The sequence below is a fragment of the Globicephala melas genome, chromosome 17, assembly GCF_963455315.2.
Source record: "Globicephala melas chromosome 17, mGloMel1.2, whole genome shotgun sequence".
Taxonomy (NCBI): Eukaryota; Metazoa; Chordata; class Mammalia; order Artiodactyla; family Delphinidae; genus Globicephala; species Globicephala melas.
Window position 1 is genome coordinate 26405523 of NC_083330.1, and position 72089 is coordinate 26477611.

The 72089-nt window shown below is 34.8% G+C and overlaps 1 pseudogene; it reads left to right on the forward strand.

The window, feature by feature from the left end:
• Window positions 1–19962: 19962 nt before the first annotated feature.
• LOC115843348 (electron transfer flavoprotein subunit beta-like) lies at window positions 19963–27384 on the forward strand (annotated as a pseudogene).
• Window positions 27385–72089: the final 44705 nt, after the last annotated feature.

Genomic DNA, 72089 nt, shown 5'->3' on the forward strand with positions numbered 1-72089 from the left:
TACAAAAAAGCCAGAAAACAAGTAACAGAATGGCAACAAGTACATACTTATTGATAATCAATTTAAATACCAGTGGAATAAAAGCTCCAATCAAAAGACATAGAGTAGCTGATTAGATAAAAAACAAGATCCATCTGCATGTTTCCTACAAGAGACTCAGTTCAGAGCTAAAGACACACAGAGACTGAAAGTGAGGTAATGGAAAAAGCTATTCTATGCAAATGGAAATGAAAAGAAAACTGGTGTAGCAATATTTATATCAGATAAAGCAGACTTTATTTTTTTAATTATTTAATTTAATTTAATTTTTTTATACAGCAGGTTCTTATTAGTCATCCATTTTATACACATCAGTGTACACATGGCAATCCCAATTGCCCAATTCAGTACACCACCATCCCCACCTCCCCATGGCTTTCCCCCCTTGGTGTCCATATATTTGTTCAAACATCTGTGTCTCAACTTCTGCCCTGCAAACCGGTTCATCTGTACAATTTTTCTAGGTTCCACATACACACGCTAATATATAATATTTGTTTTTCTCTTTCTGACTTACTTCACTCTGTATGACAGTCTCTAGATCCATCCATGTCTCAACAAATGACTCGATTTCATTCCTTTTTATGGCTGAGTAATATTCCATTGTATATATGTACCACATCTTCTTTATCCATTCATCTGTCGATAGGCACTTAGGTTGTTTCCATGATCTGGCTATTGTAAATAGTGCTGCAATGAACATTGGTGTGCATGTGTCTTTTTGTATTATGGTTTTCTCTGGGTATATGCCCAGTAGTGGGATTCCTGGATCATATGGTAATTCTATTTTTAGTTTTTTAAGGAACCTCCATACTGTTCTCCATAGTGGCTGTATCAATTTACATTCCCACCAACAGGGCAAGAGGGATCCCTTTTCTCCACACCCTCTCAAGCATTTGTTGTTTGTAGATTTTCTGATGATGCCCATTCTAACTGGTGTAAAGTGGTACCTCATTGTAGTTTTGACTTGCATTTCTCTAATAATTAGTGGTGTGGAGCAGCTTTTCATGTGCTTCTTGGCCATCTGTATGTCTTCTTTGAAGAAATGTCTATTTAAGTCTTCTGCCCATTTTTGGATTGAGTTGTTTGTTTCTTTAATATTGAGCTGCATGAGCCGTTTATATATTTTAGATATTAATTCTTTGTCTGTTGATTCATTTGCAAATATTTTCTCCCATTCTGAGGGTTGTCTTTTTGTCTTGCTTGTAGTTTCCTTTGCTGTGCAAAAGGTTTTAAGTTTCATTAGGTCCCCTTTGTTTATTTTTGTTTTTATTTCCATTACTCTAGGAGGTGGATCTAAAAAAATCTTGCTGTGATTTATGTCAAAGAGTGTACTTCCTATGTTTTCCTCTAAGAGTTTTATAGTGTCTGGCCTTACATTTAGGTCTCGAATCCATTTTGAGTTTATTTTTGTGTATGGTGTTAGGGAGTGTTCTAATTTCATTCTTTTACATGTAGCTGTCCAGTTTTCCCAGCATCACTTATTGAAGAGACTGTCTTTTCTCCATTGTATATCCTTGCCTCCTTTTTCATAGATTAGTTCATCATAGGTGTGTGGGGTTATCTCTGGGCTTTTTATCTTGTTCCAATGATCTATGTTTCTGTTTTTGTGCCAGTACCATATTTTCTTGATTACTATAGCTTTGTAGTATAGTCTGAAGACAGGGAGTCTGATTCCCCCAGCTTTGTATTTTTCCCTTGAGACTGCTTTGGCTATTCAGGGTCTTTTGTGTCTCTACACAAATTTTAAGATTTTTTGCTCTAGTTCCGTAAAAAATGCCATTGGTAATTTGATAGGGATTACATTGAATCTGTAGATTGCTTTGGGTAGTGTAGTCATTTTCACGATATTTATTCTTCCAATCCAAGAACATGGTATATTTCTCCATTTGTTGGTATCAAATTTAATTTCTTTCATCAGTGTCTTACAGTTTTCTACATACAGGTCTTCTGTCTCCCTAGGTAGGTTTAATCCCAGGTATTTTATGCTTTTTGTTGCAATGGTAAATGGGAGTGTTTCCTTAATTTCTCTTTCAGATTTTTCATCATTAGTGTATAGGAATGCAAGAGATTTCTGTACATTAATTTTGCATCCTGCAACTTTACCAAATTCATTGATTAACTCTAGTAGTTTTCTGGTGACATTTTTAGGATTCTCTATGTATAGCATCATGTCATCTGCAAACAGTGACAGTTTTACTTCTCTTCCAATTTGTATTCCTTTTATTGCTTTTTCTTCTCTGATTGTCATGGCTAGAACTTCCAAATCTATGTTGAATAATAGTGGTGAGGGTGGACATCCTTGTCTCGTTCCTGATATTAGAGGAAATGCTTTCAGTTTTTCACCATTGAGAATGATGTTTGCTGTGGGTTTGTCATATATGGCCTTTATTATGTTAAAGTAGGTTCCCTCTATGCCCACTTTCTGGAGAGTTTTTATCAGAAATGGATGTTGAATTTTGTCAAAAGTTTTTTCTGCATCTATTGAGGTGATTATATTGTTTTTCTTCTTCAATTTGTTAATATGGTGTATCACATTGATTTATTTGCATATATTGAAGAATCCTTGCATCCCTGGGGTAAATCCCACTTGATCATGCTGTATGATCCTTTTAATGTGTTGTTGGATTCTGTTTGCTAGTATTTTGTTGAGGATTTTTGCATCTATATTCATCAGTGATATTGGTCTATAATTTTCCTTTTATTGTAGTAACTTTGTCCGGTTTTATATCAGGGTGATAGTGGCCTCATAGAATGCATATGGGAGTGTTCCTTCCTCTGCAGTTTTTTGGAAGAGTTTGAGAAAGATGGATGTCAGCTCTTCTCTAAATGTTTGATAGAATTCATCTGTGAAGCCATCTGGTCCTGGACTTTTGTTTGTTGGAAGATTTTTAATCACAGTTTCAATTTCATTACTTGTGATTGGTCTGTTCATATTTCCTATTTCTTCCTGGTTCATTCTTGGAAGGTTATACCTTTCTAAGAATTTGTGCATTTCTTCTGGGTTGTCCATTCTATTGGCATAGAGTTGTTTGTAGTAGTCTGTTAGGATGCTTTGTATTTCTGTGGTGTCTGTTGTAACTTCTCCTTTCTCATTTCTACTTTTATTAATTTGAGTCCTCTCCCTCTTTTTCTTAATGAGTCTGGCTAATGGTTTATCAATTTCGTTTATCTTTTCAAAGAACCAGCTTTTAGTTTTATTGATCTTTGTTATTGTTTTTTTTTTTTTTCTATTACGTTTTTTTCTGCTCTGATTTTTTTATGATTTCTTTCCTTCTGCTAACTTTGGATATTCTTTGTTCTTCTTTCTCTAGTTTCTTTAGGTGTAAGGTTAGATTGTTTATTTGAGATTTTTCTTTGTTTCTTGAGGTAGGCTTTTATAGCTATAAACTTCCCTCACAGAACTGCTTTTGCTGCATCCCATAAGTTTTGGATCATTGTGTTTTCATTGCCATTTGTGTCTAGGTATTTTTTGATTTCCTCTTTGATTTCTTCAGTGATCTCTTGGTTATTTAGTAACACATTGTTTATCCTCCATGTGTTTGTGTTTTTTACGTTTTTTTTCCCTGTAATTCATTTCTAATCAGATAGCGCTGTGGACATAAAAGATGCTTGATATGATTTCAATTTTCTTAAATTTACTGAGGTTTGATTTGTGACCCAAGATGTGATCTATCCTGGAGAATGTTCCATGCACACTTGAGAAGAAAATGTAATCTGCTGTTTTTGGATGGAATGTCCTATAAATATCAATTAAATCTATCTGGTTTATTGTGTCATTTAAAGCTTCTGTCTCCTTATTTATTTTCATTTTGGATGATTTGTCCATTGGTGTAAGTGAGGTGTTAAAGTCCCCCATTATTTTTGTGTTACTGTCCATTTCCCCTTTTATAGCTGTTAACAATTGCCTTGTGTATTGAGGTGCTCCTATGTTGGGTGCATATATATTTATAATTGTTATATCTTATTCTTAGATTGATCCCTTGATCATTTTGTAGTGCCCTTCCTTGTCTCTTGTAATATTCTTTATTTTAAAGTCTATTTTATCTGATATGAGTATTTGTACTCCAGCTTTCTTTTGATTTCTATTTGCATTGAATATCTTTTTCCATCCCCTCACTTTCAGTCTGTATGTGTCCCTAGGCCTGAAGTGGGTCTCTTGTAGACAGCATATATATGGGTCATGTTTTTGTATCCATTCAGCAAGTCTGAGTTTTTTTAGTTGGAGCATTTAATCCATTTATGTTTAAGGTAATTATCGATATGTATGTTCCTATGACCATTTTCTTAATTGTTTTTGGCTTGTTTTTGTAGGTCCTTTTCTTCTCTTGTGTTTCCCACCTAGGAAAGTTCCTTTAGCATTTGTTGAAGAGCTGGTTTGGTGGTGCTGAATTCTCTTAGCTTTTGCTTATCTGTAAAACTTTTGATTTCTCCATGGAATCTCTATGAGATCCTTACTGGGTAGAGTAATCTTGGTTGTAGGTTCTTCCCTTTCATCATTTTAAGTATATCATGCCACTCCCTTCTGGCTTGTAGAGTTTCTGCTGAGAAATCAGCTGTTAACCTTATGGGAGTTCCCTTGTATGTTATTTGTTGTTTTTCCATTGCTGCTTTCAATAATTTTTCTTTGTCTTTAATTTTTGCCAGTTTGATTACTATGTGTCTCAGCATGTTTCTCTTTGGGTTTATCCTGTATGGGACTCACTGTGCTTCCTGGACTTGAGTGGCTATTTCCTTTCCCATGTTAGGGAAGTTTTCTACTATAATCTCTTCAAATATTTTCTCTGGTCCTTTCTCTCTCACTTCTCCTTCTGGGACCCTTATAATGCAAATGTTGTTGTGTTTAATGTTTTCCCAGAGGCCTCTTAGGCTGTCTTCATTTCTTTTCATTCTTTTTTCTTTATTCTGTTCCCCAGCAGTGAATTCCACCATTCTGTCTTCTAGGTCACTTATCTGTTCTTCTGCCTCAGTTATTCTGCTATTGATTCCTTCTAGTGTAGTTTTCATTTCAGTTATTGTATTGTTAATCTCTGTTTATTTGTTCTTTAATTCTTCTAGGTCTTTGTTAAAGATTTCTTACATCTTCTCGATCTTTGCCTCCATTCTTTTTCCGAGGTCCTCATCATCTTCACTATCAGTATTCTGAAATCTTTTTCTGGAAGTTTGCCTATCTCCACTACATTTAGTTGTTTTTCTGGGGTTTTATCTTGTTCCTTCATCTGGTACATAGCCCTCTGAGTTTTCATGTTGTCTATCTTTCTGTGTATGTGTTTTTTGTTCCACAGGCTGCAGGATTGTAGTTCTTCTTGCTTCTCAAAGCAGACTTTAAGACAAAGTCTATAATAAAAGACAAGGAAGGAATTATATAATGATAAGAGTCAATCTAAGAAAACATATAAGGTATGTAAACATGTATGCATCTAATGTAGAAACACCTAAATATATATAGTAATTATTATTAGACATAAAGGGAGAAAATGACAGTAATACAATAATAGTAGGGAACTTTAATCCCCCCAAACTTACATGAATAGATAGATAACCAGGAAGATAATCAAAAAGGAAACAGTGGCAAGCAGCACATTAGAACAGTTAGATTTAAAAATATCTACAGGACATTCCATCCATAAACAACAGAGTACACATTCTTTTTAAGTGCACATGGAATTCTCCAAGATACATTTCATGCCAGGCCACAGAAAAAGTTTCAGTGAATTTAAGAAGCTTGAAATTATAACAAGGACCTTTTAGGACCACAAAGGTATGAAACTAGAAATCATAAAACTGAAAGATAAAAACTGAAAAAAAATGTGATGACTAAACAACATGCTACTAAAAAAACAATGTGTCAACAAAGAAATCAAAGAGGATAGAAAAATTCCTTGAATCAAAGAAAAAAGAAACACAACTTTCCAAAATGTATGGGATGCAGCAAGCGCAATTCCAAGGAGGAAGTTTATAGCAAGACAGGCCTATCTCAAGAAGCAAGAAAATCTCAAAAACACAGCCTAACTTACTGTATAAAGGAATTAGAAAAAGAAGAACAAACACACCCCACAGTTAGTAGAAGGAAGGAAATAATAAAGATCAGAGCAGAAATCAATAAAATAGAGACCCAAACAAAAGTAATAGAAAAGATCAGTGAAGCCAAGAGCTGTTTTTTTAAAAGATAAACAAAATTGACAAGGATTTAGCCAGGCTCATTAAGAAAACAAGAGAGCAGACCCAAATAAACAAAATTAGAATTGAAAGGGAGAAGTTACATTTGATATCGCAGAAGTACAAACAAGCATTACAGAATACTACAGTTATATGCCAACAAATTGGACAACCAGAGAAATGCATAAATTCCTGGAAACATACAATCTTCCAAGACTGAATCAGGAAGAAATTGATAATCTGGATTGTCTGATTAGTAGTACTGAAATTGAAACAATAACTTAAAAAACTGCCAACAGGGCTTCCCTGGTGGTGCAGTGGTTGAGAGTCTGCCTGCCAATGCAGGGGGCACTGGTTCATGTCCCTGTCCAGGAAGATCCCACATGCCATGGAGTGGCTGGGCCTGTGAGCCATGGCTGCTAAGCCTGCACGTCCGGAGCCTGTGCTCCACAATGGGAGAGGCCACAACAGTGAGAGGCCTGCATATTGAAAAAAAAACAAAAAACAAAACAAAACTGCCAACAGACAAAAGTCCTGGACCAGATGACTTCATAGTGGAATTCTACCAAGCATTCAAAGAGTTAATAACTATTCTTCTCAAGCTATTCCAAAAGATTGAAAAGGAAGGAATACTCCCAAATGCATTCTACAAGGTAACAATTACCGTGACACCAAACCAGATAAAGACACTGTGGAAAAAGAAAATTACAGGCCAATATCCCTGATAAACATACATTCAAAAATGCTCAACAAAATATTAACAAACCAAATTCAACAACACATAAAATGTTTATACTTCATGATCAAGTTAGATTTATTCCAGGGATACAAGGGTCATTCAATCTCCATAAATCAATCCATGTGATATATCACATTAACCAAATGCTAAAAAATCACATGTTCATAGGTGCAGGAGAAGCATTTGACAAAATTCAACATTCATTTGTGATGAAAACTCTCAACAAATTTGGTATAGTGTGAGAACATATCTCAACATAAGAAAGGTCAGTTATGTCAACACTACATCTAACATGGTGGAAAGCTAACATGTTCTCCTCTAAGATCAGGAACAACATATTGATGCCCACTCTTGTCATTTCTATTTAAATAGTATTGGAAGTCCTAGCCACAGCACCCAGTCAAAAAAAATAAATGAAAGTCATCCAGTTGGAAGGAAAGATATAAAACTGTCACTATCTGCAAGTGACTTGATACTATATAGAAAACCCTAAAGATTCCACGAAAAAAAAATATTAGAACCAATAAATTAATTCAGTAAAGTTTCAGGATACAAGGTTAATATACAGGAATCTCTCATGTTTCTAATTGCTGATAATAATAAACTATCAGAAAGAGAAAGCAAGAAAACAATGCCATTTACAATCACATTCATGTTGTTGCAAAAGGACCATGATGGACCTGGAAGGTATTATGCTTAGTTAAATAAATTAGAGAGAAAAATAAATACTGTATGTTTTCACATATACATGAAATCTAAAAAATAAATCAAGTAAATAAAACAAAAAGTAATTTATAGATACAGAAAACAAAGTAGTCACCAGTGAGGAGAAGGGTCAGGGAAGGACATGATAGGTGAAAGACATTAAGAGGTACAAACTACTAGGTATAAAATAAATTAGATACAAAGACAATGTATACCACAGGGAATATAGCCAATATTTTATAATATAATAATTTTATATGGAGTAAAATCTATAAAAAATATCTAATCACTATGTTGTACACCTGAAACTAATATGATATTGTAAGTCAACTATACTTCAATGAAAATAATAATAAACTATTGTGCATAGATAATATGAAATGTTATACAATTTGACTTAAAAGTGTGGACTGTTCAAATTTTTAGGAGAATAGTAGTAGGTTACGAAATAAACCAGTATTTTATATTTTATTAAAAACAAAACTATAAGATTAAAGTATTAAAAGTAATGACTTTGGATGAGTTTCTAAAAGATTTTGTACTCCTTTACACTTCTTTTTAATTATTTGAAATCTTATATTCTTTTTCTAAGCAGAAATATTTCTAAGAAATATATTTCTAAGAAAATATTATTAAGAAATATATTTCAAAGAAAAGTATTTCAATTTATGAAAAGCAGAAATGTCTAATGGTTTAGGGATTTTTTTAAAAACACAATACATCACCTTGTCCAATTGACCACAATTGGTAACTTCTGATTGCTGTTTCACCTAAACACCTTTAACTTCTAGAGCAAAGTCATTTATTGAAAAGGCAAAGATTTATTTGACTCCCTTAGCCAGGTATACTTTGACTAAAAACAGTAAACGTACATTTTCCCTTAAGTTAATAGTTCACCGGACTACACATTTTTTGCAGAAACTATAAAATATTAAATTCCCAGAATTCCAACTTCTAAAATGATCATTTTAGATGGTTCTCACAATAATTAAGATCAAGTGTAACTTTTTTAACTTGTTCTTTTTTTTTTTTAATTTTCCCAAATTCTTTCATTTTCCTACAAAACGTTTTACTTGAATTTATTTTATGTATTTATGGCTGGCTCTTTTTTTTTTTTTCCTGAGGGGTTTAGCTTAAATATCTTTTCCTTAAAGCATACTTCTCTAACTATTTACCCAAAGTAGTTCTAGCCAATATTAATCTCTACTTTTCCTGTTTAGAAAACTTTATAATTTGTATTTTTAACTGCTTACATGTTTTCTCTTCTTTGTGCACTAGAATGTAAAATCCAGAAAACTAGATACATTCCCATCTAGTTCACCTTTGCATTCCCAATACCTAATATAGTGTTTAGCACACAATATTTGCATAATAATTATTTGATGGAAAGCTACATTGGAGTAGCTTCTACTTCTAACACACAGTTCACAAAAACTTAGATAATTTTTTTAGTTGTTCTACTATTTATAAAAGTTTTCATCCAAAAATCCTCTGCAAGAATTACTTGAATGAGAACACATCTCCATGCATTATGTTTAATCAAACGCAGTAAGAGTGTGTGGAATTTTTCTAGTTTGAGGTTAATTATTATAGCTAATCATTGGCTATATTATTATTATGAATTGTCTCTATATCTTCTCATTGCATTTCTAAGAAATGGGACAGTTATAACCAACCCTTACACAGATTGGTTGAGTTGTCTTTTCTGATCCTCTGATTTAAGAGTAAGCTTTTAGATGCAAGACATAGTCATATGAAAAAAAGATATCTGGCTTCATCTGAATTTTTATTAAAAAGAAATGCCTACAAATACTATTTTGCTCTTATATCAAAGGCAAATTAGTTTTACTCTAGAGATTTTGAGCTTTTACCTCATGATCTATTTTCATTTCTAATGTAATTGACATCATATCAACATGAAGATATATTACTTTATATTTCATATAAAATAATTATATGAATCTATATTTATACAAGATATATACAATATTTATACAAGTATTGGTTCTGACTCTAATTATTTGAATGAAATAATATACAAAGGAATGACATAGTTACAGAAAAATATTTCATTGTTCATTGCAAAGATTAACACACTTTTAAAAATCCATTTATTAAAACCACCATATGTCTTCATAGCTTGAGAAAAAGGGATTTAAATGCCTGTTTGTAGTGGTAATAAAAAATATCTCAGGGAAGAATCGTAGGTTAGCAACACTGAATTTTAAAATGAAGATGAGCTGCAAAGTGCTGAATCTTTAATCAATATATGCTTCTTACAAAGGTTTGCTCTCGTTAACACCAATGAAGAAATAAAGTATTACTTCATATCAGGAAAGTGAATTATTGTGATCATAATTCAAAGGAAATTAAAATCAAGCAACATCAGTTGCACAAGCATAATAAAAATTACTGATGTGAATTTCAAGACTATCTGGAGACATATAGGCACTCGGATCCTTCAAAGAAATGTGTAATGCAAACATTAAATATTAGGACATGGCATGTATTCAGTCATTTTTTAAATGATCCAGACCATTTTGGGTAAGTGTTTCTATCTGTGAATCAGCCCTATTAGGTATGTTCCATACAGACTATTACTTACCACATAAGATAAAGTACACTATTCTCCCCTTTTCCCTTCTGATAAAAGAACTTTAAAAAGCCTAACTTAGCCTATTTTTCTCATATCTCTTCAGTTAATGCTCATTACTGATGTTTTCAGTGCTCATGTATGTTATTTTCTTTTTGTCACTATAAAATAAAATGTCACATAAATCACAACACTGTCACCCATTATTTAGACTGTAATCCTTCAACTTAATTGTATTTATCATTAATTCTCAATATAAGGGGTTCTGGTATGTTTTTAAGAGATACTCAAGACCTAAATTCAATGTGTATATATGTATGACAGACAAGATATAAAAGTTTGGGCCGCAACATATTTCCAAAGTTCCTTCAAAACACACATATCCAGTGTCCATTAGAACCTACCCCTGGATCCCGAAATAAAAGTTTCAAGAGTTATCAAGATGTTAACATTTATAGGAAATGTATAATACTTATAATAAGGTACATATCAAATTTATTTTTACTGATTTTGAGCTCTGCAATTTAAATCTATATCAGTCTTATTCTATAAGATCACCACCATGCATACAGTTGTTCAAAATAAGAGCTACAGTCACTCTTGATTACTTTCTTTTTTTAATACAATCACGCCTTCCACCAAGAATTCCAGTTGGTTTTATCCACAAACTATAACCCAAACCTGAACACTTCTCACTGTCTACACTTTCCCTTCCATTCAAAATTAACATTATTTTACATTTCACAACCAAAAAAGGAATCTTCCTAAGCTGTCTTCCACTTCTACACTTATCACATTGCAATCAGCTATCCACAGAGATGACAATATGATAATAAAATTTAAAAAGAGCATAAGATCATTCACTGCTCTGATTAAAATATTTCAATAACTTGTTCTAAAACTTATAATAAGATTCAAAATTTTTATAATTATCCCCCAGGACTCAACATAACCTGGTGCCTACTTCTCACTCTAGCCTCATTTCTTATTATTTCTCCCTTTCAATCAAGATATTCCAGCCACACGTGTCTTCTTTCTATTTCAGGAAAACCACTGCCCGTGTACAATTTATTCCCTTCACCACAGACGCTGTTCTCTGCTTTGCACAGTTCCATTATTATTTGTATCTGATCTAAATGATCATCTCTTTACAAAAGCTTTTCCTAACCATCCTAACTAACATAGCTCTAACAGCACTCATCATATAGTCTCATTCTGCAAAGACATTACTGCAGTCTGGAATGATATTTTTGTTTTGATATCCTCATGACATCCTCCATGAGGGTAGAAGTTTTGCACAGTTTACCACTATATTTCTTGAGCATAAAACATAGACTGTTGTGTTGTAAGCAGTCAATAGCTGTCCATTGAATGAGTGAATTTGTTAATGTAAATACATGCTAATGAGAATTTTTCTATGATTAGTAAACAGATCACTTGAAACTCTTAGTCTTGTGGAAATTTACTCATGTATAGGCATATTTTGTGTCAATTTAGGCATATCTAGACACAACCTCCCTTAAGAGGAGTCAAACTAAATATATAATCAGTATGTGTGGATTTGCCCTTAACTTGACTTCTGTTTCAGCATACACACTGTTTTTGTGTTGTAAATTATTATTTTAATAAACAGACTCTTTTGTTCTTAACACCAATAAGGAGGAAACAATGGATAAAATAGGTTGTATCTTAAAAGCTGAAAGGAAAGTGTATTAATATTTCATTTAGGCACACTCATTTCCTGAATAGAAGACTAAGGAATCAGTAGCTTACAATCTATGCTGATGCACATTTCTGAGCAACAATAAAGAAACTTATTAAAGTGAATACAAAGTGTAGGTTGATCACCATGATGACTTAGCTTCATAATAACAAAACAATAAAAGCTCCACACTGAAACTCTCAGAAAAAAGCAACAGCATCATTTGCATCTCTAGTGTCTACTCATAAGGATGAGTGTTAATATCTAACCCTGAGCTACTGAGGCTGCCATTTTAATTTCCTCCTTTGCAAAGTCCACTGACTTCTAAGCATTAGAAAGGACAAAGAGTTTATTAAGCCAGACTCAGAAAAATTCACTATCTACATAGAAATTGGAGAAAGGGGAAGAGAAGAAAGAAATGGGGAAAAAGGGTGAAGAAACAGAGTGAAAAATGAAAGGAAGAAATAGAAATGCCAAAAAAAAAAAAGATATGGTGATGATGAATCAGGGATTATTATATAACCACATTCTCCTCTTCAATTTTTCAAGTATTACTGGAAGAAAATTGGATTCAGAAAAGCTTCATAAATATCATTTAGCATTATTCATTCAATAAAATTTTACCAAACACTATTATGTTTATTTAATACTCATATATATGTATATAAATATATATATATATAATGAATAATTATTACACTGGGCAGTCAGAAAAATGAGCTGAGGTGTTGCCATTTCAGGAGATACCTGAATCATAAGAAATTGTCAACTAAGGAAAGATTAGAGAAGAAGAATTAAACAAAAATGATAAACATTTTATCTTCATGAAGTGCTCTGTAAGTTGCTTTAAAACTAATCATATAATTACATTTCTTATGTCATAGGTGTTCATATTCTAATATGAACAATATCAGTCTGGCTAAATATAAAATGAAACAAAACATTTTGGTAGTGAGATCACAAGTTAGAACATTTGATGATAACAGAGAAGTCTGTATTAGTTTGGTTGAGGATTGGTTTTGTCAATCAAGAACTTTCTCAGTAACTAATAACTTAAACAAAATTAATAGGAACAATATAAAGAGCAACATGAAAAAATTATCATAAGCAACAATATAACGTATTATTTTACCCACATAAAGAACGTCTGTGGGGCTTCCCTGGCTGTGCAGTAGTTGAGAGTCTGCCTGCTGATGCAGGGGACATGAGTTCGTGCCCCGGTCTGGGAAGATCCCACATGCTGCAGAGCGGCTGGACCTGTGAGCCATGGCCACTGAGCCTGTGTGTCCAGAGCCTGTGCTCTGCAACAGGAGAGGCCACAACAGTGAGAGGCCCGTGTACAGCAAAAACAAAACAAAACAAAACAAAAAAAGTCTGTGAAAACTGACCACAGAAAGGTGCCATAAAATATCTCTTGAAATTTTTCTAGCCACCACACAAATTAGAAACTAGAAAAATTCCTCATATTTTATAAATTAGTAAATATACTATTAACACAGGTAAAATAAGCAATCATAATAGAAATTAAAAACACTTAAAATGATTATTCTCATATTTCACATCAAAAAGTAACAAAATGAAATTAAAATGCAAATATAAAATAGAAAGAATGGCTAATGACAAATAGTTTTTTGAAGTATTGACATTTAAATTTTTGATGAGGAGATAATTTAAAAATAAGAGAAGACACAAATAAAAAGACATTATAAAACAAAATACATAAATATCTACAGAAGCCACAGAGATAAAATGATGACAGTATAGATTTAAAAGTTTTCTGTCAACATAATTTTTAAATTATAAAAACAGGTAAACTACTAGAAAAAATATACAGATAAATTACTAGAAAATAAATAGAAAACATAAGTGGTCCAAAAATTGAATTAGTAGAGTCAGTCATTTTAACTTTGTCTTAATAACTCAAATTATTAAGTACCTTAAAGATTCTATATCAAAAGTACTTCAAGCTCCTAGGTCAGTCAAACTTTGGTTCAGGGACTCCCCTGGAAGTCCAGTGGTTGGGATTTCACCTTCCAATGTGGTGGGGGTGGGGGAGGGTAGTGGTGTGGGGGGGTGCGGATTCAAACCCTGGTCAGGGAGCGGGGATCCTGCCTGCCTCATGGCAAAAGTAAAAAAGAAAAAAAAAAACAAAAAAAAAAAAACATAAAACAGAAGCAGTGCTGTGGCAAATTCAATAGAGACTTTAAAAAGGGTCCACATGGGGAAAAAAAAAATCTTTAAAAAAAGCCCTCAGCTTCATATTTTACCTTTGCAGTTTTTCCAGATGTGATGACTTTAGATAGATTATGCCACATTTCTGCACCTCAGTTTCCTTGTCCTCAGAATGTGGATAATATAAATATTTCACAAGATAGTTGTTCAACTTAAATGAAAAATACAAGCAATATTATAGTACAGAACATGTACGTTAGAGTTCATGCCTCTTCCTTCACACACTACTCATACAACTAATTATATGTATGAAGCCTTTTAAAGATACTTTATACAGATAAAGGAAATTGGACTGTAGACTTAGAAAGTAATAGGTTTGAATATGAGGTCCTTCATTTAGTTGTCCATTAACTCTGCAAACTTGCCTAATTTGATTTTCTGCTCTCAGTCTCACTATGATCATCTTCAGGAGAACAACTATATTTAGCACCTAGGGTTTTCATTAGATTAAATGACATAATATGTTTACAACACTTAGTATAGAATAAGTGCTTAAAAGCTATAGAGTAGCCCTATGAAAATGACATTTAGTATGTCATGAGACCTGAAGACTACTTTCAAAATTCAGTCATCAACTTTATCTCAGGAGATAAAAATCTGTGTTAAGTTTATCACAAAGAATCACTGACTAAAAATAAAGCTGCACGTTTCAATAGATTAATTAGTTGGGCTTTGGCTATCTTTTCTGTTTGTTTGATTCAGTTTAAACCAGACCAGTAGATTGGGTAAGTTGAATATGGGGAATAACATAGGTTTGGAAATACATAGCCTAGTTCATATTTTGGCACCACCACTTCCTAGCTTTGTAATCTTTAAGAAGTAATTTTGCTTCCCTAAGTCTGTTACCTCAAATAGAAATTTAAAGTATAAAAGAAATTATTTAGGTTATTTTGAGAAACAAGTGAGAAACTGTTGTAAAACAATTAGCTTAGTGTTTAAAATATTTGTAAAAGCATAAGATGTGTTAAATGTTACTACCATTATTGCTCTTATTATTCATTGTCATTATCATAGTTAATAATATTATAATTACCAACTTAGTAAATTTTCCTTCCTTCAGTATCTTGGATAATCTGTACTGAATCAAAATTCATTTTGCATTTTATATAAAGGTATATGGAATGAGTAAAAGTGTGTTATTTTATACTGCAACTAGACTGTATATATATATATATATATATATATATATATATTAGATAGTGATGGAGTGGTTCCTTGGACATTTACTATATTCTAGGCATTATGTTAAAGAAGTAATGCTTCCACTGTGATGGACATTACATTATGAGAAATAGTTTTTTGATAAACTCTAGCTCATTTTATTAACAGAGTTATAAAATGGGTTATTATCATAAAAAAATAAAATGTGATCTCTATTTCCAGGGTGGAGTGGGTTATATACTCTGATCTTCCCAGAATCATATCCTCTAACCTCAAAAGTCCAAACATTTAGAGAAGAGCTAACACCTTTCCTTCTCAAACTCTTCCAAAAAATGCAGAAGAAGGAGCACACCAAAGCTCATTCTATAAGGCAACCATCACCATGATACCAAAACCAGACAAAGATATCACAAAAAAAGAAAATTACAGACCAATAACACTGATGACCACAGACGAAAAAGTCTTGAACAATATACTATCAAACAGAATCCAACAACACATTAAAAGGACCATAAAACGTGATCAAGTGAGATTTATACCAGGGATGCAAGGATTCTTCAGTAGCAACATGATACACCACATTAGCAAATAGAATAATAAAAACCATATGATCATCTCAATAGATGCAGAAAAAAACTTTTGACAAAATTCAACACTGATATGATAAAAAATCTCCAGAAAGTGGACATAGAGAATACCTACCTCAACATAATAAAGGCCATAGAGGATAAACCCACAGCAAACATCATTCTCAATGGTGAAAAACCAAAAGCATTTCCTCTAAGATCAGGAACAAGACAAGGATATCTACTCTCACCACTATTATTCAATGTAGTTTTGGAAGTCTTAGCCATGGCAATTAGGAGAAAAAGAAATAAAGTGAATTCAAATTGGAAAAGAAGAAGTAAAATTGTCACTGTTTACAGATGACATGATACTATATACAGAGAATCCTAAAGATACCACCAGAGCTAATCCTAAAGATACCACCAACTAGTAGAGCTAATCAATGAATTTGGTAAAGTTGCAGGATACAAAATTAATGAACAGAAATCTCTTGCATTCCTATACATTAACAACAAAAGATCAGAAAGAGAGATTAAGGAAACAATCCCATTTACCATTACAACAAAAAGAATAAAATACTTGGGAATAAACCTACCTAAAGAGGCAAAAGACCAGTACTCAGAAAACTATAGGATACTGGTGAAAGAAATCAAAGATGGCATAAACAGATGGAGAGATATACCATGTTCTTCAATAGGAAGAGTCAATATTATGAAAAGAATTATACTACCCAAAGCAATCTACAGATTCAATGCAATCCCTATCAAATTACCTATGTCATTTTTCAAAGAATTAGAATGAAAAATTTTACAATTTGTATGGAAACACAAAAGACCCCAAATAGCCAAATCAATCGTGAGAAAGAAAAACAGAGGTGAAGGAATCAGGCTCCCTGACTTCAGACTATACCACAAAGGTACAGTAATCAAGACAGTATGGTACTGGCACAAAAACAGAAATATAGATCAATGGAACAGGATAGAAAGCCCAGAGATAAAATCATGCACATATGGTCACCCTATCTTTGATAAAGGAGGCAAGAGTACACAATGGAGAAAAGACAGCCTCTTCAATAAGAGGTGCTGGGAAAACTGGACAGCTACATGTAAAAGAATGAAATTAGAACACTCCTTAACACTATACACAAAAATAAACTCAAAATGGATTAAAGACCTAAATGTAAGGCCAGACACTGTAAAACACTTTGAGAGAAACCTAAGCAGAACATTCTATGACATAAATCACAGCAAGATCCTTTTTGACACATCTCCTAGAGAAATGGAAATAAAAATAAACAAATGGGACCTAATGAAACAAAAGCTTTTGCACATCAAAGGAAACCAAAAACAAGATGAAAAGAAAACCCTCAGAATGGGAGAAAATATTTGCAAATAAAACAACTGATAAGGGTTTAATCTCCAAAATATATAAACATCTCATGTAGTTCAATATCAAAAAAACAACAAACCAATCAAAAAATGGGCAGAAGACCTAAATAGACATTTCTCCAAAGAAAACATACAGATGGCCAACAAACACATGAAAAGACACTGAACATCACTAGTTATTAGAGAAATGCAAATTAAAACTACAATGAGATATCACCTCACACTGGTCAGAATGGCCATCATCAAAAAAATCTACAAACAATAAATGATGGAGAGGCTCTGGAGAAAATGGAACCCTCTTACACTGTTAGTGGGAATGTAAACTGATGCAGCCACTATAGAGAACAGTATGGAGGTTCCTTAAAAAACTAAAAGTAGAACTACCATATGACCGAGAAATCCCACTGTTGGGCATACACCCTGAGAAAACCATAATTGCAAAATATACATGCACTCCAACATTCATTGCAGCACTATTTACAATAGCCAGGACCTGGAAGCCACCTAAATGTCCATCAAGAGAGGAAAGGATAAAGAAGATGTGATACATATATACAATGGAATATTACTCAGACATAAAAAGGAACGAAATTGGGTCATTTGTAGAGACGTGGATGGACCTGGAGTGTGTCATACAGAGTGAAGTAAGTCAGAAGGAGAAAAAAATCATATATTAATGTATATGTGTGGAATCTAGAAAAATGGTGCAGATGAACTTATTTGCAAAGCAGAAATAGAGACAAAGATATAGAGAACAAATGTATGACTACCAAAGTGGGGTGGATTTGGAGCTTGGTGTTGATATATATACACTACTATGTATAAAATAGATAACGAATGAGAATAGACTCTATGGAACAGGGAACTCTACTCAATGCTCTGTGGTGACCAAAATGGGAAGGAAATAAAAGGAAGAGAAGATACATGTATATGTATGGCTGATTCACTTTGCTGTACAGCAGAAACTAACACAAACTTGTAAAACAATTATACTTCAATTAAAAAAAAAATGTCAAGGAGTACATTTGGAATAACACTGAATTATCATCTTGATTTTAGGTAGGCCACCATAGAACAAAATTTAAATGTGTTACACAGCTAGCTTAATGACAGAGTCAAAAATATAATAAAGGTATCTTTTTCCAATACTTATGTTCATCACACTTGATATCTCTCCAAGTGTTGGCATCAAGAGAACTCATAAGTACCTACCCAATGTTATTTGCCATTATTATAAACCTCTTTTCTCATTCTTTTTGTTCTAATATCCTGTCATTAACTTTCATAGCCCATTTATTAATTACATTTTCAAAAGTTAATTTGGGGAGAAATTCTAGATATGGTGTCTTGAAGACAAATGTAATTCCACTTTATCAGTTCTCTCTGTGGAGTACTATGACCACCATACCAGAGAAGTTGGAATAGCTTAAGTCTTGAATCCAAAAGCTCTCTGCTACTCAGAAATATTTCATAGTTTTGCAGAATTAAATGTGCCCCTTAACTCAGGCAAGGAAAACCTAGAGGTAGACACATTTTCCTCTTCTCTAGATTTCATGTATTCTCAATTCACCTCTGGCTTCTATATCCTTCTGGTAGCAATCCCTGCACTAATAATCATGCCTGGAGAAGAGTAGAAGTGCTCACACTTTCCAAGTTGCACAGAAATTATGCTCTCTTTGGGATAAATCCAAGGAGTTGTTTACCAAGTTGCACAGAAATTATGCTCTCAGTGGGCTAAATCCAAGGAGCTGGTTACTTCAAGGTGTTTTTTGAAAACCTCCTAGGAATTTCTTGTCAACCTTTGATTACAGTGTTATCTATTTAGGAATAAAATCAAATTTCCTGGACTTTTACTTAGAGAGTATGCATTTAGATGAGTATTAAGTAATGAAAACTCATAGATGTCTCTAGACAAATAAGCTAGCTTCTCTCATCAGTTGTAAAGAGACATTGTTCTGTGGTAAGGAGTTCAGCAAGAGCCATCAAGGCTAACAACTTCAGTCACAGGATAAAAAAATCCTTCCTGTGTAAATCCTTTCAAAAAAAAAAATACACCCAATGGAAACACACTGAAACTGACATTGAAGAGAAGTTTTTCAAAAGTGTTTTGAAGTTAAAAATTTATCCAATTTGGGAAAAGATTTTCAAAACTACCAAATATAAGGTTGTAGAAGATGGCATTTAATCCAGCCAAATCTGTAAACTGGAAATGGAGATCACTTATTATGTATGGAAAAAGGTAGAATATTTATTAAAGCAAACATTAGACATAAAAGGAAAAGTGAAAGGTCTAAAATATTTTAAATTCAATATGTCATCATACATTGGATATTTTCAATGAATTATGCATCAACTAAAACAAACTTCATTTAAATATCTGAAGTGATTCAATTGAAAGAATCAAGAGAGTAAAAATATACTGAAGTTCATGGCAAGGTCAAAGGATATTTAAAATGTCAGTTTTGTTTTTGAGCCACTTGTCTATGCCTTTCAGGAGTTATCAAAAGGATAGATTTTGAAGTGAGGGAAGAATTATTCATTTACACAAACTATGATTATGCTTGTTTATGTAAAAGAATGTAATAAATTAAGAATGTATCTGGTTATGCATGGCATAGTAATCACCATGTAAAATATTTTATTAAAAACAAGTTAATAGGGTTGCTGCAGAAGGAAGATGGTGGAGCTGCATGCAATTATGGCTGTCAAGAAGGTCATTGACTTTGTTGTGAAGATTCCTTGTCATGGATTATAAATTTATACATGGTCTGATTCCAGCTCTCCTCAGCAGCTGCCTCTTGTATCTCCCTCTGTTGGGCATCACACTGCCTGTAATTGCTGTGGCCTGTGCCAGAGGACTCTCATCCCTGTCTTCTGCTTGGTTATCTCCCAGAGGCTGATGGACAATGAAGCTAATGATGCATAAGATCTAGGGCCCCACACAGGCACAGGCTTCCTTCAAGGTATTGTGCATAATCTTTTATTTATATTTTTGTCATTTTTTTCCAAATAAGTATCCAAGAATTGGTGAGGAAAGTATGTGACACTATTTTTCCTACTCCCCACTTGGTGTCTCAGCTTACTAAGGCTATGTGGCTGGCAGGGGCTTGGTGCTCCAGCTGGCTGTAAGGCCTGAACCTCTGGGTGGGAGAGTAGAGTTCAGGATATTGGTCCACCAGAGACCTCCCGGCCCCTTTTAATATCAGTTGGTGAGAGCTCAGCCAGAGATTGCCATCTCAATGCAAAGACCCAGCTCTACTCAATGACCAGCAAGCTCCAGTGCTGGACACCCCATGCGAAACAATTAGCAAGACAGGAACACAAAACCACACATTAGCAGAAAGGCTGCCAAAAATCATAATAAGTTCACAGACACCTCAAAACACAAGACTTGAAGTGGTCCTGCCCACCAGAAAGACAAGATCCAGCCTCATGCACCAGAACACAGGCACCAGTCTCCTCCACAGGGAAGCCTACCTGACCCACTGAAAATACCTTACCCACTGGGGGCAGACACCAAAAGCAACATGAACTACGAACCTGCAGCCTGAGAAAAGCACAGTAAGTTAAACAAAATGTGAAGACAGAGAAATATGCAGCACATGAAAGAGCCAGGTAAAAACCCAACAGACCAAACAAATGAAGAGGAAATAGGCAGTCTAACTGAAAAATAATTCAGAATAATGATAGTAAAGATGATCCAAAATCTTGGAAGTAGAATGGAGAAAATACAAGAAACGTTTAATAAGGACCTAGAAGAACTAAAGAAAAAACAAACAATGATGAACAACATAATAAATGAAATTAAAAATTCACTAGAAAGAATCAATAGCAGAATAACTGAATCAGAAGAATGGTTAGGTGACTTGGAAGGTAAAATAATGGAAACAATTACCGAAGAGCAGAATAAAGAAAAAGAATGAAAAGAATTGAGGACAGTCTCAGAGACCTATGGGACATTAAACACACCAACATTCGAATTATAGGGGTCCCAGAAGAAGAAGAGAAAAAGAAAGGGATAGAGAAATTATTTGAAGAGATTATAGTTGAAAACTTCCCTAATATGGGACAGGAAATAGTCGATCAAGTCCAGGAAGCACAGAGTCACATAGAGGATAAATCTAATGAGAAACATGCCAAGACATATATTAAACAATTATCAAAAATTAAATAAAAAGAAAAAATATTGAAAGCAGCAAGGGAAAAGCAACAAACAGCATACAAGGGAATCCCCATAGCATTAACAGCTGATCTTTCAGCAGAAACTCTGCAAGCCAGAAGGAATTGGCAGGACATATAAAGTGATGAAAGGGAAACACTTACAACTAAGATTACTCTACCCAGCAAGGATATCATTCAGATTTGACAGAGAAATTTAAAGCTTTAGAGACAAGCAAAAGCTAAGAGAATTCAGCATCACCAAACCAGCATTACAAAAAAATGCTAAAGGAACTTCTCTAAGCAGAAAACGCAAGAGACGGAAAAGAACTACAAAAACAAACTCAAAACAATTAAGAATATGGCAGTAGGAACATATATATCAATAATTACCTTAAATTTAAGTGGATTAAATGCTCCAACCAGAAGGTATAGACTGGCTGAATGTATACAAAAACAAGACCTGTATATACTCCATCTAAAAGAGACCTACTTCAGGGGCTTCCCTGGTGGCGCAGTGGTTGAGGGTCCGCCTGCCGATGCAGGGGACACGGGTTCGTGCCCCGGTCCATGAGGATCCCACATGCCGCGGAGCGGCTGGGCCCGTGAGCCATGGCCGCTAAGCCTGCGCGTCCGGAGCCTGTGCTCCACGACGGGAGAGGCCACAACAGTGAGAGGCCCGTGTACCGTAAAAAAAAAAAAAAAAAAAAAAAAAAAAGAGACCTACTTCAGACCTACAGACTGAAAGTGAGGGGATGGAAAAAGATATTCTATCCAAATAGAAATCAAAAGAAAGCTGGAGTAGCAATTCTCATATCACACAAAATTAGACTTTAAAATAAAGGTTTTTACAAGAGACAAAGAAGGACAATATGTAATGATCAAGGGATCAATCCAAGAAAAAGATAAAACAGTTTTAAATATTTATGCACCCAACACAGGAGCACCTCAATACATAAGGCAAATGCTAACAACCATAAAACGGTAAATCGACAGTAACACAATCATAGGAGGGGACTTAAACACCCCACTTTCACCAATGGAAACATCATCCAAAATGAAAATAAATAAGGAAAAACAAGCTTTAAATGACACATTAAACAAGATGGACTTAATTGATATTTATAGGATATTCCACCCAAAAAGAACAAAATACAATTTCTTCTCAAGTGTTCATGGAACATTCTCCAGGATAGATCATGTCTTGGGTCACAAATCAAGCCTTGGTTAATTTAAGAAAATTGAAATCATATCAAGTATCTTTTCTGACAACAGCACTATGAGACTAGATATCAATTACAGGAAAAAATCTGTAAAAATTACAAACACAGAGAGGCTAAACAATATGCTACTAAATACCCAAGAAATCACTGAAGAAATCAAAGAGGAAGTCAAAAAATACCTAGAGACAAATGACAATGAAAACATGAATAACCAAAACCTATTTGATACAGCAAGAGCAGTTCTAAGAGGCAAGTTTATTGCAATACAATCCTACCTCAAGAAACAAGAAAAATATCAAATAAACAACCTAACCTTACACCTAAAGCAAACAGAAAAAGAACAACAACAACAAAGAAAGTTTGCAGAAAAAATCATGAAGATCACATGAGAAATAACTGAAAAATAAATGAAGAAAACAATAGAAAAGATAAAACTAAAAGCTGATTCTTTGAGAAAATAAACAAAATTGATAAACCTTTAGCCAGACTCATCAAGATAAAAAGGGAGAAGACTCAAATCAATAGAATTAGAAATGAGAAAGGAGAAGTAACAACTGACACTGCAGAAATACAAAGGATCATGAGAAATTAATACAAGCAACTATATGCCAATAAAATGGACACCCTGGAAGAAATGGACAAATTCTTAGAAAAACACAATCTTCCAAGATTGAACCAGGAAGAAATAGAAAATATGAACAGACCAATCACAAGCACTGAAATTGAAACTGTGACTAAAAATCTTCCAACAAACAAAAATCCAGAACCAGATGGCTTCAGAGGTGAATTCCATGAAACATTTAGGGAAGATCTAACACCTATCCTTCTCCAACTCTTCCAAAATATAGCAGAGGGAGGAACACTCCCAAACTCATTTTACGAGGCCACCATCACCCTGATACCAACACAAGACAAAGATGTAACAAAAAAAGAAAACTACAGGCAATATCACTGATGAATATAGATGCAAAAATCCTCAACAAAATACTAGCAAACAGAATCCAGCAGCAAATTAAAAGGATCATACACCATGATCATGTGGGATTTTTCCCAGGAATGCAAAGATTCTTCAATATATGCAAATCAATCAATGTGATATGCCATATTAACAAATTGAAGGATAAAAACCATATGATAATCTCAATAGATGCAGAAAAAGCTTTTGACAAACTATAACACTGATTTATGATAAAAACTGTCCAGAAAGTAGGCATAGAGGGAACTTACCTCAACATAATAAAGGTCATATATGACAAACCCACAGCCAACGTCATTCTCAATGGTGAAAAAAAGAAACCATTTCCACTAAGATCAGGAACAAAACAAGGTTGCACACTCTCACTACTATTATTCAACACAGTTATGGAAGTTTTAGCCACAACAATCAGAGAAGAAAAAGAAATAAAAGGAATCCAAATTGGAAAAGAAGAAGTAAAGCTTTGACTGTTTGCAGATACATGTACTATACATAGAGAATCCTAAAGATGCTACCAGAAAACTACTAGAGCTAATTAATGAATTTGGTAAAGTGGCAGGATACAAAATTAATGCACAGAAATCTCTTTCATTCATATACACCAATGATGAAAAATCTGAAAGAGAAATTAAGGAAACACTCCCATTTACCATTGCAACAAAAAGAATAAAATACCTAGGAATAAACCTCCTTGGGGAGACAAAAGACCTGTACGCAGAAAACTATAAGATACTGATGAAAGAAATTAAAGATGAAACAAAAAGATGGAGAGATATACCATGTTCTTGGATTTGAAAAAATCAACATTGTGAAAATGACTATACTACCCCAAGCAATCTACAGATTCAATACAATCACTGTGAAACTACCAGTGGCATTTTTCACAGAACTAGAACAAAAATTTTCACAATTTGTATGTAAACACAAAAGACCCCGAATAGCCAAAGCCATCTTGAGAAAGAAAAACAGAGGTGGAGGAATCAGCCTCAGTGACTTCAGACTATACTACAAAGCTACAGTAATCAAGAGAGTATGGTACTGGAACAGAAACAGAAATATAGTTCAATGGAACAGGATAGAAAGCCCAGAGATAAACCCATGCACATATGGTCACCTTATCTTTGATAATGGAGGCAAGAATATACAATGGAGAAAAGACAGCCTCTTCAATAATGGTGCTGGAAAAACTGGACAGATACATGTAAAAGAATGAAATTAGACCACTCCTTAATACCATACCAAAAAAAAAAAAAAAACTCAAAATGGATTGAAGACCTAAATGTAAGGCCAGACACTATAAAGCTCTTAGAGGAAAACATAGGCAGAACATTCTATGATATAAATCACAGCAAGATCTTTTTTGCCCCACCTCCTAGAGAAATGGAAATAAAAGCAAAAATAAGCAAATGGGACTGAATAAAACTTAAAAGCTTTTTCACAACAAAGGAAACCATAAACAAGATGAATAGACAACCCTCAGAATGGGAGAAAATATTTGCAAAGGAAGCAACTGACAAAGGATTAATCTCCAAAATATACAAGCAGCTCATGCAGCTTAATATAAAAAGCAAACAACCCAATACAAAAATGGGCAGAAGAACTAAATAGACATTTCTCTAAAGAAGATATATAGATTGCCAGCAAACACAGGATAGGATGCTCAACATAACTAATCATTAGAGAAATGCAAATCAAAACTACAATGAGGTATCACCTCACACTAGTCAGAATGACCACCATCAAAACTCTACAAACAATAAATGCTGGAGAGGATATGGAGGAAAGGGAACCCTCTTGCACTGTTGGTGGGAATGTAAATTGATACAGCCACTATGGAGAACATTATGGAGTTTCCTTAAAAAAAAAACAAATATAGAACTACCATATGACCCAGCAATCCTGCTACTGGACATATACCCTGAGAAAACTATAACTCAAATAGAGTCATGTACCACAGTGTTCATTGCAGCACTATTTACATTTGCCAGGACATGGAAGCAACCCAAGTCCATTGACAGATGTACGGATAAAGAAGACATGCCACATATATACAATGGGATATTACTCAGCTATAAAATAAACAAAATGGAATTATTTGTAGTGAGGTGGATGGACCTAGAATCTGTCAGAGAGAGTGAAGTAAGTCAGAAAGAGAAAAACAAATACCGTATGTTAACACATACATATGGAATCTAAAAAAAAAAAAGTGGTTCTGAGGAACCTAAGGGCATGACAGGAATAAAGACACAGACATAGAGAATGGACTTAGGGACGCGGGGAGGAGGCAGGGTAAGCTGGGAGGAAGTGAAAGAGTGGCTTGGACACATATACACTACCAAATGTAAAATAGATAACTAGTGAGAAGTAGTCGCATAGCACAGGGAGATCAGCTGGGTGCTTTGTGACCACCTAAAGAGGTGGGATAGGGAGGATGGGAGGGAGCAAGTTGCAAGAGGGAAGGGATATGGGGATATATGTGTACATATAACTGATTCACTTTGTTATGTAGCAGAAACTAACACAAAGTAAAGCAATTATACTCCAATAAAGATGTTAAAAAAATAATTAATTAATTTGAAAAAAAGAATAGAAAATGTCAGGGTAAGGTGTATAATGCAAGGGTTAGAATTCATCATCGAACCTCATATTGCCGTGGTATTTAAGTTTCTATATAAATGTATGTGTGCATTTATAATACACTTGGGAATATTGTAAAATGTGCCTCTTGTTATGGGTTATGGTAAAGAAAAAAATGTGAAACACTCTTTCAGGCCCAAGGAGCAGCCACAGAGTAGGACGAGCATGTCAGATGTCCCTGGTGCTCAGCGAATGTCTGAGTGCAAAGGTGGCCTCCACCCACCTGTGAATTCTAACCCTCTCTGTCCCTGAAGCTGTGGGACCCTGGACAAGGTCCTGCCCCTTTCCACATCCCTCTGGGCCCCATCCAGCCTGGGCGAGGCTTGGCGTCTCGGCCACCCCCTACCCCCACACCTGCCTTCTCGCCTGCTTCCCCCTGACCCTGCCAGTTCCCTCCCGGCTGAGTAGATCCTGGTGAAGCCCGACAGGACGGGTGCAGTCAGACTGTGTGAAGCGCTCCATGAACCCCTTCTGCTAGATAGCCGTGGAGGAGACCGTGCAGCTCAAGGAGAAAAAGCTGGTGAAGGAAATCATTGCCATCAGCTGCGGGCCTTCCCAGTGCCAGGAGACCATCTGCACCACTCTGGCCATGGGTGCAGGTCAAGGCATCCACGTGGAGGTGCGGGCTGCATAGGCAGATCTCCTGGGTCCCCTGCAGGTGGCCTGGGTCCTGGCCAAACTGGCAGAGAAGGGGAAGGTAGACCTGAGCAAGCAGGCCATCGATGATAATTGTAACCAGGCAGGGCAGATGACAGCTGGGTTTCTGGACTGACCACAGGGCACATTCATCTCCCAGGTGACGCTGGAAGGGGACAAGGTGAAAGGGGAGCAGGAGATCGATGGAGGCCTGGAGACCCTGCTCCTGAAGCTGCCTGGTGTGGTGACTGCTGACCTGTAGCTCAACGAGCCCCACTGTGATACGTTGCCCAACATCACGAAAGCCAAGAAGAAGATCGAGGTGATCAAGGCTGGGGACATGGGCATGGACCTGACCTCCAAGTTCTCTGTGATTAGCTTGGAAGACCCACCTCAGCACACGGCCGGTGTCAAGGTGGAGACCACAGAGGACCTGGTGGTCAAGCTGAGGGAGATTGGGTGCATTTGAGCCCTTTCCAAAAAAGAGTTAATATTTATTTAGTACTTATATATGCTTTATTTTATTTATTTCTTAAGGGTATGTGGTAAGTACTCTTACCAATTACATTAAAGAAAAATATTAGAATTTACAGGGACTTAATAAATAGCATAAATTCACTAAATATTAATTTCTATAAAAATTCAAAATAACCTTCTGAAGTAACTATAATTATTTTTTTCCATTTTGTGGATGAGGAAAAATGATACTTAGAAAATTTAAATATTTTGTTTACCTTCACACAGTGGCAGAGCTGGAAATCTATGTTCTTAACACTTTTAATATGCTGCCTCTCACAATTTAATTTTTAGAGTAGTATGTATCATATCCAAGTTTATTCTAATGGTTAAGAAATAGAGTCAGAATTCAAAAGCAACCTCTGACACAAGGGCAGTATTTTCTCTAGATATAATCTCTTTATTTTCTACCTATATTAATTCATAAGTGCTCTCATTCTGTTCCATGATTGGCTCCTAAATTTATATTTGTAGCCCAAACATTTCCTTTGAAACCGAGATACATGTATCCAACTACTTACTAAATATCAATATTTGGCAGAGAGTATCTAATAACATTCACTTTGGCAGTTTTTAACTACTGGGAATACTCGTTAAAGATTCATCTCAACTTTGGAATTATGTTGGACAAGGTGCTTAAAGTTGATAAATATCAGGTGGCTTATCTGAAAAAAAAAACTAAAAATAGCATCTATCTCATAAAATTATGAAGTGGCTTAAATAGATTACTATCTGAAAAACTAAAAGAATGTCTTTTAAGGCTTGAAGAGAAAGCAAGAAGGAGGAGGGGCCTGCTCTTGCCATGGGCTTGTTCTCCAACACTACATCTGCTGTCCACTCTGACCCAAGTCCACCTGCCACCTCTTACTGCCCTTCTCTTTGCCCAGCCTTTTTATTCTCCCACTACCAGAAATGGAACTGGGACAGTGAAGGAATTATCCATTTTTCTAAAAGAAAAGTGTGTGCTTTCTTTTCCTAAATAATAACCTTGGATTTGATCTAAGAAATATCTTTGGAGTTAGAGGAAATTGCACAACAGGAGGCTGTCAACAAATATATTATATAAAGCCCATGAAGAAAGCACTATCTCTAGGATCAGAAATTTCATTTGGCCTTCTCTTCTTCTACTGTGATAGATATAGAGGGAGACTTGCCAGATATGATAAATTTGGAAAGACTGGAGTTTCTAAATATGCTACTGAGGTGAGGTAAGTAAGTCAGTAATTCATCGATTTTCTCCTGTGTTCTCTTGATACCCAGTTCAGTTTCCCTCTGAGCAGCCTTAATCCTAGCTCTTTTTAAGAGCTGCCTCATCCCAGCACAAATAATCAGAAGAGCAGCAGGTAAAAAGTCCATCCAGCAGGAGGTCACAGTTCTGTTTTCCATCCCTCCAAACACACACCTCACTCACAACACAACCTAACTAGGGATGGGGCACTGGAGCAGCCAGGAGAAAATAAAAAAAGTGATTATAAAGGAAATAAACCAGAAGGCAGTGTGTAGGTCTCTGTTAAAGGGAATATGTGTTTAAGTGTTAAGAGTATTTATAATGGTTTGAAGTGATAGGGGAAGGAAAGCAGAAGTTTAAGGGCAAAAGGTCCTAATGCTTGTTTACCTAAAAAAGTATGCACAAGGGTAGTGAAAATAAGGGACTAAGCCTTCTAATTTCTAATAGTTTCAGTGGAAACAAAGTGACAAATTGATCATAATGCTCTTGGCATTCTAGATGCAGAAGCTTAAGGAATCTGCAACTGCTCATCCTGAGAAAGTGGAAACTGCAGAGGAAAAAAAAATAACAAAATGCCTTCACCAGATTTACTAAACCCGCTGAAAAACAAAAAACTGAGTCTCATATATAAACTAAGTCTCAGCTATCACCAGAACAGAGCATTTCCACATTTTATGACATTTCCTGCTTCAACACATTTTTTTCATCCTTTAACACTGTTATTGATACTCTGTTTTGTTGCTATTATTGATACTGTTATTGATGCTAATTAGAGATGCAGAATATGATTACTCTGATTTTCACACCTGCCCTGAGCCTGGATTATCCTGAAGGAGCTCAGAATCTATGGGATTCATACACTATGGAAGGAAACATACAGATATTATTGAGATGTTGTGATGTGTAGCTGGGTCCCAAACTATTTAGGGGGGAAGATGCATAGGCATGGAGTGTGGAGAGGTCCCAAACAAGGTGTCATTCACATTCATCTCATCCAATTTCTGTCCTCTTCCTCTCCCTCCTGATCACATCCCTTCTTATAATACCACTTTATTTACTGTATTTACTTTTCCTCTTTCATTTTTTTCAAGTAAAATCTCATTCTACTTTATGGTTGTCTTGCTCTGAAACATGATAGGAACATAAAAATGTGGAAAGGCTTAAACAGCAGTTCTGGGACTTGGAAATTACAATGTTATTAATGATGATAGTAATGATAATAATTAATATCTACTGAAAACTCACTATGTATCAGATACTGGGCTAATTAGTTTAGGCACATTACCATATTTAATGTTAAAACAAATATATCAAGTAAGAACTATTATTGTTCCCCTTATACAAACAGGAACATTGACTTTTAGAGATGATCATATGGGGCTAACAAGTGGTGAAACTAGCATTCAAACCCAGGCAGTTGAACTTTCACATTTTAAATCACTTTGCTATTGTGATCAACTAAATGTAAATCCTTTACATTATAGCATTAATATTGGACCACCAAAATTTGGCAGACAGCAGATGAATGGTAAAGTATAGTAATCATGTGTTGTTATTTTCTGTATTTTATGATGCCTTAATATCTTAGGGCCTACACATCCAGGGAGGGGCTTAACTCCCAGACTTAGTGAATTTGTAGAGATAGCAGACAATTTGCCTGTAAGTCTCTGATATGCAAAACCAACTAATCCTGAGTCCATACTCCCACCTGCCTCCTTTTATCAGGCTCAGGCAGTGGGGAAAGCTGCATCCCTGCCCATAATCAACCAAAGCCAGGTACTGGACATCTAGTGATAATCCCAGTAGCCAAGAGTCTGTTGGCATTACTTAAACTATCCAACTGTAAGCCTGCTCACCCTCATCTATTCCTTCTGGCAAAAACTACAAAGAAGACTCTTGTCCATGCTTTCCCTTCACTCCTTTTGCCTCCTGACCAACACTGGTGCTTCCCCATGTGTCACTGTGTGGGGTGACACACCCCATCCTGCTGGGAATTGTGAGTAAAAATTATCTTTTCAATGACAATTGTTCCCTGATCTGTCAGCCTATTATACCTGAATAAAAACAAAATTGCAACAAAATGCAAGAAACATTTAACAAGGATATAGAAGAACCAAAGATGAAACAAACAACAATGAACAACACAATAAGTGAAATGAAAAATACTCTAGATGGGATCAATAGCAGAATAACTGAGGCAGAAGAACGGATAAGTGACCTGGAAGACAAAATAGTGGGTATAACTACAGCAGAGCAGAATAAAGAAAAAAGAATGAAAAGAACTGAGGACAGTCTCAGAGACCTCTGGGACAACATTAAATGCACCAACATTCGAATTGTAGGGTTTCCAGAAGAAGAAGAGAAAAAGAAAGGGACTGAGAAAATATTTGAAGAGATTATGGTTGAAAACACCCCTACTATGGGAAAGGAAATAGTTAATCAAGTCCAGGAAGCACAGAGAGTCCCATACAGGATAAATCCAAGGAGAAATATACCAAGACACATATTAATCAAACTGTCAAAAATTAAATACAAAGAAAGCATATTAAAAGCAGCAAGGGAAAAACAACAAATAACACACAAGGGAATCCCCATAAGGTTAACAGCTGATCTTTCAGCAGAAACTCTGCAAGCCAGAAGGGAGTGGCAGGGCATATTTAAAGTGATGAAGGAGAAAAACCTGCAACCAAGATTACTCTACCCAGCAAGGACCTCATTCAGATTTGATGGAGAAATTAAAACCTTTACAGGCAAGCAAAAGCTGAGAGAGTTCAGCACCATCAAACCAGCTTTACAACAAATGCTAAAGGAACTTCTTTAGGCAAGAAACACAAGAGAAGGAAAAGACCTACAGTAACAAACCCAAAACAATTTAGAAAATGGGAATAGGAACATACATATCAATAATTACCTTAAATGTAAATGCACTAAATGTTCCCACCAAAAGACACAGATTGGTTGAATGGATAGAAAAACAAGACCCATATATATGCTGTCTACAAGAGACCCACTTCAGACCTAGAGACACATACAGATTGAAAGTAAGGGGATGGAAAAAGATATTCCATGCAAATGGAAACCAAAAGAAAGCTGGAGTAGCAATTCTCATATCAGACAAAATACACTTTAAAACAAAGACTATTAGAAGAGACAAAGAAGGACACTACATAATGATCAAGGGATCAATCCAAGAAGAAGATATAAAAATTGTAAACATTTATACACCCAACATAGGAGCACCTCAATACATAAGGCAAATACTAAGAGCCATAAAAGGGGAAATCAACAGTAACATATTCATAGTAGGGGACTTTAACACCCCACTTTCACCAATGCACAGATCATCCAAAATAAAAATCAATAAGGAAACACAAGCTTTAAATGATACATTAAACAAGATGGACTTAATTGATATTTATAGGGCACTCCATCCAAAGAAAACAGAATACATATTTTTCTCAAGTGCTCATGGAACATTCTCCAGGATAGATCATAACTTGGGTCACAAATCAAGCCTTGGTAAATTTAAGAAAATTGAAATTATATCATGTATCTTTTCCGACCACAATGCTATGAGACTAGAAATCAATTACAGGAAAATATCTGTAAAAATTACAAACATATGGAGGCTAAACAATACACTACTTAATAACGAAGTGATCACTGAAGAAATCAAAGAGGAAATACCTAGAAACAAATGACAATGGAGACACGATGACCCAAAATCTATGGGATGCAGAAAAAGCAGTTCTAAGAGGCACGTTTATAGCAATACAAGCCCACCTTAAGAAACAGGAAACATCTCGAATAAACAACTTAACCTTGCACCTAAAGCAATTAGAGAAAGAAGAACAAAGAAAACCCCAAAGTTAGCAGAAGGAAAGAAATCATAAAAATCAGTTCAGAAATAAATGAAAAAGAAATGAAGGAAACTATAGCAAAGATCAATAAAACTAAAAGCTTGTTCTTTGAGAAGATAAAAAAAATAGATAAACCATTAGCCAGACACATCAAGAAAAAACGGGAGAAGACTCAAATAAATAGAATTGGAAATGAAAAAGGAGAAGTAACATCTGACACTGCAGAAATACAAAAGATCATGAGAGATTACTACAAGCAACTCTATGCCAATAAAATAGAAAACCTGGAAGAAATGGACAAATTCTTAGAAATGCACAACATGCCAACACTGAATCAGGAAGAAATAGAAAATATGAACAGACCAATCACAAGCAATGAAATTGAAACTGTGATTAAAAATCTTCCAACAAACAAAAGCCAAGGACCACATGGCTTCACAGGCGAATTCTATCAAACATTTAGAGAAGAGCTAACACCTATCCTTCTCAAACTCTTCCACAATACAGCAGAGGGAGGAACACTCCCAAATTCATTCTACAAGGCCACCATCACCTTGATACCAAAACCAAACAAGGTTGTCACAAAGAAAGAAAACTACAGGCCAATATCACTGACGAACATAGATGCAAAAATCCTCAACATAATACTAGCAAACAGAATCCAAGAGCACATTAAAAGGATCATACACCATGATCAAGTGGGGTTTATCCCAGGAATGCAAGGATTCTTCAATATACACAAATCAATCAATGTGATAAACCATATTAACAAATTGAAGGAGAAAAACCATATGATCATCTCAATAGTTACAGAGAAAGCTTTTGACAAAATTCAACACCCATTTATGATAAAAACCTGCAGAAAGTAGGCATAGAGGGAACTTTCCTCAACCTAATAAAGGCCATATATAACAAACACACAGCCAACATCATCCTCAGTGGTGAAAAATTGAAAGCATTTCCACTAAGATCAGGAACAAGACAAGGCTGCCCACTCTCACAAGTCTTATTCAACATAGTTTTGGAAGTTTTAGCCATAGCAATCAGAGAAGAAAGGGAATTAAAAGGAATCCAAATTGGAAAGGAAGAAGTAAAGCTGTCACTGTTTGCAGATGACATGACACTATACATAGAGAATACTAAAGATGCTATCAGGAAACTACTAGAGCTAATCAATGAATTCGGTAAAGTTGCAGGATACAAAATTAATGCACAGAAATCTCTGGCATTCCTATACACTAATGATGAAAAATCTGAAAGTGAAATCAAGAAAACACTCCCATTTACCATTGCAACAAAAAGAATAAAATATCTAGAAATAAACCTACCTAAGGAGAAAAAAGACCTGTATGCAGAAAATTACAAGACACTGATGAAAGAAATTAAAGATGATACAAATAGGTGGAGAGATATACCATGTTCTTGGATTGGAAGAATCAACATTATGAAAATGATTCTACTACCCAAAGCAATCTACAGATTCAATGCAATCCCTATCAAACTACCACTGGCATTTTTCACAGAAGTAGAACAAAATATTTCACAATTTGTATGTAAACACAAAAGACCCCGAAAAGCCAAAGCAATCTTCAGAACGTAAAATGGAGCTGGAGGAATCAGGCTCCCTGACTTCAGACTATACTACAAAGCTAGAGTAATCAAGACATTGTGGTACTGGCACAAAAACAGAAAGATAGATCAAGGGAAAAGGATAGAAAACCCAGAGATAAATCCATGCACATATGGTCACCTTATCTTTGATAAAGGAGGCAGGAATGTACAGTGGAGAAAGGACAGCTTCTTCAATAAGTGGTTCTGGGAAAAGTGGACAGGTACATGTAAAAGTATGAGATTAGACCACTCCCTAACACCATACACAAAAATAAGCTCAAAATGGATTAAAGACCTAAATGTAAGGCCAGAAACTATTAAACTCTTAGAGGAAAACATAGGCAGAACACTCTATGACATAAATCACAGCAAGATCCTTTTTTACTCTCCTCCTAGAGAAATGGAAATAAAAACAAAAATAAAAAAATGGGACCTAATGAAACTTCAAAACTTTTGCACAGCAAAGGAAACCATACACAAGACCAAAAGACAACCCTCAGAATGGGAGAAAATATTTGCAAATGAAGCAACTGACAAAGGATTAATTTCCAAAATTTACAAGCAGCTCATGCAGCTCAATATCAAAAAAACAAACAACCCAATCTGAAAATGGGCAGAAGACCTAAATAGACATTTCTCCAAAGAATATATTCAGACTGCCAACAAACACATGAAAGAATGCTCAACATCATTAATCATTAGAGAAATGCAAATCAAAACTATAATGAGATATCATCTCATACTGGTCAGAATGACTATCAACAAAAAATCTAGAAACAATAAATGCTGGAGAGGGTGTGGAGAAAAGGGAACACTCTTGCACTGCTGGTGGGAATGTGAATTGTACAGCCACTATGGAGAACAGTATGGAGGTTCCTTAAAAAACTACAAATAGAACTACCATATGACACAGCAATCCCACTACTGGGCATATGCCCTGAGAAAACCATAATTCAAGAAGAATCATGTACCAAAATATTCATTGCAGCTCTATTTACAATAGCCCGGAGATAGAAACAACCTAAGTGCCCATCATTGGATGAATGGATAAAGAAGATGTGGCTCATATATACAATGGAATATTACTCAGCCATAAAACAAAACAAAATTGAGCTATTTGTAATGAGGTGGATAGACCTACAGTCTGTCATACAGAGTGATTTAAGTCAGAAAGAGAAAGACAAATACCGTATGCTAACACATATATATGGAATTTAAGAAAAAAGAAATGTCATGAAGAACCTAGGGGTAAGACAGGAATAAAGATACAGACCTACTAGAGAACATACTTGAGGATATGGGGAGGGGGAATGGTGAGCTGTGACAAAGCGAGAGAGAGGCATGGACATATATACACTACCAAACGTAAGGAAGATAGCTAGTGAGAAGCAGCCGCATAGCACAGGGAGATCAGCTCAGTGCTTTGTGACTGCCTGGAGGGGTGCGATAGGGAGGGTGGGAGGGAGGGAGATGCAAGAGGGAAGAGTTATGGGAACATATGTATATGTATAACTGATTCACTTTGTTATAAAGCAGAAATTAACACACCATTGTAAAGCAATTATACCCCAATAAAGGTGTTTAAAAAAGAAAAAGAAAAAAAAAGAAAAAAAAAACAAACAAAATCCCAGATACCTCTCAAAACATATAGATAGATGACTTGAAGATAAAATTTAACCTTTGGATTAGTTTGCCTGTATTTATCCACACATCATCCTCCTTTCCTTGCCTTAATATACCTTTTCAATAAAAATGGTGGCTAATGGCAATATTAACATCAGTACATCTATCTAGAATTTAATATTTTATATTCTGTCACCTTTTATTCACAACAATCTTATGAATTAGGTAATATTATCATAATTATAATGACAAAGAAACAATATAATATTACATATTAAAGATATTGTAAGAAATATTGTCATTTCTTTGAGAGCTTTAAATCTGAAGCTCCTCTCTTGCCATACATTGCCAAACATGGGAAGAAAATGCTGCCTTTTTTAAAGTTAATGTGTTATTGTCTCCAGGCAATAACATAAATCAAGGTAATTTAATGGATTAAAATCGATTTATTGTTCAAGAATCTTAGAAATAAGTGGCAGTCCTTTCTTTCTTTTTTTTTTCTTTTCATATTTTGTTTCTTTAATCAGTAGTTCCTCAATCACACCATACACACCATACAGGAAATAAGTGGCAGTCATTTCTATAAGGGAATTTCTTTAACTTTACTGATTACAGCCTGAAAAATATTAGATTGTTGTCTCCAACTACTCTCGTGTTTCTCATAAATAATATTTACCATCTGCACCCAAAAGTTTACCTTTTCATCCTACTGTCATTTCATGGATATGACAAAGGAATAAAATATAATATGTTAGGAACTGAAAGGAATCCTCTAATGCTTTATCAACTACCATTGGGTCTGTAGTAGGCAGCTACAAGGATGGCTCCCATATGGTTTTGCTTCCTAGTATTCAGATCCTGGTTTAATCCCCTGGTGCTCGTAACTAATAAAGTGAAGTCATGTAATTTCTGTCATTGGGTTATATAATATAATGACTCTCCTTTTGTTAGCAAACTCACTTGCTTACTGTCATTGATGAAATAAGTCACCATGTTGGGGAGGTCCAAATGGAATGAACTGAGGGTATCCCTGCCAAAAGCCTACTAGAAACAGAGGCTCTCATTCCAGTGGTCCTTAAGGAATTGTAATTTTTGTCTACAAAAATGTGAGCTTGGCAACTCTTCTTCTTCAGCCTACCCTTCAAATGAGACCTCAGCCTTGGTTAACCATTGATTTCATCTTTGTGAGAGACCTTAAAGATGCAGACCCAACTAACACATGTCTAGATTACTAACCACAGAAACTATGAGATAAACATATGTTCATTTAAGCCAATAAATTTGTTGTAATTTGTTATTCAATGACAGGTAACACATACAGAGTCTAATTCAGGAAAGCTCTTCCTGATCTCTCCAGACTCTTTATGCCACAGTATTGGTGTAGGGGATTGAATTCCATAGGCCTGAGTTGGCAAGCATTAGCATTGCCCAAGAAAATTGCTGTAATAGAGAGACAAATCAGTAGTCAAGAGAATTCACGCCATAACTGAGAAAGACAAAGTTGTGCATGCAAAAAAGTAAACAGAGAAAGCAAAATTTAAAAACTAAGATGTAATTATAGGGGAAACATTATTGTTTTGTCAAGATATACCATTTACTTTGTACCTTGTAATTGCTGCTATAGCAGGCCCTAATCTTCAAAGGATACTGGCCACAGAAATGTCTGGGGAATTTGGATATTAGTGGCCAAGTTCTGTTTTAAGAATCATCCATATTTTGCTCCACAGAATTGTTTTTTGGTAGCTCTGGTCTCTGTCCCCAATAATTCTTTTTAACCCCATCATACATGAAGATGCACAAGTCCAAATCCCACATAAATTCTTGGAAACACAAGCCCAACTCCAGGTAACTCTTCCCCAGTAGAAGGATCTGTACCATGGCCTTTCAAAGTAAAAATGGCACCAGTCAAAGTTAAACAGTAAAGGAAGACTTTATTCAAGACTATTGCAATAGGGGAGTGACACCAGACCTAAAGTCTGACTCAACTCTACTGAAAAGAAGGCAAGAGGGCTTTTAAAGACCCCAGTGAGAGGAAGTTTTTATTTTATTTTATTGTTTTGCTTTCATATGAATTAGCAGCACTCCATTATTATTTCTATTGCTACACTTCAGTCCTTCATACTTGTCACATGAGTTAATGTAACCTCTTCTTAACTGGTCTTCTCATCATTATAAACAAAAAAATTTTTGAAGTTTACCTGGGATCAAAAGTTTGTCTGGGGATTATTCTCCACAATAATATCTCATCTTTCTATGTTAGTTTCTACTTTATAGGGTTTTATATGAGGTTTCATAAGAGGGGAAAAAGGATTATGATTCCAAAGAGAAGGGCCAAATGATGATTTTTACCTCACATAGGCCTTTGGCTTATGATTGCCTTTTGGTGGATATTTTAGAATCTTGTTATCTGAAAAGAGTTGGACACCACTATAGAAGAGTTTTAGGGAAATACAGAGGATAATATTCAGTCCTGAAACATGATGCTTTTGAAGAATATCTGGTGAAAAGAAAGTAATATTAATAATGGAACATAAACTACAGAAGGAAGGATGGAAGGATAGGTAGATAGATTGACATATATATACATACACACACATATGTATGTATATGTGTGTGTGTGTTTGTATGTGTATGTGTGCATGTTACCCCAAATTTTAAAAGTCAATAAGTATTTATTGAGCCTGGAATACCATAGGTACAAAAATAACTATATTTGTTTAATAAAGTGAATGAATAACTAAACAAAACCAGGGCCATTGACTATGAATTAATATGATAACTAAATTATATTATACACTTACATTTGGAAGCCTGTCTAAAACAATTTCAAGCATTTTTAACTAATCTCTGTTCTGTACCTGAGGAAACAAAACTCAAACATGGAAAAGAAAACACAATGACTCTTGTCATTTATTTGGGGCCTACTGTGTACCAAGCATTATGCTAACAGCTCAGACTTAGGCCAGTCAGATCTAGGTTTTAATTCCTAATTTTACACTTTCTAGATGTGCGAATGGGACAAATATTATTGCTTTGTGCTTAAATTTCCAGACTTTTTGAAGATTTAATTATTTTAGCAGTTTAGAAAATCAATGTACAATACTATGATAATTTAAAAGAAATAACCACTATCTTTAACATCCTACTTCCTACCTTAGAGGTTTATAAAATCCTATGGTTTACATTTCAAACAAATTTAAAATTTCATTAACATTTGTTATTTGAAAAGTAACTCATTAATGTTCATTACATTTTTACAAAGAATGCAATTTAAAAATAATGAAAATCAGAGAAATTTTGTTTTTAGTAAAAATAAATATTAAAACAATTACTTTATGTCCATCATCTACCTGTATAAACCATTTTCTACAGTAGTCCACCCTTATGCATGGTTATACTTTCTGTGGTTTCAGTTACTCATGGTCAGCAGAGGTCCAAAAATATTCAATGGAAGATTTAAGAAATAGACAATTTGTAAGTTTTACATTGTGTGCCACTCTGTGTAGTTTGATGAAATCTATCACATTCCTGCTCCATCCCACCCAGGACCTGAATCATCCCTTTATCCAGAGTATCCCACCCATTAGTCACTTAATCGCTCTCTAGGTTAGGTTATTAGATCAACTTTCCTGGTATCACAGTGTTTATGTACATGTAACCTTTATTTTACTTAATAATGGCCTACAAGTGCAAGAGTAGAGAAGCTGGCAACTCAGATATGCCAAAGAGAAGCTGTAAAGTGCTTCCTTTAAGTGAAAACGTGAAAGCTCTACTTAAGGAAAGAAAAAATTGTATGCTAAGGTTGCTAAGATCTATGGTAAGAACAAATCTTCTATCCCTGAAGTTATAAAGAAAAAAAGAAACGTGCTAGTTTTGCTGTCATATCTCAAACTGTTAAAGTTATGGCCAAGTGGTAAGTGCTTAGTGAAGAAGGAAAAGGCATTAATTTTGTACAATAAGATATTTTGAGGGAGAGGTCACATTCACATAACTTTCATTACAGTATATTGTAATTGTTCTATTTTATTATTAGTTTGTATTGTTAATCTCTCACTGTGCCTAATTTATAAATTAAACTTTAGTCAGAGGTATGTATGTATAGGAAAACACACAGTAAGTATTCAGTGATACCTGTGGTTTCAGGCATCTACTGGGGGTCTTGGAAGGTGTCCCCCATGAATAAAGGGGGACTACTGTACTTGTCAATTTGCAAACGTTTTATAGAACAGGTAGATAAGGCTATTATTATTTAATTATATAGTCACAGTTCATGTAGGTTTAGGACATAACAACATAATTGTCCAATCTGGTTAAATATGTTAGTCTGCTACATATCTGCATTTGGAAATAAACTTTTATATATGCTAATAAAATTAACTTCTTCCCACAGAAAGAATGGATGTCCTAAAGCTTAAATAGACACATCTTCCTTCTTGTCACATGAGAAGAGATGCTTCAGAGACAGTAATTTCATCATGTCAAGTGTATTGCTGTACAAAAACGTTATAGGTCCAAACATTCTCTTCCTTAGATTGAAAGGCTTTAATAGAAAAAAATTGTGACAATTACAGTAGAGTTAAGCTTTTAATCCTTATGTTATTCTAATACTCAGTGTTAAAGTGATAGAAAATGACACTTTAACTCTCCTCCACAGCCATGAATGATAGTGTAATACAACCCTTATCCATTACTCTGTCACTGTAATTAATGAGGTCATCCCAATATCAATACATGTAGTTGAATAGCACATGATAAAGAATCAGAATATTGTAGTGAATTCTAGCAGAATCATATTTTAAAAGTGTAATTGTTTCAGTTGTATTTCAGAATTATGTGGATTTTTATCTAAATGATGGACAATAAAATGTCTGCTTGCATTTAAATATGTTATAAGTTGAGTATTGAGTAATTTCTACAAGCTTATTATTACTGCAAGTTGGATCATCTTTAAGTTTAGAGGTCTTGTACAATCATATAGGAGAGTACAAAATGTTAATTAGATTGACTGAAGAAGGCTTCAGCAGTGAAAATATCTACTCTCTGAGTAATTACAATCACCAAATTTAGCGAAAGAACATGTGTTTTTTTATAGCCCGAAATTCTTTCATGTGTAAATGTGGAATCTTCTAGTCTTTCTGTTTCATGACAAGGTGAAAAATACCAACTATTTAAAAATAACAAAATCCCGTCCTAGCCCCAAAGAAATCTCCCAACTTATTATTTGATAATCTTACAATAAAAAATATTGCATGTGCCTAAAATTTCTAGCTTTCACTTTTACCCTTCATTAAAAGTCAAGATTCTTTCCACAAAAGATGGGTTCATAAGTTTGGAAAAAAGAAATAATGACACTTCTTTACAGAAATGAAGTTTGAAAGAGTCCCAAAATAAATTAGAATTTATTCAAAAATCTTTTGATTAAAAATTGTGGCACATATATACAATGGAATATTACTCAGCCATAAAAAGAAACGAAATTGAGCTACTTGTAATGAGGTGGATAGACCTAGAGTCTGTCATACAGAGTGAAGTAAGTCAGAAAGAAAAAGACAAATACCGTATGCTAACACATATATATGGAATTTAAGAAAAAAATGTCATGAAGAACCTAGGGGTAAAGCAGGAATAAAGACGCAGACCTCTTAGAGAACGGACTTGAGGTTATGGGGAGGGGGAAGGGTGAGCTGTGACAGGGCGAGAGAGAGTCATGGGCATATACACACTAACAAACGCAGTAAGGTAGATAGCTAGTGGGAAGCAGCCGCATGGCACAGGGATATTGTCTCGGTGCTTTGTGACAGCCTGGAGGGGTGGGATGGGGAGGGTGGGAGGGAGGGAGACGCAACAGGGAAGACATATGGGAACATAGGTTTGTGTATGACTGATTCACTTTGTTATAAGGCAGAAACTAACACACCATTGTAAAGCAATTATACCCCAATAAAGATGTTAAAAAAAAAAAAAATTCAAACTTTCAAATTAAACATTAAAGTTCCAAGTTTCTCCTACTTAATCTCAGCCAAAAATGTTATGATAGAAAGTACTGTAAAGTTTTCTGTACACCAACTTCTATTTAGTTTAAACCTAGACCGATAATGGAGGGCAAAATATTCTAAATTTTGGGAACCCAAATATGAGCTAAATTTGGGAAGACAGTTTGAAAGAAATGCTAGGAGCAGCTTGCAATTTTCTTTATATAACCTTCAAAATCAAGATGTTATTCACTTTATTCTGTCTTTAAAAAAAGAAAATATTTGAGGTTGAAAGTTAACCTAGCAATAAAAATAATAAATAATGTTTTATTTTCTGTCACTATCAACAAATCTATATTAAGTAAATGTTATGCAAGTGACATGAACAATTTCAAATGAGTTTCTGTGTTGAAAATAATTAGTATATATTAGTTTTTCCAAGTATATTTTAAAACAATTGAAATATTATTTAACCAAAAAGCAGTAATTGACCATAATTTTATCTGGGAAAATGATAAAACAAAATATAACTGAACTTTGTTTAAATATGAGAGAAAATTATACCTATAGAATTCTTATTTTATTTTATTTTTAAAATTTTTTTAACATCTTTATTGGAGTATAATTGCTTTACAATGGTGTATTACTTTCTGCTTTATAACAAAGTAAATAAGCCTTCTAAGTTATAAGATAATCATGTATTTTTAAAAATCATCCCTGTCAAATAAATGTAAATTATTTTATACTTACCTTGACTTATTTTTTCTATAAGATTTGCACATGTGAAATACAAAAGAGAAAATAAAATGTGGAATTAAATTTTAATGTTCATTAAGTCACATTAGAGGGTCCATTTTCTTTTTAACTGAACTGAGCAACTTTATATCTTATTCACATTTGATTACCATATTTCCTTACTTGCTAGGTAAACATGAGACCTTTTCATCCTGGATCATCCAAATTCCACATCCCTCCCCAAACACAAAACTGTGCCAAAATAAACTGGTTCTTCAGCTGTATTAGAATCACTGATAATTTAGAAAATGAAATGATTGCTTCTTGTCAAAAAAATAAATATATGCAAAACTGTGTGTATTTTATTAGAAAATTTACAAAGTTAATAACCCTCATCCTAGAAAATTGATATGAACTGTTATAGTCTGTAATCTGAATGGCTGTCACTACATAGGAGCTACAAAAAAAAAAAAAGAAAGAAAGAAAGTTAAAATCCAAGGAGATAGGGCTTTTGTAATCAATATGTGGAAAGAGTCAGACACAAAATTTTTGTTTGACCATGATAATGTGTTCTAAATGCTTCTGCTGACTTTCAGATAGAAAACAATACAATCTTTGGCCAAACACATCAATCCTCTGATTCCAGATGAACTCATACAGCCAATCTGATGTCAAACAATTTTTATCTCTAAAGTTGAAAAAAAAAGTATCTAAAAACATTCTTTATAATTTTTAAATTTAATTTATTTAAGCAGCAACTAAATATACATACATACAAGTATTTAAAAGCTACCAAGTACACTATTTAATGATTGATTATAACTACTCTTTTTATTCTAGTAAAATATCTTACTTTTGTTAACCAAAGCATTTGACTTACTATTTTACCTGAAGTTTCACTTGTGTAGCTGACTTATTTTTTTGACATTAGGAATTTATCTTCAATATGGATTTCTGTGATTTCATAAGTCAGAAGCTTGGGATCAAAAACTTTCAAGAAACTCACCATGATGAATATTAAAAATATATAGGATATTAGAACTTTTCAACAGTATCTGGAAGACTTGATACAGGATGAAATGGGTAAATAAAAGTTTGCAACTGATTATTGATAGAATGTTTTATGTTATTCTTTACCAAGTATATTTTCTTTTATTTTTACTATTTATTAGTTATTTATATTAGGTGCATATGGTCAAAATTCTTAACTAATAAGATATATGTATCTTGTTACAAAAGAAAATTCATCTCTTTTGAATATTTTTTTATGCTTCCAACAAATTATTCACAATAAATGTTTGCTAGTTAAATTTATTTTAGATTTAGAGCTTTGCATGCTCTTCACCTATTCTACTTTAGCAATTCCTTCAAAAACAAGAGCATTCTATTTGTCAGTCACCAGATCCTATTATCAAAGATAAGTAATAACTTGAAGCAAATTCAATCCAAAACAAGACAAATTGTGTGGTTATATTTGTTGCTTAAATTACAAAATATCATAAGTTAAAGATGTTTTGATCATCTTATCTATAAACTATATCTAATAAGAACTTGTTGGGTAGTTGTTTTCAAAATCGAGAGAGACACATTACAGTTTGTGTTTTCATGTAAATTAGTAATATATCATCAAAGAACAATTTCTGTTCTTTGCTTGGGAAGTAAAATGCATAGGAAATATGCTGTTTTCAAAGAACTTTAGTTGTACCCCACAACTAAACATCTCTAAGCAACTGCTAAAATTTATTGTGCATATTATTATAAACAAAGTTTTATTCATTCTTTGAATTTTTTTTCAATTAATCTTAAGTTTGATTCAAGATCATGGATTTAGTGAACTTTCTAAATACCTGCTCTGTGTGTTTATCATTGTTTTTCTTAGCTATGAAGAATATCTTCATTATAAATAGATTTATTCATTTGTTCCCTTTTTTCATTTCTGGTTAAAAGTAACTTCTTATATTTCCCAAATCATAAGGTATCAAATTGTGGTTAGAAGAGCCAATATTTTACTAGTCACTGTTAAAGGTACCACTCTGTGTTTCTAATAACAATGTGCCAATGATGTGATTTCATTTCAGCACAAGTACAGATGTACACCAATACCATTTCCTTCAACATTTCCTATTGTAAGAGTAAATTATGCAATATGTGTCATCAAGTATAAACATCTACAAAATGCCTCTGATGTCACTGAAAGTGAAATATTTTATTCTTACCGCTTCAAGTGACATTTCACATATGCAGCACAAATTGACTGCAAAATATAACTGATATTAAGGGATACTAGATAGTAAAAGTAATTTAATTTTAAGAGAAGTCATATACGTTCTTTGAGCAGAGCATACAGAACATTGAGCTTGATTCTATGACTATTGTTAATTATTTAAAAGGGAAGGTAGAGTATAACTTGCTTATATTAAAAATGGATTCACCAAAATTCAAGATATAATGAAATAATTTAAACATTTAAATCATTTAAACATTTGAAACTCACATCTGACTAACACATAATCATCAAACAATAATCAATAGGGTAAAATTTTCAAATATCCTAAATGATTTTAATAGTGAACTTGAATGGAGAAAAAATCCCTATTATACATGGCTGCTCCTATTCCACCATGTTTTCTCTTGTTTTCCTAGTTATCCCAAGTCCTCTGAATGTACTGTTTTTATAAGCTAAAAATTGATTTACACATACACAAACACATAGACTCAGGTGAGAAAAAATGGGAATCATACCTTTTAATTGAATTATTTTCATTATCCATGCCTTGTCTATACTCTTTTCTGAGCTGTCACTTTCAACCCTCACTCTTACCAAAGAATTACTGGATTCAACCAATAAAGAAGGCTTTATCAGTGTGAAATATTGCACAGCCACTGAAAAGTGCTGAGCAGGTAAAAATAAATCAAAAGGAAGTGAAGTGGCTCTACCAATGCTGAGACCATGAGTCAATCAATAGTGAAAAGAATTCAATGAGGTAAAAACAAAATCCTTTTAAAAAATATCCTTAGCTGCTCTGGTTTCCTTCTCTGTTTTATTCCACACTGACAAGAAGCATCAAGTTTCTCCAGATCCTTAAACCAGATATATTCTCTTTGTACCTCTGTCGTTAAACTGATGAATTAATCTTGTGCCTGTGCCATGAAAATTTACTCTGCACACCAGCAGAATAAGATTGAATGGAAGGAGGCCCCAAATTACTTTTAATGGAAATATATAAAACTTAAAAATAAATAATATTATATTGTCATATGTCATAAATATGAACTAGCAGATACCATCATGATAAAAACAGGATAGTAAAACTTAAAATGTAAATGATGTCAGAAAAAAATTAGATTGATCAATAATAAAACTAGAAACTGTCAAAATAATATGTAAAAGTAATAAAACAGTATATTATATATAGTTTTTGTGTTAATGTTCCAATTTATTCATAAAACCTCAATAGAGAAAATATATATGAAAATACATTTTTGTACTTTGTATTCTATTTTAATACATTAAAAAATACATAAGGCTATACATAAGAAAACAAACATTTGAGGAAAAAAAGTTCATGAAAAAGTGAAATAATAATTTTATTCTAAAGTTCCTGGTGCCTAAAGAAATGGTAAAAAATATGAGTATTTTTTTTTAAATCACTGGTTTTAAAAGATTAAAATTATTGTCTTGCTTGATGAGAGTAATCTCCCCAATCCCATCTCTGTAGCATTTTTTTAAAAGAAGCACCTATGTGATGTGGGAGATAGTATCCTTCAAAATGTCATTGCAATAAATAAAATTGTAAAATTTAAGTTTTTTTATGAATTCTGATGTATGTATGGCTCAAAAAAGCAATCTAAGGGTAAAAAGACAAAACTACAAACCAGTAGAGGCAAATCCATGAAGGTCAAAAGCATTATAACCTAAAAATTGAACTTATCTGAAGATCTGGCTCAATCCAGTCTCTAGCTCTCTCTCTTTCTCTCACTCTATGTGTACATATATGTGTGTGTATATTCATTTATATAAACACTCATTTATATATATTCATTTATATTATGTGTATATCAACATATATATTTTGGAATACATACATTGAAGCAGAAACTGTACACTTCTCATGCAAACAATAGTCTCTTTGCCAAGTGACTGATAAATTTTGCACAAATCAGATGGGTGTGGATTGATGCTTAGAATTAGTGGTATGAAATAAAGGGATATACAGAGTGAGTTAAATACCTCTCCTACCTACTCTCATGGCTTTCAGTCCTTCCTATGTCATATAGTATCCTTATTGTGTATTTTACTTCACACACGTAGTGAAATCAAGAACTTTAATTTCAACTATCAGAAATCAGAACATTGGTTAGCTCATAGTAGATGCTCATAAAATATTTGTGGATCACTTTATGAGGGTGCTTTATGTGGGTGCTTTATGAGTGTAATACCAGACAAAAACTGTTGAAAAATGTAAAAACTCATGGACAAAACACACATTAGGTATGAAATAAGCAAAACAACACACTTTTCCCTTTCTTTCCCAAATTAATTATATGATGGGATTCTCAAAATATTTTAAAGTAGTTATGAAGTATTAGGAAATGCTATGTTTAAATTTTAGAAATTAAACACAAGTCCGCTTTGCATCTATAAGATGTTTTTAAATAATTGAAAATCTTTGAGAAGCAGATGTCAGGCATAAAAAGAAACTTACAGTCAAGAACCATTGTAAATGGTGACTTTGGTAAACATAGGCTCAGAATTAGGTCTATATGGGGTCTTTGTATTATTGTCACAGAAAAGAATTAAAAAATGAACTTCTACAACTTCTTTACTTGGGACTTGCTTTATAATATATTTTTGTGTTATTATAAGACTATGTTGCCTTAATGGCTTAATTGTGAATACTATCATTCATCATTTACAGTTCCTGAGTTGCAGCATGAGAGAAATCAATGTGCATGAAAGAAGAGAATCATAAAAAATGCAGTGATCACAGGCAATAAACTATAAGGTGATAGATTACCTTGGCCCTACCTAGTCTTATCATAGAACCATAAATAAGCATGCTAGTGAATAGTCTTTGTCTCTACATTTTTATCCAAGTAAAATGAAGTGAGAAGTTGACACCGTATTTTAAACAGATTCTGGTTTATCTTTGTATGTTTGCATGAGCGAGGTTAACTACCTACCTTTCACATCATTGCTCAATTCTATTTACATTGGCCACTTTGAACTTGTTAGTTCATTTGCAATACCCTTGAATATGTTTGTGTATATAGAGTCTTAGGACCTGAATAAAAATCAATAGGCCACTTGAGAAATTAAAGTAGGCCGTGAGTATGTAAGAATTTAATGTGAATAGAAAAATTAGTTTGGCTATAGATTTTCCCTGACAAGGAGTCTCTGTGAGAACAGAAATAGTAATTGGTTTTGTTCACCATATATTCCCAGTGCCAACCATTGAGTGTGGCACTTAAAAAACTCAATAGGTGTATATTGAATTAGTTTTGAGAGTTGCCAGCACGATGTAAGAAGCTGAATCAGTTGCAGCCTAGGGAAGCCATCTGCGAACTAGCTTCTGATAAAAATTGAAGAGAATGCATTAGACTCTTTTACACTATATCTGCTCTACGAGAATTTTGGGAATGTAGAGAATAAATACTTTCATCGTGTTATGGGAAAAGGGGAACTTCATTTTTGAGTCAAAAGAAAATCAAAAGAATATTTTGATATATTTCCTCTAAGAAAGCAGCTGGTGGATATCTTCAGTGTTGCAGCAAACTAAATTTCTGTACAAGTTGATGTGGAACAGCATGTTGATCTATCCTGTGTTGCTAGATTTGTAGTATGTCCTCACAGCATGCTTAATGAGGAGTTCATGATATTACGGACAATAAGGCATTTTGTAGCTATCAACTGATCCTTGCACTTAAAGGTGATTTATCCTCAGCCTGCCCTGGAGCATCTTCTGGCTCGAGGCTGAATTGTCAACAAATTTTCTAACTTTGCCTGGATTATATAAGATATAACAGCAATCATTGCTAGGCCAACAATATTACATCACAGAGTATAACTAAAAACACAGTTTTATATAATTCAGATATGAAATCATAATGGTTTTGAGAGTTGTATATTAGAATCAATTTTTATTATAAATATGCTAAAATTTAAAATATCTTTAATACAGAAAACAAAGCATGAAGTTTCTGTCCATATTTTTTCCAACTTCATTGCCAAAGCAGATTGGATTAGGATTTATCCATTGTTATTCCATATCACAAGAGCCAGAATGAGCCCAACATTCAAATTGCATCTTCTCTGGGGAATGCATAGGCATCATCTAACTCAATAATTATTAAAAATCTTGTGCTATACCTTAAGCTATACCATTTGAATCAAGGGGGGGTATTTTTACTGTTAATCTATGTTATGAAATGGTTTCAATTTTAGATTTAGGTATTTAACAGTTTTGTAATTTCTTTTTTCATCTGTTGATAGATTAATGCATTCCAGACGCATTGTTAAATTCCTCTTCTCCTCAGGTCACTAGACCTAGGGGCTGTTTTAAGTAAGCATCCAGATTCTGGGAAAGAAGAATCTGGCCTTTTCCTACGTCCTCCCATCAAGATTCACACGATGACAATATCTTCAGACCTATGAGGAACAAAAAGCATTAGTGAGATATTCCCACTTTTGGACTTTTAGAGACATCAATTTAAAATACCAAGCGCTACACAATCATAGTGTAAACTTGAACAATTTATTTTACTGTTGTAAACTTCAAATTCAAAATCCTTAAAACAAGAATAACGTTAATAATCTTGTGAATATTTTAAAATATTATGGAAATGATATGGTATAATGCATGACATGCCATCAAAAAATATTAGCCATTACTCATTTTATTCATCAAATAGTTGAGGATATTCTGGCAAAGCAACAGTGATAAAGAGAGGCTAAAATCTCTACCCTAGTGGAACTGAGTTCAAATCATAATATACATTAAGTAACTGTATGACTATGGACAAGTTATTGTCCCAACCATTAAAGTGTTGATCCAGTTTTTTTCCTATTATATCATCCTTTCAGTCTTTTATTTTCTTCATATAATTTATTATCACTGAAGAATAGGGTCACCTATGGTCTTATTTATTACTACATATCTGGTACAGGTTCAGTGAGTGGTACACTTTATAACTCAATAAATAGTCCTTAGATAATCAATAAACTTAGCTCACTTATGCTTCAGTTTCTTATTATTTAAAATGGAATCAAAGAAGTGCCCATCTAATAAGAATGTTGAGAATATTGAAAGACATATGACAGGTAAAGAGGCTTAGAATAATGTCTTGGATAGCACAATCACTTTATTAAATGATGGTTGTTGGTTGTTTCATATTTTTCACATAAAATTATTTTTTCCCTTTAATGTTCAGTCATTGGTCTAAGTAATATTTCTGAAATAAATCATTAACTTTTTAGAGATGTGAATCTAAAGTGTTAACTCTTTCAGAAATGTTAAATCAACAAATAAAATAGGTTCATAATTCACTACTGGAATCTTTGAAAATAACATATGTTACATCAGTGATAGTATCATTAAATATTAGCTTACCACACTGTTTTTATCATCTTACACATCTCACACAAAAATTTATCTCCTGCACTCTAGTCCATAATCTATGTATGGTTAACCAATGTCTATTTCCACTTGGTTCTCCTGCCATCACTCAGTATGAAATCATCTTAAATATGAAATATTATAATCTCATAATGGTTTCAAGCCATTATCTCAGACAAGTGTGTTGGAAATCCTTCAATCACCTTCACTCCTCAACTTCCCTTATCTCCTTTAGCCATTCAGAAGCCTTGTCAAATTTTAATTCTTGAAAATTTTTTCTTCTGTTTGTATCAAGGACTGTTACTGAACTCAGGTTCAGCTGTTCATCACCCAAGAATCCAATACAGAGAGTCAAATGCTGAGTAAAAGGAAAGATAGCTTTATTGAGAAAGCTGGCAATCCTGGGGGAAAGGTTGACTCATGTCCCAAAGAACCAACTCCCCCTTGTTAATCAGGGGGCAAGAACTTGTAGGAAATAGGCTTCAGCCTCCATGACCTTCCCTGAGTTCCAAAAAGCAGGTTCAAACATTTGCTGATTAGGGCAAGGAGGGCATGCAGAGAGAGGGAAGGAGAAGTCAAGAAACAGTAGTGCAGCCTTGGGACTGGGTTCTAGTTCCACATCAAGGGATACACATAACAATATCTTTGAGCTACCCTGCAGAACTAAATCCTCCATCAAATGGAATATGTTAAATACATGAGGAAGCAGTCTTTATTCCAGAGAGAATATCACAGTTTGATAACCTCAAGAACCACAGAAGCTCATCAGGAGACCATCTGAGACCAGATTAAAGGAATGCATGCCTTGCACATACCCTGATCCTTATCAGCAACCCCATCCTTGAAACATTGCTGTAAAACACCTCACCAAATTCCCCTGTGTTAGGACACACAGTTTTTGAGGGCATTAGCCCACTGTGTCCCCCTTTGCCTGGCACAGCAATAAAGCTATTCTTTTCTTCTTTACCCAAAGCTCTGTCTCTGAGATTCAATCTGGCTCCAGTGCACAGAGGCCAAGTTTTCAGCATGAGTGCTCCACTGTATTATTATACCATATTTTCTTTATCCATTCATCTGTCAATGGATGTTCAGTTTGTTTCCACATCTTGACTGTTGTGAACAATGCTGAAGTAAACATGGGAGAATTGAAATCGTGATATCAAAGAAATATTAGCACTCTCATTGCCTTTCAAATGAAGATTCAACTCCATAAACAGTCATTGTATGGACATATGAACTGTGCAGTCACAGGACTTCATGCTTAGAAGGGTTCCATGTTTGGTTTAGTGATCTGCTGTCACTATCTTGAAATTTTTAATATGTTTAAACAAAGGGCTCCATGGGGTTCACACTTTCTTTTTGCCCTGGTTCTGACATACTATGTAGCCTTGCCTGAACACTTAGCCTGGTGTCCATTCATTTTAATAATCCTTTCCAATCTCATCATTCACTAATTTCTTCCTTAAATTCTTAAATTAATTAAGTTTATTGTACTTACTATTCCTTATACATTACTCTCTTCTTATCTGTCACTTCATATTCTCCATTCAGTTGGAATTCTTGCACCCTCTTCACTGCCTAATTCAAGACCAGCTCAGTAGTGAACTTCTTCATGAAGCTGAACTGACTATTCAGATACAGTAAATTGCTCTCATTGAATGTGTAGAGCATTTTTTTATTTGTAGTATCCATTTAATTGTTATCTAATTTTGTTGTATTTTGTTATTTTAATTTTCCAAAAATTGTTGTTACTATACCTAATTTAGTAGGTCCTTAAAAGCAAGAACTGCTATTTGTTAGAAGTTTTATAGGTCCCACTATACTTATTAAAGTGCTTATCACAGAATTGTTATTCAGTGATTATTTGACCAAAAAGTAAGGTAGGTAAATTATCCTAATGTATTAGTTTATAACGTTTAATGATAAGCTATATGGAAATTGCCTGAAATAACCTGCATTAAATTATTTCTTAGAGCAAAGAAAAAGAGAAACACATTTCTCTGGGCCATAATAATTTTGAGGGGAAATTTTTTTACACATAATTCAAAATTTACTTCAAAATTTTATTTGGTTTAGCTATCTTTTCTATGTCTTATTATCTATTTATTATCTTCAAATCTGACCCTCGTCCTTCTAGCAAAATTCCAGGAATGTTATCTTTTATTTTACTGGATGCCTAAATTATTTAATCTATACTCTAAATTAACCATGACAAACCATTTATTTCTCTTTTTAATCCCCCACCTAAATCTCCTGGTTATTCTTCATGACCACCATGCAGTCCATGTCCCAGAATTGTGAGCACTTATTTTAATCATGGATATATCCTTGTAGTTGCATAGAGATAAATCCTCCTGGCTATAACTATTGCCCCTTTTGTCTCTTAATCATGTTATACTGATATTTGCTCTATCTGGAACCATAATAAAGAGATTACATTATCTCACCTGCTCTTTTCACCTTTCCCAAATGACCTCCATTTTCAGCACACATGAAGACATCTGTTGTATCTACTCTCTTTTCTACAGAGCCATTCAGGACAATTTTTCCAGATCTTTAATGAATTTCCCCAGGAAGTTTTCAAAATGCAAAATCCTGGATTCTACCTAGATGGTTCCGCAGTTACTCCATAGTCTACACAAAACAAATCTAAAGGAAAAAAGCAACAATCAGTTAGCATTACTGGTCTGGTTAATTAATTTTACAACATAAATCATATAAAACATATCTTCACATAGTCCAGTAGATCCAGCATCACTTTTGTCATGTTTCAGTCTTCATCTCACTTTTTGTTAATGAAACTGCAGACTGATTTATTTATATTTTATGACCACATAAGTGTTTAACATAAATAACTGAAGAACAAATGACAAATAATAATTTTTAAAGATTAGTGCTATTAAGACTTTTAAAACTGTATTTGTGTGACCTTGATTTCTTCAGCATCAATAAAAATATATGTTTGCTTTGCATTAATCAGGTTTCCTTGATATTTTCAAAATAAATATACTAATAAAAACTTGGATTAATTCTTACAATGCATGGTGAGGCCAGATAACTTTTTCTTGTAACATCATTTTATAGCATTACCCGTTGTCAGTAGCTATATTTAAAAACCATTTTAATTGTGGTAGCTTATAACAAGCTAAGGAGATAAAACATGTGGTATCTTATTTAATGTGACACAATTATTAACCAGAATCAATTTTTTTTGAAAAATAATACATCGATTACTTCACCAACATCAAAGAACGTGCAGCTGCAAGAAACATAATTAAAATTTGATAAATAGAGTTATTGATAGCCACTGAAATTTTGTTCTACTTTTCACTATGAATTATTAGTCTTATAGCATACATTCCTCATATCACAATCCCAGTAGTTACATTTTTAGAAAAGCCAATATTTAATTTTTGCTGCATAAGTCATTAAATAATCAGAACCTAGTTGGTGTTAGTTAACAACTATTTATTCTAAGCAACATAGTCCAACTATGCAGTAAGCATCCTTATTTTCAAATATATTTAAAATATTAAGCATTCTACACATAGCCAAAAGCAATTGTTCCCCCTAAAAAATATGCATTTTATTTTATTATTTTTTTTTTAAACATCTTTATTGGAGCATAATTGCTTTACAATGGTATGTTAGTTTCAGCTTCACAACAAAATGAATCAGTTATATATATACATATGTTCCCATATCTCTTCCCGCTTGCGTCACCCTCCCTCCCACCCTCCCTATCCCACCCCTCCAGGCGGTCACACAGCACCGAGCTGATCTCACTGTGCTATGCGGCTGCTTCCCACTAGCTATCTACCAAAGAGTCATGTACCAAAATGTTCATTGCAGCTCTATTTACAATAGCCCAGAGATGGAAACAACCTAAGTGTCCATCATCGGATGAATGGATAAAGAAGATGTGGCACATATATACAATGGAATATTACTCAGCCATAAAAAGAGACGAAATTGAGCTATTTGTAATGAGGTGGATAGACCTAGAGTCTGTCATACAGAGAAAAATATGCATTTTAGAATGACATTTTAGATTGAAGCTTCTAGAGACAATTTCTCTAGATTTAGCTTGCTTCAGAGTACTATCCAACTTCAAGGATATTTTTTGTTGACAGCTTTTTTTTTAATTTATTTTATTTTCTTCTACATATGGCCACATTATCCTGTTTATCTGTGTGTCTTGAAATTTTGAGTTAAAAGCTCAATATTTTAAATACTATAATATGAAAACTCTGAAAATACAATTCACATCCTCCCCCCCAAGATTTGTTATTAATGCTATTTTTGTTGGCATTTCTTGTTGGTTTAGTGACTCTGTTGAACCAATTCTGTAAAAATCAGTACTTTTTTTTTTTTTTAATGATGGGAGGCCACCAAAATATCTGCTTAGTTGCTTAGTGGTCACTTAATAATTGGATAAAGCTGACCAAAATAGCAGAGTTGAGCTCGCCGCCTTCCATGGACACACCAAAATTACAACTATTTACAAGGTAATTGTCAACGAGAAAAATCTGAAAACTTGCAGAACAGATCTTCTACAACTAAAGATATAAAGAAGGAACCACAATGAGACAGGTAGGAGGGGCAAAGATGAGATCTATTCAAGGCCCTTACCCCTGCATGAAAGACCAACTGTCGGGAGGATAATTACAATCACAGAGGTTCTCCCCAAGCAGTAAACGGTCTGAGCCCGACATTGGGCTCCTTAGCTTGGGGGTTCTGCACCAGGAAGACTAGCGTCCAGAATGTTTGGCTTTGAAGGCCAGAGGAGACTATTTTTGGGAGAGGCAGAGGGTTGTGGCGAATCGAGACTCCACTCTTAAATGGTACACACAAAATCTAACATCCCAAGACCAAGGAGAAGTAGTAATTTAAAAGGAACCTTGGTCAGACTCACTTGCTCATGTTGGAAAGAGAGTTTCCTGAAGGGGCAGGAGGCAACTGGAGCTCACCCTGGGGATATGGACTCTGGTGGGAGCCAATTTTGGGAGAGTATACTACAATGAGGACACTGGCACTGGCAAGTGCCATTTTGGAATCCTCCCTCTAGCTTATTAGTCCCAGGACCCAGACCCACCCACCAGCCTTTCTGCACAAGTACTGGTACACCTCAAGCCAAGCAGCTAGACAGACAGGGACACAGCACCACCAAAAACTAGAGTAGCTGTTTAGGGCCCCATGAGCACCTGAGGACTCAGACCCCATCCACAAGAGGGCCCAGGAACCGAAGTGGCCCACCAGTGCACTATCACTAACCTCAGAATACCTTGAGCCCCGAAGCCAGCCATCAGGACCTGCCCCACTCACCAACAGGTCAAGACCACCTCCAGGACCCCCAGGCCCTGCAGCCAGAGACTGCAGATCCCAGATTGCTCACCAGTGGACTGGCACTAGCCCCAGAACAACCACAGCCCCACAGCCTTCCATGTCAGGATCCAGTCTACCTTACCAGCGGATCAATATCAGCTTTGGGATACCCCAGACCCTGTAGTCAGCTCTGTCTGTAACCAGTGCCATCCACCAGTGGGCCCAAACCAGCATGGGGAACTTCAGGACCCTACAGCTAGAGACTCTGGGACTCAGCTCTACCCACCAGCAGACTGGCAATAGCCTCAGGAAATCCCTTGACACTAGCTTTGGAACACCTTGGATCTCACAGCCAGCCCCATCAGGAACCGCCACCCCCCAAAAGGCTGACACTAGATCTAGTAGACCCAGCCCCACAACCACCCACCCTGGAATGAAGATCCATCCAACAGTGGGCAAGCAGTATCCCTGGGACCCCTGAGGCTACTCATCCAGTCTCTTTGTGATTCAGTCCCACCCACCAGTGGCTGGCAACATCTGTACAAGGCAAGGCCTGGCAACTAAGCAGACTGGGAGCCAGGCACGTCTGTCAGACCACCCACAGTAGCCTGCCTGTTACAAGAGAACATCCATGAAACCCACAAAGGGGGTACTCCTAGAGCATATGTCTCTGTTGACCAGAAGAGATTGCACTGCTGGGACACATAAGATGTCTCCTACAAGAGGCAACTTCTCCAAGACTGGAAAAATACAAATACATAGAAATAAAACCAGTGATTAGGCAAATGAGATGACAGAGAAATATGTTCCAAATAAAGTAACAAAACCCCATAAGAAGGGACAACTAATCTAACCAGTAAAGAATGATCATAAAGATGCTCAAAGAACTCGGGAGGAGAAGGAATAAATAGAATGAGAAATTAGAAGTTTTTAACAAAGAGTTAGAAAATATAAGAAAAAACAAGCAGAAATGAAGAATACAATAACTTAAATTAAATTAAAACACACATACATGCACTAGAAGGAATCAAGAGTAGATTAGATGATACAGAGAAATGAATCAGAGAGCTGAAGACAGATTAATAGAAACCACTGAAGCTAAATAGAAAAAAGAAGAAAAAAACTAAATAAGGACAGTTTAAGAGACCTCTATGACAACATTATACATAGTAACATTTACATTATATGGATACCAGAAGATGAAGAGAGAGAGAAATGGGCAGAGAATATAATAGAACACATAATAGCTGAAAACTCTCCTACCCTGGCAAAGGAAACAGACGTCCAAGTCCAGGAAGCACCAAGAGTTCCAAACAGAATCAATACAGAGAGGACCACAAAAGACACATTTTAACTAAAATTATAAAAATGAAATATAAAGAAAGAATATTAAAAGCATCAAGGGAAAGGCAACAGGATATGTCCAAGGGAACTCCCATAAGGCTATCAGCTGAATTTTCAGCAGAAACTCTGAAGTCCAAAAGGGAGTGGCATGATATATTTAAAGTGATGAAAGGGAAAAGCCTACAATTAGGAGTACACTACCTAGCAAGGCTGTCATTCAGCTTTGAGGGAGAGATCAAATTTTTACAGACAAGCAAAAGCTAAAAGAGTTCAGTACCACAAAATTAGCTTTATAAGAAATGTTAAAGGGACTTCTCTAAGCAGAAAAGTAAAAGCCAAGCTAGATATATGAAAATTACAAAAGGAAAAATCTCAATAGTAAAGGCAAGTATACAGTAAAGGTAGTAAATTAACCAATTATTGAACTAGTAGAAAGGATAAAAGAAAATGGCAGTAAAGTTATGTATATTCACAATTAAGGAATTGTGAATTAAGTAGTTAAGGAATACACAAAACCAATATTTATAAAGTATGGTGTCAAAAACAGTGAACATGTTGTCTCGGGGAGTCAAAAATGCATGACTGTTAAAATTAATTGACTCTTAGATGATCAGAAACCTACAGTAATCACGTGTATGTATGCACACATATATGTGTGTGTGTGTGTGTGTGTGTGTATAGCTATATATAAACCTCATGATAACCAAACCCAAAAATCTGTAATAGATACACAAACAAAGAAGAAAAAAGAATCCAAACATAACACTAAAAAATAGTTATTAAATCACAAGAGAAAAGAGCAAAGAAGAAGAAAGGAGCAAAACAGAGCTAAAAAAAACCCCAAAGAAACCCCAAAACAGGAAGCAGTTATTAAAATGGTGGTAAGTACATAACTATCAACAATTACTTTAAATGTAAATAAATTAATGCTCTAATCAAAATACACAGAGTGGCTGAATGGATACAAAAACTGACCCATATATTTGTTGCCTACAAGAGACTCATGAAAGATACACATAGAATGAAAGTGAGGGGATGGAAAATAATATTCCATGGAAATGGAAATTAAAAGAAGCTGGGATAGCAATACTTATATGAGGCAAAATAGACTTTAAAACAAAGACTTTAACAAGACACACACATATTTTTCCAATGAAGATGTACAGATGACCAACAGGCACATGAAAAGATGCTCAATATCACCAATCATCAGGAAATGCAAATCGAAACCACAGAGATATCACCTCACACCTGTCAGAATGACTATATCAAAAAGACAATAAATAACAAGTGTTGGTGAGCATGTGGAGAAAAGGGAACCCTCATACACTCTTGGTGGGAATGCAAATTGGTGCATATACTATGGAAAACAGTATAGTGATTCCTCAAAAAATTAAAAATAGAACTACCATATGATCCAGCAATTCCACTATGCTAATGAAACAAGTCAGAGAATGACAAATACTGTATGATTTCACTTATATGTGGAATCTGAAAAACAAAACAAATGAACAAACATAACAAAACAGAAATAGACTCATAGATACAGAGAATAAAAAGGTGGTTGCTATAGGGAAGGGGGGGTGGGGAAAGGAGATAAACAGGTGTGGGTGTTGAGGTACAATCTTCTGGTTGCAAAATAAATGAGTCACAGGTATGAAATGTACAGTGTGGGGAATATGGTCAATAATTATGTAATATCTTTGTATGGTTACAGATTGTAACTAGAATTATCATGATTATTTGAAATGTATAAAAATATTGACTCATCTATGTTGTATACCAGGAACTAACATTTTGTTATAGGTCAATTATACTTCAAAAAAAAACTCATGGAAAAATAAGTCAAATTTTTGGTTACCAGAGGCGAGGCCGGGGGTGAGGAGAGGGGGATTTGGATGAAGGCAGTCAAAAGGTACAAACTTTCAGTTATAAGATAAATAAGTTTTAGTGATTTAATGTACAACACAATGAATATAATTAACACTGCTGTATGTTATATGTGAAAGTTGTAAAGAGAGTAAATCCTAAAAGTTCTCATCACAAGGAAAAAATTTTCTATTTCTTTAATGTATCTATAGAACATGATGGATGTTCATTAAACTCATTGGGATAATCATTTCATGATGTACGTAAGTCAGATCATTATGCTGTACACCTTAAACTTATACAGTGCTTTAGCTCAATTATATCTCAATAAAACTGGAAAAAAAATATGATTGGATTCCTTAATGCCTTGAAACAATGTCTCCTACCTTTTGCCTAGTGGTGCTGTTTTAGTGCAGATGCAAGCCTTCATTCCTCCGGCAGCTACCACTGTGGCTTTGACTTCATTTTCTGCTTGCACAGAGCCTTGATATCAACAAGAAGTAAGATATTAGGGCCTTCTAAGGTCTTTCTTGGTTATGAACAAAGCCCTGCACATGTGCATGGGCTTCTAGGTCTCTAGAAATATGCTGGATGTTTTCAAACCCCACATGGACATTTTTCTCCACAGATTTTCGTCTTCAGGGTTTTGACAATCCTTTTGTTTGGCCCAAGTGGTATTACTACAACAGGCAGCCTCTGTAAAGCCTTTGGGAAATGTATTTCCTCACTGAGCAAGATTTCAGTCAGGCAAAAAAAGACAAGCCCTGTGAGTGGGGTTTTTCATAAGAGTTGCCAGATGGGTCACATTGTGACAGTTTTCCAAGAATGGGACATTTTGTATTGCTTCAAACCTATCTGGCTTCCCCAGTGCCTGCTAGCTGCTGGTGTTCACTGAGATTGCAGAGACACTGATTTTCAAAAGCTAAGGCAAGTTAAACATCACAAAGCTCACTCTTCTTAGTGAGATTCAGCCATTTTTCTTGAATAAACTCTCCTCCAGTTTTTGTAAGCCATTGGTCAATTTCCAGAATTCTGAACATGTTGATTTTTTAAAACTTTCCAGTGTTCTTTTTGATTTTATGGAAGAGAGGATTTTAGGATGTCATTACTACCCCATCTGGAAGTACTTCTTCCTCTATTACTCTTTTTGACTTGTGAGTTTTCTCTTTACTTAAGAGTAACAGTAGAGTTTAATTAGCATTAGGAAGCCCTGGGTATGATATAAGAAATTAATATACAGAACATATTCTTCATCCCACTTCAATCACTGTTTCTCCAATTTTAATTCATGAGCAAAATACTAAAAACCATGGACACTAGACATTTAGTTACAAGATGAGAAGCTCTGATGTTGAAAAAACTCAAAGTTCACAGAGCTACAGGGAACATCTTACCAAAAGACAGTTTTGCAGCTAGAAATGATTGATTGATTCTAAGTTCAAAGAGGCAAAAATATTCTGAACTTTCATTCTAACCTCCTTAAAAAAAAAAAACAAAAAAAACCTGTTCCATGACCAAAATCCATAGTCATCAGCTTAAACATGTTTGAGAAACCTAACATCCTGAACTCTGGTTCTATTTCTGTTTACTGACTTTTCACTGACTCTTTTTGAACTGTTATTGACTGTTTACTGACTTACTCCTAAGATATCCTGGCTTGGAAAGGGAATCCTGCACCATCTGCTCAGCAAAATAGCAGAATGGCAGGTCATTCCTTCTTTCTTTCTCCTTCTTATGTATAACCTTTTTCAAACACTACTTCACCCTTCAGTGAGGGAGAAAATGAACCATACTCATGCTCACCCTGCAACTCTAACAGTTAAAGTTCCAACAGATTACCTTAACACAAGACTGAAAAAGAGCTAAGAATGTTAAAACACCTGATATTTCTACTGTCATGTAACAGATTGTGTTAGGACTTTACAAGCATCATCTCATTTAGCTACAACAACTGTTATATGCATTGCCCTAAGTTGGCCCCATATTCCAGTTGCAGCACTGAAACTCAAGATTTTTCAGCTAATTAGTGACAGAGGGAAAAAAAAAACAAACACAGTTTTGCATGAATCTAGTCTATGCTCTTACCAAGAGTTTCCCATTTTCTCTCCTCCCTTTCTTCTTAGCACACATGCACTCTTTCCATTGGCAACAGATTCCTCTATTAACTCACTGCGTTGGAAACAAATTAAATGGCCTAATTTTTAAGCAGCTGATCTCTTAGATAAGTAACACAAGTATCAGCAAATTGTATAGCCTTCCATAATCACTCTTTCCTTTAATCCCAAAGTGTAACACCTGGAGTGCCCAGTCTGGAAAACGAGGGGAAGCTGAGTCTTCTTGATTTTTGCAGAAGACCTTATATTTTCCGGTTGTTTCTTGCCACCTTTGGTTCTGAAATGATGCTGTAGATGGCACTGATACAATGTTTACTGTCATATCAAACCATTTGGGGAAGTAATTGTCCTCTCTTCATACTTCTTCACTGTGTCTAAACAAGACACTTCCCCCAAATAAAACATTCGTAACATTTCCTCCAAATAAAAAATCTGTAACACAGGAAACGTTGCAAAGCAGACAAAATATAAGCCCTTAGTTATATCTGCCATAGCTCATATGGAATATATTTTACCAAAGTAGGTTATATATGTACAATATGCATAAAATACATATTTATTTTATTTATACTTATAAATATTAAATGTTTGTTTTAGTAGTTATGTATTTATATTTATAATCACATACTTATTTTATATTTATATTAGATATTCCTATTTTAAATATTGTTAATTTACCTAACTTTATTAGAAAATAAAATAAAATGAAAACTGAATTGTTACATTTCAATATTTAAGTTGCTTCACAGCAATAGGCTTAAGCTAAAGAAGGAGATTTGTAAATATAAGAACAACAATGTAAAGAGTTTTATGAAGTTGGATTCATTTGTAATTTTATAATAAAACACATTTATTTTCAAAATAACAAAAGGAAAAAGTTTAGCATATTTAAATATCTCACTTCTTTCAGTCGTTCCAGTTTAGCTATTTCAGATATGTTAATATTTTAAAATATAAAGTTTATGTTATTTGTATTATGATCCCTAAAAAAAATGGCCACAATTTAGTATTTGGACTACGCTTATTGTGACTCCAGGTTTAAGAAAATTTTTATTTGTATTCTTTTAACCTTTGCCCCTAATGATGACTTCATTTCCATATATCAACAACCCTCAAAACTTCCCTCAGGCTACCATTTGCAATCAATCTGAGCCCCTCCAGCCCCACTCCCTCCACCAGTGTTCTAATTTCTTTTCCTACGTTTGATTTGACAGTACTAGACTTTGACATATGCAATCATTTAGTTTTGTGTCGTGTGTCTGGTTTCTTTCACTCAGCACTTCTTGGAGATCTGTCCTTACTATTACGTGCATTAAGAAATGAATGAATCAGGACTTCCGGGAAGATGGCGGAAGAGTAAGACGCGGAGATCACCTTCCTCCCCACAGATACACCAGAAATACATCTACGCGTGGAACAACTCCTACGGAGCACCTACTAAACGCTGGCAGAAGACCTCAGACCTCCCAAAAGGCAAGGAACCCCCCACGTACCTGGTTAGTGCAAAAGAAAAAAATAAACAGAGACAAAAGGATAGGGACGGGTCCTGCACCAGCAGGAGAGAGCTGTGAAGGAGGAAAAGTGTCCACACACTAGGAAGCCCCTTCGCGGGCGGAGACTTCGGGTGGCGGAGTGGGGGAGCTTGGGAGCCGCGGAGGAGGAGGAGAGCACAGCAACAGGGGTGCGGAGGGCAAAGCGGAGAGATTTCAGCGTAGAGGATTGCGCTGACCGGCACTCACCAGCCCGAGAGGCTTGTCTGCTCGCCCGCCGGGGTGGGCGGGGCTGGGAGCTGAGGCTCTGGCTTCTGTTGGAGCGCCGGGAGAGGACTGAGGTTGGCGGCATGAACACAGCCTGCAGGGCGTTAGTGCACCACGGCTAGGCTAGCCGGGAGGGAGTCCGGGGAAAAGTCTGGACCTGCCGAAGAGGCAAGAGACTTTTCTTCCCTTTTTGTTTCCTGGTGCACGAGGAGAGGGGATTAAGAATGCTGCTTAAGAGAGCTCCAGAGACGGGCGCGAGTCGCGGCTAAAAGTGCGGAGCCCAGAGACAGACCTGAGACGCTAAGGCCACTGCTGCCGCCACCAAGAAGCATGTGTGCGAACACAGGTCACTATCCACACCCCCTTCCGGGGAGCCTGTGCAGCCCGCCACTGCCAGGGCCCCGGGATCCAGGGACAACTCCCCCGGGAGAACGCACAGCGCGCCTCAGGCTAGCAACATCACGCCGGCCTCTGCCGCCGCAGGCCCGCCCCACACTCCGTGACCCTCCCTACCCCCCGGCCTGAGTGAGCCAGAGCCTCCGAATCAGCGGCTCCTTTAACCCTGTCCTGTCTGAGCAAAGAACAGACGCCCTCTGGCGACCTACACGCACAGGCGGGGCCAAATCCAAAGCTGAGCCCCTGGGAGCTGTGAGAACAAAGAAGAGAAAGGGAAATCTCTCCCAGCAGCCTCAGAAGCAGCGGATTAAAGCTCCACAATCAACTTGATGTACCCTAAATCTGTGGAATACATGAATAGACAACGAATCATCCCAAATTAAGGAGCCCTGTGGATGAAAGGCTCTTGGTGCTGCAGCCAGGAGTCAGTGCTGTGCCTCTGAGGTGGGAGAGCCAACTTCAGGACACTGGTCCACAAGAGGCCTCCCAGCTGCACATAATATCAAACAGCAAAAATCTCCCAGAGATCTCCATCTCAACGCCAGCACCCAGCTTCACTCAACGACCAGCAAGCTACAGTGCTGGATATCCTATGCCAAACAACTAGCAAGACAGGAACACAACCCCACCCATTAGCAGAGAGGCTGCCCAAAATCATAATAAGTCTACAGACACCCCAAAACACACCACCAGACGTGGACCTGCTCACCAGAAAGACAAGATCCAGCCTCATCCACCAGAACACAGGCACTAGTACCCTCCACCAGGAAGCCTACACAACCTACTGAACCAACCTTAGCCACTGGGGACAGACACAAAAAACAACAGGAACTACGAACCTTCAGCCTGCAAAAAGGAGACCCCAAACACAGTAAGATAAGCAAAATGAAAAGACAGAAAAACACACAGCAGATGAAGGAGCAAGATAAAAACCCACCAGACCTAACAAATGAAGAGGAAATAGGCAGTCTACCTGAAAAAGAATTCAGAATAATGATAGTAAAGATGATCCAAAATCTTGGAAATAGAATAGACAAAATGCAAGAATCAGTTAACAAGGACCTAGAAGAACTAAAGATGAAACAAACAATGATGAACAACAAAATAAATGAAATGAAAAATACTCTAGATGGGATCAATAGCAGAATAACTGAGATAGAAGAACGGATAAGTGACCTGGAAGATAAAATAGTGGAAATAACTACTGCAGAGCAGAATAAAGAAAAAAGAATGAAGAGAACTGAGGACAGTCTCAGAGACCTCTGGGACAACATTAAACGCACCAACATTCGAATTATAGGGGCTCCAGAAGAAGAAGAGAAAAAGAAAGGGACTGAGAAAATATTTGAAGGTATTATACTTGAAAACTTCCCTAATATGGGAAAGGAAATAGTTAATCAAGTCCAGGAAGCACAGAGAGTCCCATACAGGATAAATCCAAGGAGAAATACGCCAAGACACATATTAATCAAACTGTCAAAAATTAAATACAAAGAAAGCATATTAAAAGCAGCAAAGGGAAAACAACAAATAACACACAAGGGAATCTCCATAAGGTTAACAGCTGATCTTTCAGCAGAAACTCTGCAAGCCAGAAGGGAGTGGCAGGGCATATTTAAAGTGTTGAAGGAGAAAAACCTGCAACCAAGATTACTCTACCCAGCAAGGATCTCATTCAGATTTGATGGAGAAATTAAAACCTTTACAGACAAGCAAAAGCTGAGAGAGTTCAGCACCACCAAACCAGCTCTACAACAACTGCTAAAGGAACTTCTCTAGGCAAGAAACACAAAAGAAGGAAAAGACCTACAATAACGAACCCAAAACAATTAAGAAAATGGGAATGGGAACACACATATCGATAATTATCTTAAATGTAAATGGACTAAATACTCCCACCAAAAGACACAGATTGGCTAAATGGATACAAAAACAAGACGCATATATTTGCTGTCTACAAGAGACCCACTTCAGACCTAGAGACACATACAGACTGAAAGTAAGGGGATGGAAAAAGGTATTTCATGCAAATGGAAACCAAAAGAAAGCTGGAGTAGCAATTCTCATATAAGACAAAATAGACTTTAAAACAAAGACTATTAGAAGAGACAAAGAAGGACACTACATAATGATCAAGGGATCTATCCTAGAAGAAGATATAACAATTGTAAATATTTATGCACCCAACATAGGAGCACCTCAATACATAAGGCAAATACTGACAGCCATAAAAGGGGAAATCGACAGTAACACATTCATAGTAGGGGACTTTAACACCCCACTTTCACCAATGGACAGATCATCCAAAATGAAAATAAATAAGGAAACACAAGCTTTAAATGATACATTAAACGAGATGGAGTTAATTGATATTTATAGGACATTCCAAAAAAAAAAAAAAGAAATGAATGAATCATTTTTACTCGAGAGTAATGTTCAAATCTATAAGTATACTAAAATGTGGTTCTTTCTTATGCTGATGGAAATTTATGTTGTTTCTAGTTTGGAGATGTTATGATTAAAGCTGCTTTTATAATCTTTTATGGACGTTCTCTTGGAAATACACACATGAGTGAAATTTCTGGGTTACAGGGTAAATGTATATTTAGTTTTATGAAAAATCTGTTATACTAATTTCTAAAATTATACATTTTACATTTCACCAGCAAACTATAGTAGCTCTATTGCACCACACCTTCACCAACACCTGAGGATGTTAAGCTTTTCATTATTTTTCCTACACAGTGGGTGCCTAGAGATATATATTACGGTTTTAATTTGTATTTACCTAATGTCTAATAATATTAAGTACTGTTTAATGTACTTGATGACCATTCAAATATCTTTCTTCGTTTAGTGCTTTTGCCTATTGTTATTTTGTTTTTGTGGTGATTTATTATTGAGTTGTATTATCTTAATATGTATTCTGGATATAAGTAATTTTCCATGCCTATGTATTATAAATATTTTCTTTACCCTGTGGTTTGAATATTTATTATTATTATTTTTTATTTTATGGTTAGTGGTTTCAGGATCCTGTGTGAAAATTATTTGCCTACACCAAGATCACAAAGATACTGACTCTCCTTCCCCATATTTTCTTTGGCAAGCTACATAATTTAGATTTTACATTTATGTTTATGATCCATATCAGATTAGTATCTGTGAATGATTTTAGGTAAATGCTGCCTTTTATGCTTTTCAACATCCTGCTCCATTTGTTGAAAAAGCTTTCTTTCCCCATTGAACTGCTTTGGAGCATTGGTTGGAAATCAGTTAAACATAATGTGTTTTAGGTCTGTCAGGATTTTCTCATCTGGTCAATTGATTTATTATTACCTTTATTATTATTATCATAGTATAAAATACTATAGCTATATGATAAATGTCCAAAGTTTTTTTTTCTAATTTTTTTTGCATATTCTAAATCCTTCATAGAAAAATTTCATATACATTTTAGAAAAACTTTGTAAATTTCTTTTAAAATATCATACTTTTGTGATTTTAATGGGTTTGGATTGGATCTAGAAATGATGCGAGAAATGCCATCAAAATTGAGTATTCCAATCCATGAACATAGTATATCTTTCTATTTATTTGGGTCTTTAATTTCTCTCAGCTATGTTAAATAGTTTTCAGTGCAGAGATTTTACCCATAGGACATTAAATTTCCCCCTCAGTATTTTATAAACTTTGATGCTATTTTTATAGTATTACTTTTTAATTACAATTATGACATGGAAAAATCAGCATTTAATCTCTGAATTTAGATAGATCCTATTTCAAAATCTAGTTTTTCCACTTACTAGTTGTTTTTTTTGTTTTGTTTTTTTACCTTGAATGAGCATCTTAAATAATTTGTCTCCTCACCCATAAAATAATGAAAAAATATGTACTTGTAATGGACATTTTAAATTCTGTTATTATTTATATACCCTCAACTTTGGATTTGAATATCCTATATTATGAGTAGTGCCAAGAGGCAGAAATAAAAAGACCAAATCTTCACTTTCTCTTCTTCCTTGATTGTTACTGAATGGATGTATAATCAATACTTAGTCTGTTACTTCCAATCACCCAGCATTTTAACTTATTTTACAAGAAGTGAAGCAAGGTAAGGGGAATGGAGAATTTATTATGGCCACAAGGACACTGGTAAACAAAGTAACTTTGCAGAAGCTAAATAGCAACAAAGCCAGCAATGAGTCCAGTGTGCCCTGCTGGCAATGCAGTGGCTGGAGCTCTGAGTCTCTGTTCTCTCCAGAGGTACTTTGTGTTAGGAATGTGGCAGTGTCTGTCTGCCCAGCCTCCATTGCTCATGCTTCTTTTGTGAGCCTGGTTCTCCAAACTTTCCAGGGACACTATGAGACACCTTAAAACCCTGCAATAAGTTCTATTTCTGTTTAAGTTAACCAGAGTCAACCTCTCTTGCTTTCTACTAAGAACTCTAACTAGTACCCAGTTTTACATAATTTGTGTAAGAATTAAATGAGATAAGTAAAGAACCTGGCACAGCATCTGCCCAAAGTAAGCAATCAAAATGTATTAAGTCTTTCCCTTGTTTGAAATATTGCATTCCATTCTGAATTTTCCTTTAAACTCCACTTACCAATAAGAATGATTAATTTAGATCATAGAAAACATGGAACTTTAATGAATAACCAGATTTTTCCCAATTCAGGTTAATATTCTGTTTAATCACACTAGGAAGCAAAAGAGAATTCCCAAACTCATTTAATTGTCTGGATTTTTCTAAAATAAAAATATTTTAAACTCCTAAAACCTTTAAACATATATTAATATCTAGCAAAAGAAAGGAGACTTAATCCCTAAACTTTAGAATCCTCCCTAGAATGTATTTTAGCCTGAAAGGTATTTTGGAGAGAAAAAAAAGAGTTATGCAAGAAATACAATATTGAGACACATTCTATGCCATATTTATGAGTATGTTAACCAATAAAATAATGGTTTCTGTGTAGAATTGTGTTCTATTTTCTGCCAATAGAATGTAGCATCCCATTTACTTTTATTCCAGCTAGGTATTTGTTTTCAAGCTTTATGGACTTTTCCTATAATAGGTCCCTAATTCTTATTCAGTAGCATTCCAAAGTATTTTTTACAAACAGATACTTTGTTCAGTTAATTTTTGGCTCTAAAATTTACTTTTATATTCTTGTCTTACATGGATTAAATATGTGATTTCTCCACTCTATTTCCTATATGCTTTCAAAGCTTCCATAAACATATGGCCATGTCTTACACACCTCATTTGATAATGATACTGAACTAAGATCTTTGCAGTATTAACTGGATCATAGGAGAATATTCTTTGCCCATGCTTTTCTACTCACTGTACAGTTATTGGTTTTATTACAGCCTTTTTTTTTTTTTTTTTGCAGTACGCGGGCCTCTCACTGTTGTGGCCTTTCCTGTTGCGGAGCACAGGCTGCGGACACGCAGGCTTAGCGGCCATGGCTCACAGGCCTAGCCGCTCCGCAGCATGTGGGATCTTCCCGGACCGGGGCACGAACCTATGTCCCCTGCATCGGCAGGTAGACTCTCAACCACTGCGCCACCAGGGAAGCCCTACACCTTTCTTTTTTAAGACAAGCTTTTCTACCTATTCTCTATTCCTCCCAGCACAGAATATAGTTTGCACCCATTTCTGAGTCACTTGGACAGAAATTTGAAGCCCAAGATTATTAAGGAATATTAACCAGTACAAATATATCCACTAAATTGACCTCAGCATGAAAAGTCAGAAGACCTGTTTTAAATCCCAACTGCAACAATTTTTTGTTGATTTTTATATGATTTCTGGAAAATTTATTTGAAATTGTTGCATCTCAGCTTCTTTCAACTGTAAAATGGGGATACTAAAGGTAATATGTACTCTACCTACTCAAGAGTGTTACCTTGAGCATCAGATGGTGCAATATGTGTAAGAACAATTTGCTAAACTAAACAGCACTTCAAATTGCTTCTCCCTATGAAAGCACTTATCACAATGCCTGATAATTATCTGTTAACTTTTTTGTCAACCCCTTCTAAATCCTTTTTTCCTTGAAGGAAAGATAAATGAATGAAAATGTAAATTACAAGTTCCAGAGCCCATAAGAATATTATACTACTAGAAATCTAAAAGATTTTCGCCACTTGCTGTGCTTTTACAATCTCCTTGTTCTTGCTTAAATTTAGAACCATTTTATATAAACTCTGCTCCTACTGTCTCTTTTTTCTTTTTTCTCTTGTTGTTTCCTTAAATATAAAATGGGAGAGAATTAAAGAGAGCATGTGGTCATAAAAATTTTGCTCTATAGACAATGGCACATATATAAGAGAACATGGTTTAAATAATTAGTAATGGAAAACAAAGTTTTAAACTTTGCTTGTTATTCAGTTAAAACTGTGATTTTTGTATTTAATATGTTTTATAAGTAATTTGCCCCTGTATAATTTTGGAGGACATATGTATGTATAAATACAGTAATTATTATTATTATAATGAAAGGCCTTAGAACAAAAAAGGGAATTATGTTATTTACTATGGCAGAGATGGAGTCATTTCTGCATTCTTAGTTTTACAGTTAACCCTTGAATAACACAGGTTTGAACTGCATGGGTCTTCTTCAACACAGATTACTTCAGTAAATATATTGGAAACAGTTTTGGGGATTTGAGACAATTTTAAAAAAACCTACAGATAAACCACTTAGCTCGCTCTCTCTCTCTCTCAGAACTGAAGAAACTATATCAGCCTGTCATCACAGGATTTTTTTTAATGTAACAAAGTTCTCAATACTCTATTATAAATGTGACTGTTGTACTGTATTCCATAAAAATTTTATAACAATTCACTGATTAGTGTATATACTAGGCTACTGTGAAGCAATCATATCAATAATACTAGGCTACATAAAGCAATTATATTGCTGCTTCTTTTTTTATCAATGAATGGTTATACCTGTAAATAAATATGAATTTCTTTTTCACATTATCTTTTCTTTTTGATGTCTAGTGTTAGTAATATATATGACATCTACAGCATTTGTATAATATTAGACAATATTGATGTAGATACTGACAGACTATTCATCTTGTAAATAGATGCTATAAACTTACAGTATCAATAAATACAGTACAATACTATAAATGTATTTTCTCTTCCTTATGATTTTCTTTTATTGTCTTCTATTTTATTTTTTAATTTAATTATTTTTTTATATTGGAGTATAGTTGATTTACAATGTTGTGTTAGTTTCAGGTGTACAACAAAGTGATTCAGTTATACAGATACATATATCCATCCTTTTTCAGATTCTTTTCGTATATAGGTTATTACAGAATATCAAGTAGAGTACCCTGTGCTATACAGTAGGTCCCTATTGATTATCTATTTTATATATAGTATTGTGCATATGTTAATCCCAAACTCCTAATTTATCCCTCCCTCTCACCTTTCCCCTTTGGTAAACATAAGTTTGTTTTCGAAGTCTGTGAGTCTGTTTCTGCTTTGTAAATAAGTTCACTTGTATCATCTTTTTTCTTTTCTCTAGCTTACTTTATTGTCAGAATGTAGTGTATAATATATATAACATACAAAACATATTGTTAATCTACTATTTATGTTATCAGTAAATTTCCAGTCACGCCTGGGGGGAATCAAAAGTCGTAAAGTGATTTTCTACTCTGCAGGGGTTGGCACCTCTAACTCCTACATTATTCAAGGGTCAACTGAAACCTTATTTCTGTTTTCATGATGTAAATGTGTGTTGAAGTAACTTATCACTTAGAATGCACAGAAAACATATCACGTTTCATTGGAGATCTTATTGAACAAGTCACAGCTAATTTATTTTCAGATTAAATAGTGTTTTATTCGAGAACCTGGTAGAAAAATTCTTTCTCGTTGTAATGAATAAAGTCAGTAAAATTATAGTTACTCTAATTCTTCCCTTTTGTTTTGAGCCAGGATTTCAAGAGCCCTGGAAAGAGTTTCTGTCATGAAAATACCTCTGTGATTTTGAGTGGCATAAATTAAATATCATGTTTCATTGAAAATTTTAACTCTAACAAAAGTGATTAACACGAGTCTACAGAGAACTTTGATGGCAGTTGTGAATAAAAAAGAAAATAGAACAATTCTATGGAGATCTAGCAGGTATATCATCTTGCTGGCTTTTTATTTGTCAAGTATTCATTAAGTATATTTGTACCAAATACTGTGCTAGGCAACACAGTTCAAAGCTGAGCACAATTATTCTGACAGCATCTCACGGATACACAGAATATAATGAAGTTGGGAGGTGGAGTAAGATAAACATAGCCAGAATTTTGTGTAGAAAGAGTGTATTTTGAAGACCAGAGGCCTTGCATAAGAGCCCCAAATCTTTTACTGGCTAGTTTTCTAATGTTGGTCAAGAAAGTTTACCTCTCTGAATTTTCCTTATTAGCAAATTGTAGACAAAAATATTATCTTCCTCACAAGGAAATTGGTGATATTAGTTTAAATAATATGGGCAAAAACTTCATAACCCAAATGCTTAATTACTACTATAGAAAAGGAATTGGGTATAGATTATAGATTATAGAATTAGAGTCATCAACAAGCTTAAAATCCAGTACTGCCAAGATAAATTCTTCTTCTATTAGAATAGATAACTGTTCTAATTATCTAATTCTAATTATAAAATTAGAATCATTAGATATTATATATATATATTCTATGCTTTATGGTACATTTTCACATGTCATATATTTCAAAATATAGTGCACAGCTTTTCGTATATATTGAATTCTATTATTTTACAAAGAGGAGATAGGTAATCAAAAACATCAGTTAATTTAAATTTGCACTCAGTTTTATACACATATTGGTCAGAAATACAGTCAGAGAGAGTATAATATGCTATACTCTCAAAGCGTAAGTAACAGAATAAGATGAAGTTTTAGATCTCACACTTTGTGTGTGTCCTTAGGAAAACTGAATTCAGTTATTTTCCACTAATCAATTCTTCCTGTTAGAATTTTAAATAATATGCACAATAATTACTTGTGCATTATTAATGAACACCTTGTGAATCCAGGTGAAGACTGCAGGCAAGAATATGCCATCTCCCTGTGGGTAGACTACGTGGTCATTACGTAATGATGTCCTGCTCCTTAAGCAAAGTCTGTGTGTGTGCCATGTTACGTCTCAGTTCCCAGA